The sequence below is a fragment of the Chiloscyllium plagiosum genome, unplaced genomic scaffold (genome assembly GCF_037043375.1).
Source record: "Chiloscyllium plagiosum isolate Xiang-an unplaced genomic scaffold, Cpla_swu_hap1 HiC_scaffold_41, whole genome shotgun sequence".
NCBI classification, from domain to species: domain Eukaryota; kingdom Metazoa; phylum Chordata; class Chondrichthyes; order Orectolobiformes; family Hemiscylliidae; genus Chiloscyllium; species Chiloscyllium plagiosum.
Window position 1 is genome coordinate 16,887,276 of NW_028270179.1, and position 72,089 is coordinate 16,959,364.

A 72,089-nucleotide genomic window follows, 5' to 3' on the forward strand; every position below is an offset into this window, starting at 1 on the left:
TGGAGTTCCATTGTCGCAAAGGCAGTGTTACAACAGTGCCACATTGGAAAAAGGTCAGTTCCGAGAGATTAACACACTATCAGACGGTCAGTGCTGAGGGAGCTCTGCACTGTGGAGGGTCAGTGCTGAGGGAGCTCTGAACTATCGGAAGTTCAGTGCTGAAGGAGTGCAGTCATGTCAGAGGATTAACGCTGAGGGAGCTCCACAGTCGGAGGGTCATTGCTGAAGGAGTGGGCCCTGTCACAGGGTAAGGGCTGAATTGAATTTGTGGTAAGACTGTGGAACAAAAACTTCCAGCTCGGCGAATGCAACAAAAACTTCCAGTTCGGCGAATGCAACAAAAACTTCCAGTTCGGCGAATGCAACAAAAACTTCCAGCTCGGCGAACAGAACTACAGCAACGAGCACCCGAGCTACAAATCTTCTCACTGCAACAAAAACCTCCAGCTCGGCGAACAGAACCACAGCAACGAGCACCCGAGCTACAAATCTTCTCACTGCAACAAAAACTTCCAGCTCGGTGAACAGAACCACAGCAACGAGCACCCGAGCTACAAATCTTCTCATGCAACAAAAAACTTCCAGCTCGGCGAACAGAACCACAGCAAGGGCTGAATGAGTGGCACACTGTCGGACGGTAAGTGCTGACGGAGTACTGGACTTTCGGAGTCTCGGTGTTGAAGTAGTGAGCACTATCGGGGGATGTTGGGGGGACAGGGTTAAAGGAGTACAAGACTGTTGGAGGGTCTGCGTCCCAGGTGCGTGAATCTGTGGAATTGTTTACCATAAGGAGGAGTCGAGTCGAGGCCAGTCAGTATATTCAAGGCTGAGATGCAGAGACAAATTTTTAATCAGGAAGTGAATTGTGGGTTAACGGGTAAAAGCAGAATCTGGTGGCAAGGATGATCAGATGAACCACGACACATTGAATGGCTGAGCAATTTGATCGGCCGAATGGCCTACTTCTGCTTCCGTGTTCACAGCCACTTTGAGATCGTTCGCCACAAGGTGCACATGCATTTCCCAAATCTTTGTCTAGACATCTTTCTGGGGCCCTGTGTAGGAATGGGGATAATGATCAGCAGTTTGATCCACTGAAATTCAGATGCAGATTTCGAAGTGCGAAGGTAGTAAGATGGAGCATGCTCAGATTGTATCAAATATTAATGAAATAAGGAAGGCTCTCAAATTCGTGGAACATATTCAAACCAGTGATGTTCTTCCTCCTCTATCTTCATACGGAATCAACTAAAGTCCAGAGAGGTTACACAATCAGCCCTTTGTCAAAGTGGGACAGCAGTGAATTAACAATATGCAGGTATCGTGAGGAGAGTCATTCCATGTTTGCACCACATCTCACTTGACATTGTACTATTCTGAAGCACGATCGCAGAGTCAGTATTTCGAGTTCCTTAATGCGAGAAAGGAGGGCTCGCTCATCTTGTTTCAAACGTATTCAGTTCGGAACAACTCAGTTCCTGCGTATTGGAAATGATCTTGTGCAGAAGCGCTTATTGCAGCACCTCATGCTGAATATCACTGTGCAGGAAGAGACTTCAGACATGATCTCTAAGTCTTCAAGCAAACAAGGTTAAGTAGGGTGTTCTATTCAAGTGTCTGAGTCATGAAGATTTACAGGCGGGATGAAAAACTGTTGGAGAAACTACCAGCGATGGAGAATCTGGAATCAAAGTTCAAAATCAGTGAGATTAGAGTCTGCAATGAATTCGGATGGATGGCGATCCAAGGCAAACAGAAACAAAGTGAGAGAAACCGAACAGAAGACCGAGTCAGAGAGATAGAGTGGCATATAGAGTAAGAGATACAGAGTTTCACACAGAGACAGGTAGACTGAAGATGAGTTCAAGACACATTATGTGAGTAGCAGAGAAAGAGAGATGGAGAGAAAATTTGGGAACGACAAAGAGAAACAGGGAAAGAAACAAAAAGATGTAAGGGACATAACACATGCCCTCTATCTCCTCCAAGACTTCCCTGCCCCCGGCCCCTAACACCTCATCTTCACCATGGACTGATGTCCCACGAAACGCCATGACTAGGGCCTCCAAGCATTCCGTTTCTTCCTCTCCAGACGCCACAGCCAGAATACTTTCACTGACACACTCATTCGTTTGGCTGAATTGGTCCTCACACTCAACAATTTCACCTTCCAATCTCCCATTTCCTCCAGACGAAAGGGGTAGCACTGTGCACCAGCATGGGCCCCAGCTATGCCTATCTCTTCGTCAGCTGCATAGAACAGCCCATCTTCCGGAGGTACACCGGCAACACTCCCCACCTCTTTTTCTGCGACATTGACGACGGCATTGGCGCGATCTCGTGCTACCATGAGGAGGTCGAACAGTTCATCAACTTCATCAACACATTCTACCCCAACCTCAAATTCACCTGGACTACCTCTGACATCTGCTTCCCATTCCTAGACCCATCCGTGAGGGCGCACTGAACACTGACAGTTTTTACAGACACAACGGCAACCACAGATTCGTGAATTACACCTCATCCCACTCTACCTCCTTCAAAAATGCTATTCGGTATTTCCAATTCCTCCACCTCTGCCGCATCTGCTCCTAGAAGGACCCGTTCCACCACAGAACACAACAGATGACCTCATTCCTTGAAGGCTCATATTTCATCTCCTCTGTGTTTGATGATGCCCTCCACAGCATCTCATCAACCAACCGTACCTATGCTCTCGATGCCCATCCCTAAACCGCAACAAGGACAGAACAACCCCGGTATTCACTTTCAGTTCACTAACGTGCACATAACTGGCATCATCCACCGCCATTTCCGCCAAATACAAATGGACCCCACCACCAGGGATATATTTCCCTCCATACCACTATCTGCGTTCTGCAAAGACCGTTCCCTCTGCGACTAAATTGTCAGGTCCATGCTTCCTAATAAGCTAAACTCCACTCCTGGCACATTCCCCTGCCACCGCAGGAATTGCAAACCCTCCTACCACACCACCCTCCTTAGCTCCATCCAAGGCCCCAGAAGAGCCTTGCACATGCATCAACGTTTTACCTGCAGTTCCACACGTCATTTAGTGTATCCCGTGCTCACGATGCAGTCTCCTCTACATTGGAAATACTGGGCGCCTTCTCGCAGAGTGCTTTAGAGAACATCTCTGGGAGACCCGCACCAATGAACCGCACCAACCTGTGGCCGAACATTTTAACGCCCCGTCCCACTCTGCCGAGGATATGCGGGTCCTGAGCCTCCTCCATCGCCACTCCCTCACCACCCGACGCCTGGAAAAAGAACGCCTTGTATTCTGCCTCAGGACCAATCAAACCGAGGGCATCAATCTGGATTTCACCTGTTTCCTCATTTTCCCTGCCCCAACCTTACCCCAGTTCCAAACGTCCATTTCAGCAAAGCCCTCGTGACCTGTCCCACATGTCAATCTTCTTTCACACCCATCCGCACCGCCTTCTTTACCCCAACTCCATCTAACTATTGCACTTTCAGCTACCTTCTCCTCAGCTCCGACTCCCTCCCATTTATCTCTGCATCCATGAGGCTCACAGTCTCATTCCTGAGTGCTCCGAGCCGAAATGTCGATTTCTCTGTTCCCCGGAGGCTGTCTTACCTGCAGTGCTTTTTCAGAAATGCACACTAAATTCTGATGTTCATCATCTGTAGACCTCACTCTCTCCAACAGACAAATAGTGACAGACAGAGAGAAAGGCATAGTGAATGACCAATTAAAGAGAGACACAGAAGGTCAGAGAAAGGTAAGTGAAAGACGAGAGAGTAGGCGATACGTAAAGTGATAGAATGGGCAAATGATGCAAGTCAGAATGAGAGAGCCTGGGTGAGAGACATTGGATTCTTTGCTCTATATCAGTCCGTTTATTACTGCTCTCTACCTGGTACCCGGATGGACGCTTCAACTTCTCATTTGACCCTTGCTGTGGGGCTTTTGGAGATCATACCAGTGGGCCTGGGATTGCTATTGGTGTCTGATTCATTTTCCCCTTTGTCCTGTCCAGTCTCGGAGGACCTGACCAGAACATGAAGCAAATATTCTTCTTCGTCTTTGGACTCCTGGAAATCTTTCAGTTCATTGCTATTTCTTTGATATGGCAATTCTCATGAAGCATCGAAACTGGCAGTTGGATTAGGCCAATCGGCCGATCGAACCTGAACTGTCTCTCAGCCTGAAACTGGCGAAATTAAAAAAGGGACAGAGAGAGCGGAAAACAAACACACACACACGAACATACACACACACACACACACACACACACACAACACACATACATACGCATGCATGCGCCCTCACACACCGTCACAGGCAAACACATGCTCGGGCTTACGCATGCATGCATTGCATATAGATGCATCCGCACACACAAAACAGATTTTCCACATACACACATACACACACAACCACACACACTCGCACTTATCAACGGAAACACCACACACACAAGCACTCACACACCCACATCCAGACACAAGCACATACAAACACATCCACTCACACACATCCACACACAAACACATACACACACACGCACACACGCACCCACATGCGTACTAACACAAACGTCACACAAAAGATAGATGAAAATCATTGAATTCGATGTCTGTGTGGGGACTGGAGAACAGAACACGTGAGAGAGCAAGGTTTCTTTGAACAGCTCTACAGCAGTTTATAGTTTGTTCGCTTAACCCCTTTCATTCTCACTCTGCCCTGTTCAAGAAATCATGTTCAGAACCAAACCCTTTGGACAATTTAATGGTACTTGTTTGTAAAAATGAGCGAAAGATTCGTGTGACTGCCACAGCTGAACCAAACGAGAAGTAACCTGAACTGGGAAAACCGACCTTTCCCCTACTAATGTTAAACTAGGCTTTTCCTAGTCTCAGCGGCACCTCTGCCTTCACGAGCTATCTTTTTAAAAAATGACAAAATGACAATCACAGAGTCGATCTTCCTTGCGGAAGGCTAACAAGGGACCGGAGGTGAACATGTAACTAGTGGTGAAAACCCGATGACGTGGCGCAAACGGCAGTGAAATCTCCTCTTGATGTTGATGCTGGTGAGTGAGGACAAGGCAAACTCTATCGATCCTGCCGGGCAAGCAGAAAGGTAATAAGGTTGAAGTGAGAGAAAGTCAGATCCGGACCCCAGTTGCAGTGCTGAGGAATTCTAGGTTGGCGATAAATATGCACACTCCGTAAGGCCTTCTTGTCGAAGGTGACATCATCAGAAATGTTGCAACAGAGATGGATGAATTGGAGAATGGAATAGCGTATTTATAGTATGCAGTGAGTGAGGAAAGACAGTTACAGTAACTGTGCATGTCAGTGGGCTCATACTGGTTATTAGTGAACAATCTGTCGTCATAAATTAAAATAGAGTTTTCGACGAAAGGAAGCGACCAGGTCAGAGGTGGACTACCTGGAGGTAAGAAAGGGTAGAAATTAGAAGCAAAATAGGTAAACATTTACAATTCACAATGAGAGAGAGAAGCAGTACTGATAATGTCGTTGATACCTCACAGATAGATTTCTGGGTGGGACCGTAGTCGGACCGCAATGGTGAATGTCACATATACCTCACAAAGAGGAAGGCTGCCCCTGGAACCATGCCTGAACACATGCCTTCCAGACCTTGCCGATCTGAAGAAGGTAAGGCGACCTAAAAAACAGCTCGTCAGGGTGAGGCCAAGGTGGTACAGACAGAAGGGTGCCGTGGTGGATGGGGCATTTCGTTCAATAAAGTGTGGTACGCCTTCACACCACCCTCATGTGGTGGTGATGATTAGGCATTGCATGTCCCATTGTGAAGAGAAGCTGGGAAGAGCCCGAGAACTGGAAGTTGTGAAACTGCAGGAAAGCGACAGAGGACTGGCGGATGTACGTCAGAATGAACAGAAGAAGAGGAGAAAAACATTGGATCGATTTTGGAACAGACGTGCTCTGCAGAGCAAGAATGGACAGAAAACACAGATGTGCAGAAAAGTTTGTGAATTTTAGGAAGGAGGCTTGAACGGAGTTGGAGACTAAGAGCATGGAAGCAGTGGACAGGAGATCACAGGATGAAATATGTTTACTGACCGTTGTAGACGCTATGGTCTGATGTTCCATGGTGGAGTCACTGTCCAATTGGAGAAGGCAGACACTATCCAAAAGCTAACGTCGAGCTTCTGTAATGTTTGTTCAGTAGGCCAGACAGTAACCGCACCACGCCTAGTGACAATGCTACGAAAATAGTAGGGTTGGATCTGAGAGCACAGAATGCAGTCAGTTCAGATGGAGATAGTCTAGAATGGAGAACGGGGAACAGGCAACCTGAGGCGACGAATGTGAAGTTCAAAGATTGCAATGAAGAGGTTGACTACTGATTAAAGGTCAGAGGGAGCAGTCCAGGTGCAGTTAGAGTGTTGGAAGTGGGTGAAATACTTCGTGGAACAGGGAGAGAATTCTTGCCTGAAAGAATTGGCACGTAGGTCACCCGGAATATCAGAATTCAGTGAGCTAAGACATGTGTGATGATGCCATTCCTTAACAAGGTTATGTTTCCCTTGTTTTTTTCTCAGAGAGGTGGTAAATACACAGTTTCTCGGGTGTCGAGGTTTAAAGTGCTTTAGGGCCAATTTGTTTATAGCTAACCGAAACTGCCTCAGACAAAAGGCATTCAAGTTGAAGAATTACACTTGCCCAATGAAAGAGAAGTGGCCACTTTTCCCAATTGAGTTGGTCTCCCGTTTATTTTTTTCAAGCGGACAGTTATGAAGCTGTTGGACCCAAAGAGGTAGATCCATGCTGATCCTCCCTCTGTCTGACATCACTCCTGAAAAAGACACCTGTCTTTCATTCTTCTTTCTCTTTTTTTGTAAAGGCGTGTTCAACGGGATTGTTGCAGCTATTTGGACCAGCTTCATTAAGTTGGGATAATCTGTTGGGTTTTCAGGTCCGATCCGGCATTCCCCATTCTATTCTGCTTAGTTTGTCTGCCATGTGATAATCTTGCAAATACATTCACTTTTCTTCCAAATGAAGCGGTTGGTCCAGCGGCATTACGCCTACATTATCCACGCGTCATCTGCTAAAAAGAACTGGAAAAATTGACGGTCCAGGTTGTAAAATATTTTGAGGGCTTCTGGCGGGACAGGAAGATGCAGAAGTGATGCAAACACAGCAGCACTGGAAGAATGGCTGAGAAAAAGCTGATGGACGAATAAGTCTGGTAAACAAACAGAGTCTCCATGCCCTTTTTTTGTAGTTTTGCATTTGTAGAAGTATTAAGTGCCTTGGTAATATTTGAAGAAATGTGATTAGTTCACAAACATTTCGTACTTGCAGATTTGATCCCCATCTGTAAGCAATATTTTCTCTCAACAATGCTTTTTATTGCACAAGACGACATCTTATTATGATAATAAGATGCCGTCTTGTGCAATAAAAGACAGCTTTGAAAGAAAATATTGCTTACAGATAGGGAAAAAATTGAGCAATCAACGAATTTAATGACAAAAGACGTTAGTGGTGTTTGCTATGTGAGTTAATATATATCTTTTCTCGATGACGACAGCAACTGAAACCTTCCTCAGTAGGATGTTTCTGTGAGTCAAATAACATGACCATCGATTTGTTTCTCCCTAGAACTTATGCGACCAGAGAGGTTGTGAGCTGATATCAACTTTAGTGTGGAGAGATCTTGCAAAGAATTCACTTCATGCATTCATGAACTTTTCTGTTGAATACTCTGAGATTCACGGAGGATGGTTCAGATTCTGAAAGCAGAAATATCACAGAATAAAACATCTACAGCATTGCACAGCCAGCTGGACCAACTGTTCATTCTCCGCATTTTGTTTGGGAAGCGGCAATGAATAGGCAAAGTGATAACTGCGATGGGGAGACAGTGAGTATAAAAATGCAAATCAAAATATCAGAATATATTCACTTACCCATAAGACTGATTGTACACTTTTAGGCCCTGAGCAACTATCAGAGGTGGTGAGTCGCCCTATATCTCAAACACTCAGTTGTTAGTTAGTCGCCATGGACAAAACAGAAAACAATTGACGAAGATGCATAAAGCGTTCCTGATGCACAGGAGAAGGCGATATAGCCCAGAGAACAGTAATATCGCCAGCTTTCTTGAAACACTGAGACCGACATGGCCGAGTGAATGTAGGGACATGGGAAGATTCGGAGTTCGGAGCAAGAACAGCCACCACAGTGGGAGGTTCTCAAGATGCAGGAAAGGAACACCTTAGATAGCTAGAGGGTTATAATGCACTTGGATTTGGGGCACCAGAAGCTAGCCACAAATATTGACAGTGTAATACAATTGAAAAAGATTCCCATTGCTGCTTCGGTCGTAAGAAACCATACTTATTTTTTGCATTTCAAATTACTATTTCTTTCGATCTACTGTTCCAGCCAAAACAAATCTTTCCTCACTTTATTTTTTAATAACTGTGATTCATGCAATTGACTGGCTCCCCGGAGAAATGATGCATGTATAAGTAGATTCCCTTTCATTGCCACGGCTGTGGCTACTCAGAGTACTACACTGTCTCCAGTCATCATTCACTCTCACACAAAATGGGGAAGCCTGCAATTCTGCTCGTGAAAGAGTTTTATAATCTTCCACTTGCAGCAGTATCTATTCCTGTTGAGTTGATATGTTTAACCGTTTTTTCCTCTTCAACTTGTTCAAAGATATTTTTAGAAACGTCTGAAGTAGGCAGGACATGACCCAATGTTTCTCACTCCGGGGGAACGGGCACTGCCAACGTCCCAAAGACAGCCTGATGAGTCAATATACTCTTTCAGTGTTAAACCCTGCCATCTCTCCTTCTGCATATTCGGATTTTGAGTCAACATACCAATTTCCGTCCTGCTAAGTTTTAATAATAGCGAATTTGCGTAAATCAGGCATTGTTGGGCTATTCACTGTTGTTTTCTTCACATGGAGAACATGGCCACAATTTGGATTCTCACAAAGAAAATGAGGTCTTTCCAAGTGTATCACTGTTTACATGTTGACCATTGCAATAACAGATATACTGGTCCTGATCAACAATACAATACTCTATCGCATCTTCAGTTAATAATTTCCTTTGTCATTATTGTCCCATACTCCTGTTTGAATAGTCACTACATACGTGTTCATGGTCATTCCCAAATTATCTGTTTGGTGCATTGTTGCTTTCACATTTGACCGGTTTGTCTGATCTGCTGCCAGACATTTCAAAATAAAATATTGCACAAAGAAAACTGCAGCCCCTCTTGTCATAACTATCACGGTTGTCACTGTACTGCAAAAAGTGCCAGTTTCGATTGCTTATGAACTTTAGAAAACTATAAACTATGTTCAGTGGGCTTACCGGTCACGGGCAGCAGTTTTTCCCTCTTCTGAAGGTGTAGATTATGTCTGGTTTCACTGTGCCTGTGTCATTTGGATTACTTTTGCTCTGATTGCCTTGCTTAATTCATTAACCGTCCAACGTGCAGTACTGGCGAATCGAAGCTGCACTGAACTCCGGAGCTCCTAGAGTGGGAAGCAAAGCGCCTCAGAAATGGAGAATTGTAGAAAATGCATCATTGCATTATGCTCAATATCAGTAACCTTTCTCTTTCTCTGGTTGACAAATTCCTTGAGTTTAGCTCTTAACAAAATAACACGCACCGTTTCGTAGAGAGGCAAGTTCACAAACTCTGAATTGATCGCCACTGAAGTGGGAGGTATCTTGACGTACTTTGTTTGCTTTCTAAATCCTTGCGTTTATGCAGTGACACAGAGCAACTTCAGAGCAGAGTTGAAAAATATGGCAAAATCTTCGTGTGCATTAATTCGAACATATGTTTGATAGAGGTCTACAAAATGAATTCTGTCGAGAAATGGTTTAACCAACAATGTGGTACTTTAACGTCTTTCTCCATCAGAAAGCATCCTTCTTTCTGAGAAAATGAAACATGATTCATTTCTCCATTCACATTTCTTCGACTTATCAGAGCACCTTTGCTGTGGATATTGTTTTCTGTTTTCCCAATTACTTACTGAATGAAGACCGCCTAGTTCAGCAAACACGGCACACAATGCATTCAGAGGCTTCAGACAACCTGATGTTAATGAATCCAATGAAAAATAAAGGATTCCATTGCAGCCATTGATATCGAGAACGTCTACATGAAACCATCAATCCCGTCTCGTTGAATCATAAACTTCAGTAAGGTATATCCACATGTCTTGACAATTCAGTCGAGTTCTGCATAAGAATATTGCAAGGTGTGGGCACAAGAGAAGAGAGAGCGTATCAATGACAATAATTGACAGGACAAATTTCACATGATTAAAGGCGTCTTTAGGAAACAATGCACACTCAGTCAATCGATGTTCCGCCTCACTTGTTTGATATTGGATATTTCTTATACTTGGAATATCGCATTCACTCAAACTGCAGTCTCTCGCGAATTTTGATTCGTACAACAACATCTTCAGTGACATTACAAAAATATGAAAGAGTGGACAAAATCAACACGTCCGGCACTTTAGCGAGGAGATAAAACAGCTAGACCGTTTTAAAGCAATGCGACCCTACTTCAGAATGGTTGAATATCATTTTGTGTTTACTCTGCGTAAGTTGTGTAAAAAATGATTTCAAAATGTATTAAATGAGTCTTTTAGCATAGTGATATTAAAATGTCTGTTTGATGTGAAATAACTGCAACTCAAACGGAAATCACAAACAATTCAGATAAAAATTGAACCAATATTAATTATTTAGTAATTGAAACAGCAAGTGTTAGAGTCATGAAAGCGTTCCTGCTGGATAGGCAGAGAGTAGTGCTTTGAGACGAATTACTTTTCGTCAGCTGTGTTCACTTCTATTCTGAGGGAAAAATAAGAATGTTGCTTTTGCCTCTGAGTCGCTTACGTTGCAACTTAAAAATGACATGCAGCTTTTTGATAAACATTTCACAATGTCAACGTTGGTCATCTTGACTTTATCTGTCAGGAATATCGGAGAAAGAGAATGGGTGACAATGAAAATAACCTGGATGATATATGACCAGCAAACTCCTGAAATCTAGTCATCCTATTACTATAAACAACATTTTGCAATACAAGCAGCAATAAAAGCTGGTCTGCTCAAAGTAGGTTTGGACCTCAGTATTGCACAAAGGTGGGAGAAAGAAAGCAGGAAATTAAAGACCAGTTCGTCAGACTTCTGTGCTGGGAAAGATGCTGGAGTCCATTATAAAGTATGGAATTACGACACATCTGGATTTTAGTAACAGGATAGGTCAGAGTCAGCATGGATTTATGAAGGGGAAATCATGCTTCACTAATCTTCTTGATTTTTTTGAGGATGTAACTCTGAAGATGGTCGAGGGAGATCCTGTAGATGTAGTGCACCTGGACTTTCAGAAAGCTTTTGTTAAAGTCCCACAAAGGATGTTAGTGAGCAACATTAGGGCGCGTGGTGTTGGGGGCAAAGTACTAACTTGGATTGAAAGTTGGTTGGCTGACAGGAAACGAAGAGTAGTGATAAACAGCTCCATTTCGGAATGGCAGGCAGAGACCAGTAGGGTCCCGCAGGGATCAGTGCTGGAACTGCAGGTTTTTACAATATATATTAATTATATAAAAGATGGTACTAGTAATAACATCAGCAAATTTGCTGATGATACTAAGGTGGGTCGCAGGGTGAAATGTAAGGAGGATGTTAGGAGATTGCAGGGCGACCTGGACAGGTTAGGTGAGTGGTCAGATGCATGGCAGATACAGTTTAATGTAGATAAATGTATCGTTATCACTTTGGTGGCAAAAACAGGAAGGCAGATTACTACCTAAATAGAATCAATTTATGTAAAGGAGCAGTACAAAGAGATCTGGGTGTTCTTGAACACCAGTCAATGAAGGTAAGCATGCAGGTACAGCAGGTAGTGAAGAAGGCGAATAGCATGCTGGACTTCATACGAAGAGGGATTGAGTATAGAAGCAAAGAGGTTATTCTGCAGTTGTACAGGACCTTGGTGCGACCACACCTTGAAATTTGTGTGCAGTTCTGCTCTTCAAATTTGAGGAAAGACATTCTGGATATTGAGGGAGTGCAGCGTAGGTTCACGAGGTCAATTCCTGAAATGTTGGGACTACCTTACGCTGAAAGACTCGAGAGACTGGGCTTGTATACCCTTGAGTTTAGAAGACTGAGAGGGGATATGATTGAGACATATAAGATTATTAAATGATTGGACACTCTGGAGGCAGGAAACATGATTCCCGCTGATGGGTGAGTGCAGAACCAGACGACACAGCTTAAAAGTACGGGGTCGACCATTTTGGACAGAGTTGAGGAGAAACGTCTTCACCCAGAGAGTGGTGGCTGTGTGGAATGTTCTGCCCCAGAGGGCAGTGGAGGCCCAGACTCTGGATTCATTTAAGAAAGATTTGGATAGAGCTCTCAAGGATAGTGGCATCAAGGGTTGTGGAGATAAGGCAGGAACAGGATACTGGTTAAGGATGATCAGCTATGATCATATGGAATGGTGGTGCAGGCTCGAAGGGCAGAATCGCCTTCTCCTGCACCTATTGTCTATTGTCTACTAAAACCCAATCATGTTTGAATTAATTGTTTTGTCAATAACGAACCAAGATACGATCTGGTGTTGAACATATAAAAAAGCAGCCAGGTTGACAGTCAGACAGAGCAAGTGCCATTTGAAACACACCCTATCAAAGGTACCTTTCTATATGAAACATATTCGCATTAAGACAGCCCAGGGATATGTCAGCTGAAGGAAGAAAGGCACTAAAGATGACACTTGCTGTATGGATTCCAATTAAGTTGACATATTTTAATCAGTGTTTTATTGAATCAGTATAATGGTACAGAGTTAGAGGCAAATAATAAGCAATTAAGAGTGGGGCTTAGAGTTGTGTACAGTTGTTGTTTAATATTCACTTTTAGAGATAAACAATAAATTATTATTATTCTCATTAAACAGTGGAATTTAGGAGTTCTCTGCCACTCATAGTTTAAAAAAAAATACGAGCCGAGCTGAGTTTTCTGGGTGTTTGTTTTAAGTAACGGAAGTGTTCAAGGTGTGTCATAATAGTATATGTAACACTGAGATATATGGTTACTTGAGTATTAAGGGGGCTTAAAGAAAGCAGGTGCAAGGAGGTGTAAACATATCAGCCATGATTGAATGCAGTAGCGACTCAACGTGATTAATGGCATAAATTCTGCTCCCACGTCTTAGGATCCTATGGTATGGAAGGGAGAGAGAAATCGGAGGATATGAAAGTACATCAACCACGATGGTGCTGCATTTGCACAGGTGTCAGGACCTGGATGGCGTCTTCTTTTTCCCAGGAAGTTCCTACCGGTGAGCTAAACTCATGCCCCACAAGATCAAGCAAGGCACAACACCAGCAGCAATTCAAGTCAGTACCAACACCAGTGCCAGGCACCCAAAGAGAAAAGGCCTCATTCATTCCTCTTCTGCACACAGACACAGTGACCTGCTGGAGAACAGAAGGTCATTATTAATGGGCAGAACACACTGTGGTTTATACTGACCTCAGACTCATTGAGTTTAGCCCTACGTTGAAACAGTTAATGGGACAGTTCACTCACCAAGAGCAGCAGTAACTTGAAGCAGGGACTAAACGTGAGATCCCATTCTGTTCTTTAATAATATCACACTCGTAGCTGAGCTTCGTACAAGAATGAGTCAGATCTCAGGCAGAATTGTGGCTTGATCCACTTCATTTTGTTTGTGTTCAATGTAACATGACATTTCTTACTAGTGCATCATCACGCGGTGCTGCTATATTTGTTTGAGCAATATTGTTCAAAGGTGTGAAGCGATTAATGCATTTAAATGCAGAAGAACTTTAACCATTCGTCGCAAAATGTCACTGTTAGTTCTTTGGGTGAGAATTGAAAGAGCCAGCAGTGGAATGATCGGCCAAATATTTCCCTTAAATAAAATAAACAACACGTAAATATCCAATGTGAACGTTTGCTGTGAACCTTCACCACGTCAATTAGTCAACAGTTAGGTTTCTCTGTTCACTGAGAAGTAACTGTTGACAGAAAAGCCTAATCTTTGATTCCAGCTACATTTGGTATTCGTGAAATGTCATTATAATGAGCACAGCGTGGATCCAATCTTCAATTTTGAACTGTGATTATTAACTACAGTGTAGTTACTCATCTGTAATAAAGTGCCTCGGTGTTCCAGTCACCTCACAATGACTATGAAAGTCTATAGAGAAAGACGAAATCACTGCTTTTGTTTCTCATCGCCCTGGTGCTTGTAGAACCCATCACTGCAGATGGAGAATCGAGACCATGGTTCTTCTTTCCCGGTTGGTACATTTCTATGTAAACGAATTGTAGCACCATCAGCTCCTCAAGTGTTTGCTGATTTGTATTGGAAGTTGACTTTTTTTGTCTTCTTTCAATCAGCCCAGTTTCTCATTCCTCCCTGCTCTGAAATGAAGTTACGGTCTCATTTTGGATAATTTTCGAAGAACTGTTCGATTTAATTGTTTACTCACAAAAACTATCCAACAATGAGATGTCCTTAACATCAATGTTTGCACGTTGAACAGAGAAACGTTTTCAAATGTCTCTTTGAGACGCCCCGCCCCCGATCTCTGGAACATCCTTCATTATCGACACCATTTCTTGATATTCATGCCACTCTAATTGTGAAACTCAAACTCATCTAATGATGATGAATCCAAGAGATCAGACAGTATGTCATTATTTTTCGGATTTTATTCAGCTGTGGAATACGCTCCGTATAAATGCAATCAATTACCTCAAATATTCCTTGAAATCAATCATGTTACAAGTTTATTTCTGGTAACGTACTCGTATATGTCCTTCTGTGTTTTTTTTTCTTTCCCGCGGAAAGAAAAGACTGTGCACAGAGCTGATCGACATTTCCGTTGGTTAACTCATAATGAAATCACCGAGGACAGTTCTGATCCCTGTATCATTCAATGTGACACTAGTTCGAAAAGTGTGCATAGCAATACCTGTGATTTCCCTTGGTAATATAAATGCATAACACTTTAAACCGTTATAGGCTCCTTATCCGTCAGTGACACGACACTGAGAGCACTGTGCACAAAGATGGACTGGATGTCCCTTCGTTTAGTCACAGTAGCAGCAATGCGTACTTCCCTTACTTCCCTTACTTAGTCCAAACTGGAAACACTGTGCACTGTCCGTCACGCCATATCCCTTAGTTAGACTATACTTTGTTCACTGAACATAGATAATGTCTCAATCTCCCTCGGTAAGACCACACTGTACATAGTTCTCGACGCCACATCCCTCAGTTCGACGACAGTGGGAGCACAGTGCACAGTCCCTGTCTCAATATGTCTCAGTGAAAACATTTTTTTAACAGAACCCCTACTGTTTGGAAATAGGCCCTTCGACCCAAGACGTCCACGCCACTCCGCCGTATACTAACTCACCAAGACCCATTGGGAAGGTGCAGACAGTTCTCGTCTCTATCTCCCTTGATACGACATCACTGAGAGAACTGGGCACTGTTCTCGTCTTTACATCCCTTGATAAGCCCACATTGGCAGTACTGTGCACAGTTCTGGGGTCCATCTCCTTGATTGGATCACACTGGCAGTACTGGATACAGTTATACTCGCCATGTTTCCTGGTTTGATGACACGCGGAAGGTAAGTATGTCTTTCTGTTTTACAGGTTTCTTCAACTCTTGTGCACTCCAGAGAGGAACTTGTAAGCGATCCCCTTGTCTTCCACAAGAACTGGCAGTGGGATTTGTGAAATTAGGCTATACTGGTGCAAGAGAAAATGGATGTACAGTAAATAAATCTGAAGTGAGACCCTTCTGAGGCACCAACTGATGCAAATTGTTACTTCTGTAAACCGACTGTGTTCCATTGTGTGGATCCAATGACCCTGACTTATTGCTTTTCAAATCGTATCAATAAAACTCGTTGCAAAATCCGTTGTCCAAACCCGATTCTTTCGTTCATACAATCGGTGAGAGAGGAGGTCACAAAAACACAGGAAGAATCTTTCATATCTTGCCATTCCAACTGTGTTATCCTTTTCCTCCACAACGTAAAACAACAGGAATAAACTGTTGGAGAAGATTCAACAATCGATTCTATTCTGGCTTTCGAATTTGAACCGCTTTCACCGTGAATGTCTCGGGTTCTCCAATGACTAGTCGAATTGATCGAGGTTTGCAAGCCATATTCTGCCTGCAGTTCGTGACGATAGAACCAGCAGAAAGGGAAATATGTCCTTGCCTTCCTTCTGACAAATCTTCCTGCCTCGCACACATCTCTCCACACCACCATTGTTAGAACTGAAGACCACACAGTCCTGGTGAAAATGAAATATTACCGCCACACTGAGGATACAGTTCTGTTATTGGGTACAGTCATTGTGCCAAATGCAGCAGATTCTGGACAGATCTGGAATCTCCGATCTGGGCAGCCATGTGGCGCCAGTGGAGTTCAATTTAATCACAATATCTTAAAACACGGCACAGTATATTCCTGATGCGTAATCCCCTGAGGTCTTCACCTGAAAGATCCATGCAATTCATCTGACCTTGGCCTTGTGAAGCGATCGTCAAGGAGATTTGATGCATCTGTGCAATTCATCATGCACGTGGCACACATTGTTGCTCTGAACGTCCGTGGTGTAGGAGTAGACCTTTTTTGAATGTGTCTCTGAAGCATTAACTCTGTTTTCATGGAAACCCTACAATGTGGAAACAATTAGACCCACTGTACCCACACCAAATCTCTGACCAGTATTCCATCCCAAAACAATCCATTAGCCTACGAAGTGCATTTCCCATGACTAATGCACGTAACCTACATAACTCTACAATAGATAAGCAATTTAGCATGGCCAATTCACCGAACTTGCGCATCTTTTACTGTGGAAGGAAACGAGAGTACCGGAATGAAACCACTCATATGCGGGACCTTTATATATACATAGAGTCGCAGAGTCATCGAGATGTAAAGCATGGAAACAGACCCTTCGGTCCAACCTGTCCATGCCGACCAGATACATGTGCTGCCAGAAGTGCTGAGTTTCTCCAACAATTTCCCATTTTGTTAATCTCTGAGCCATGAGGCCCGTTTTTAAATTCTACTGAAATTGAGATGAGTCCCACCGAATCGAGCTGATAGACGAACACTGTGTAATCGATAAACAAATGGCAATCTCTCCGTCCACAATCCCACGCCATTTTGAAATGGATCAATCTCTGAGCTTGATTCGCGGCAGGAGAGGAAGCAGTCTCCAGTCCAAAGGCTGAGCTTAAAGGTAATATGACTATGCATTTCCCTTTTAACTTCCCTCCCAGCCAGAAAGGAGAAGCTTCTTTGAGGCCGCAGGAGAGAAAGGCCAATGTTGCTTACTCTCAGCTATGAAGCTCTGACGACAAAGATACACAAAGCTCTACGCGTTTCACTTTGTGCTTTTCTGTGCCCAGTCAAAAATGTGGGACCCCATCAAGAGCCATCAGTCACTCACTGACCAACACCTAGACTCTGAGATCAAGGACTCTAGTGCGTTGATCATCGAGAACTGAAAGATAATTCCCTTCCATGTCCTTTCATTGAATTTGGCAGAACCCAACGTATGTGTGTTCAAGCAGATTTCGATTAATTTATACATTTCAAAATTAGCTTCAAACCTCCACTTTGGGTTGTGCTATCGGATGGAGCAAGGGGTTACTGGAAGGATTTGTTCCAATAGATATCACTTATGGAGTCTGGCTGTTAGAACTCGACAAAGGTTCTCAGAAGAAACCAAACGAGGCAACCTTGACCATGGATCTTCAATTTGCATCAACCGGAGTCCATCCTGCTCCTTTGCTGATGTTCCGTATTTCTTTCAGCTGGCATTTACTATTTACACACAGAATGACATCAATGCAACAGATCTTGCACATCACTACAGGATGTTGATTGTTTGATCTTGCTGTGCATTTATTTCTTCCACTGCTTCAACAGTGTCACATCGGCAATTTATTGCTGCCCCACGTCACGGTAAGAAAGCTCCACCCTTCATTTCCTTGTAGTCTGTTTTCTCATTTCTCCTGACCTCCCTATTCTCGCATTCACCATCTGTTTGCATCTCTCTTTCTCTCCTTAACTATCGCGATCTCCCTCCATGCCTATCCGTACGTCTGCTCACAGACCTCTCCGTGAATCTCTCTCCCTCTCTCTTTCCTCCCCGTTCCACATCCTTTTCATATCTGTTTTTTGTCAGTGTATCTCTCTTTCTCTTTCCTGAAGATACATGAGTTGGCTTTCTCTCTGTTTTACATTTTTACCTCTTGCACTCTCTGAAAATCCCCCTCTCTCTCTTTCTGTTTCCCTGATGCATCAAAATGCTTTAGATGCTGAAATAGTCAGAGAGTCATCGTGATGTACAGCATGGAAACGGATGCTTCGGTCCACCACTTCCATGCCGATCAGAAATCCCAATCCAATCTAATCCCACCTGCCATCACCCGGCCCATATCAATCGAAACCCTTTCTATTCATATATCTATCCACGTGCCCTTTAAATGTTCCAACTGTACGAGCCACCACCACTTCCTCTGGCAGCTCATTCGATATATAGATATGCCCTCTGCTTGAAAATGTTGTGCCTTAGTTTCTTTTACCCTTTTCCACTTTCAACCTTTCCCTCTACCCTCCAGTTCTAGACTCCCCCATCCCTGGTAAATAGATATTTACCATATCTATACCCATCATGATTTTCTAAACTTCTATACGCCTCCGACTCTTCAGGGGAAACTGCTCCAGCCCATTCAACTCCTCCCCATAGTTCAGAAAACTCCAACCCTGGCAGCATCTTCATACGTCTTTTCTGAACCCTTTCAAGTTCTACAAATTCCTCACCATAGGATGGAGAGCAGAATTGACCGCAATATTCCAAACGAGGCCTAACCAATGTCCTTTAATGCGGCAACATGACCTCCCAACTCCTGTATTCAATACTCTGACCAATAAAGGAAAGCGTACCAAACTGCTTCTTCATCATCCTATCTATCTGCGACTCCAGTTTAAAGGTGCTTTGATCCTGCAGTCCAATGTCTCTTTACTCAGTTACACTCTCTAGGACCTTACCATTAAGTATATAAATCCTGCTAAGTTGTGCTTTCCCGAAATGGAGTACCTCGCATTTATCTTCGTAAAATTCCATCTGCCAATTCTCAGCCCGTTGGCCCATTTGAATTAGATCCCTTTTTAATCTGAGGTAACCTTCTTCGCTGTCCTTTACATCTCCAATTTTGGTTTCATCTGCAAATTTACTAACGATGCCTCTGATGCTTACATCCAAAACATTTACGTAATGGAGGAAGAGTAGTGGACCCAGCACCGATTCCTGTAGTACACCACTAGTGACAGACCTCCAGTTTGAAAAACACAAATCCCCTAACACTCTTTGCCTTCTACCTTTGAGCCAATTATTTATTCATTTATTCCAAGAGATGTAACCTTGCTAATCAATCTCCCATGTGGAACCGTGTCGAACGTCTGACTGAAGTACTTAGAGATCACATCTAATGCTCTCGCCTCATCAATCCTCCTTGTTACTTTTTCAAAAGACACGATTAGGTTTGTTTGACATGGATCCCCATGCTCCAAGTTGTGTTGACTATGACTCCTTGCCTTTCCAAATACTTATGCATGATCTCCGTCATGATTCCCTCAAGCAACTTCCTCACCTTCGACGTCAGGCTCACTGATCTACAGTTTCTTGGCTTATCCTTACCAACTTTCGTAAAGAGTGGAACCGAGTTCGCCAAACTTCAGCTTTTCGGCACTTCACCTGTGACGATCAATGCTATCAATATATCACCAAGAGGCCCACAATCACTTCCCTACTCCACGCAGAGTTCCAGATTACACCTGACATGGTGTTGAGGATTTATCGACTTTTATGCGTTTCAAGGCATCCCAGCAATTCGTCGTCTGGAAAATACATTTTTCAAGATGTCACCTTCCATTTACCTTTATTCTATATCTCCCATATCCTTTTCCACAGCAAATATTGATGCAAAATACTCGTTTAGTGTCTCCCTCATTTTCTCCGCCTCCACACAAATGCTGCCTTGCAGATCTTTGAGTGGCTGTTATTCTCTAAACAGTTACCCTTCTGTAAATGATTCTTTTATTTTATTCACTTCTGGATCTAGCATTTAGCACCATTCCTAATTTACCCTTAAGCAGGTAGCCTTAGTTCCTTCGTGCAATGCTATGTTCCATGTATTGTGCCAGTACGGAGGGAATTCCAAACTTTTGACTCAGCAGTTATGAAGGAACGGCGACACATTTCCATGTCAGGACAGCGAGTGGCTTGGAGGGGAACAGACATGGTGTCATGTTCCCATACATTTGTTGCTTTGTCCTTCGAGATGGAAGTCGTCATTTGTTTGGAATGTGCTGCCTGAAGATCTTGAGAGAATGTAATCCTTTTTGTAATTGATACGCATTACTGCTACTGTGCCTTTCAAGCGGAGGAAGGGGGTACCTGTCGATGAGTTCCCGAAACATTCGTTCTGTTTTCGTCTCGCACCTGGTGCCAGACCTGCAGAGTTATCTAGCAATTGCACTTTTCGGTTTGACGAATGCTTGTTGAATGTGGTCAAAACAATTATTGCAGATGCTGGAAACCATATTCTGGAGAAGAGTCGTGCTGGAAAAGCACAGCAGTTCAGGCAGCATCCGATGAGCAGGAAAATGATCTGGATGAAGGGACTGGGGGCATTCGAGCGAAGTTTGCCGATGATACAAAGTTAGGTGGACAGGCAGGTAGCACTGAGGAAGTGGGGAGACTGCAGAAGGATCTAGACAGTTTGGAGGAGTGGTCCAGGAAATGGCTGATGGAATTCAATGTGAGCAAATGCGAGTTCTTGCACTTTGGAAAAAAGAATAGAAGCATGGATTACTTTCTAAACGGTGAGAAAATTCGTAAAGCCAAAGTACAGAGGAATCTGGGAGTGCTAGTTGAGGATTCTCTAAAGGTAAACATGCAAGTTGAGTCCGTGATTAAGAAAGCGAATGCAATGTTGTTAATTATCTCAAGAGGGTTGGAATATAAAAACACTGATGTTATACTGAGACTTTATAAATCTCTGGTTAGGCCCCATTTGGAGTACTGCGTCCAGTTTTGGTCCCCACACCTCAGGAAGGACATACTGGCACTGGAGCGTGTCCAGCAGAGACTCACACGGATGATCCCTGGAAAGTTACGTCTAACATACGAGGAACGGCTGAGGATCCTGGGATTGTATTTATTGGAGTTTAGAAGATTAAGGGAAGATCTAATAGAAACTTACAAGATAATACATGGCTTGGAGAGGGTGGACGCTAGGAAATTGTTTCCATTAGGCGAGGAGACTAGGACCCGTGGACACAGCCTTAGAATTAGAGGGGGTAAATTCAGAACAGAAATGCGGAGACATTTCTTCAGCCAGAGAGTGGTGGGCCTGTGGAATTCATTGCCACAGAGCGCAGTGGAGGCTGGGACGCTAAATGTCTTCAAGGCAGAAATTGATAAATTCTTGATGTCACAAGGAATTAAGGGTTACGTGGAGAATGCGGGTAAGTGGAGTTGAAATGCCCATCATCCATGATTGAATGGCGGAGTGGCCTCGATGGGCCAAATGGCCTTACTTCCGCTCCTATGTCTTATGGTCTTAAAATCGACGTTTCGGGCAAAAGCTCTTCATCAGGAAAACAGGTAGAGTGCCTGAATTATGGCGAGATAAATGAGAGGAGGGTTGAATGTGGTGTCAGCCAGTCGAACTGACATACCTGTGATTATGTTGACTCTCTGGAGTATTGTTGGAGTTGCACTCATTCAGATCTTTAGAGAGTATTTCATTACTTTCCGAACTTGTGCCTTATCGATGGTAGAACGGCATTAGGAAGTGATTCGGGAGGTGACTTAATCGCTGCAAGATTCCCTTGTAGTGACTCTACTGATTTGGTGACTCCAGTTCAATTTCTGGTCAATGGTATTCTCCCAGGTTTGAATCTGGAGGGAATTCAATGTTGGTAATGCCATTGAATATCAAGGGGCTATGGTTAGTTTAACTCTCAATGGAAAACCCCAAGATGTTGTCGGGTGGGCAGCATTCTGTGACAGTGACATCATTGAACTTCAAAGGACAATGATTCGCTTCACTTTCAATGGTAATCATCAGCATGTTAATTGTCAGGGAATTCGATAATTCGTTGATGGTAATCCCATTGAATGACATGAGGCAATAAGGCGATTTGCTCTCAATGGTAACCCCAGGATGTGGATAGATGGGTTGAGAGGGAAGGGCGGAATCAGGGATGGTAACGCCATTGGCTATCAAAAGGTAGTGATTCTTCAGTGTCTTATTAAGATGGCCATTGCTTGGGAATTGTATGACACCACGGTTCCCTGCCAGTTTTCAGCACAGAGTACTCGTGTAACAGTCATTGCCGGTTTGTTAAATATTTACCCCCGAAGTGAAATTGTCGTGCTGTCAGTCTCGAATCTGTATGACACCCTCCAGTGAAGTTCAAAAGGGTGAGCTGGTGCTGAGTATGCACCAATCACTAATTGTCTGTTTACGGGAACAATGCATCAGCGGTGGATATTCACGGTTCATTCGCTCTTGATAAGATACTGTGATCAATATCATAGGTTCAAAGAATCACAGAGTCATAGAGATGTACAGCATGGAAGCAAATCCTTCGGTACAGATCTTCCGCTGGCAGCACATTCCAAACATGCACCAACTCCATGTGAAAAAAGTCCCTGTTAAATGTTATTACTCTCACATTAAACAAATGCCCACTTGTTTGGACTCCCCATTCTGGACAAAAGGCATGTCTATTCACCCTATCTGTGTCTCTGATGAATTAACAAAAGTTTTTAAGTTCATCCCTCAGCTCCTGACTGTCTAGGAAAAATAGCCCGAGCCGTTTTAACCTCGCACTTTACCTCAAACACTGCAATCCGAGTAACATCCTTGTAAATCTTTTCTGAACCCTTTAAGATTCACAACATTCCTCCGATAATAAGCAGGACGAAATTGCACACTATCTTCCAAACGTGGCCGAGACAATGGCTTGCTCAACCATAACATGACCTCCCAACTGCTATACTTTATGATGCGATGCAGGAATTCCAAACTCAGCCCTGACTATCATATCTATCTGAATTTGCACTCCCAAGGTTCAATCTATTACTTGTTGTGAAACGTTAGGTGTCCGCATGGCAAGTAAAACATACATGGACATACATTTTCTCACACAGACATACGTGTACGCTCACACACAAAGCCCACAATGAGTACAGAGTGGAAACAAGAGAGCAAATTGGAGATGGAGGCGAAGGAAGATGAGAGAAAACTGGAGAAATCAAGGAATACAGTGAATACAGAAGGAGAGATATTATATATTTGGTGAGAAGTGGGGATAGAGGAAATTGAGAAATGTGATGGAGAACGGGAATGATCGGAAATAGAGAGGAACAGTATCGAGATTGAGAGGGTGAGAAAAATGACGAAAACTGGATGATGAGAGAAAACGTCAGAGAGAAAAAGAGAGACAACCGTGAAAAGGGAAGGAGAACAGAAAACCTGTTATCTAAGGCAGGCCAAGGGCATCCCAGAATTCTGAGCAACAGAACTAAATATAAATCACTTTGACTGCTCATGGCAAACAATTTGTACACGGAGAGCTCACACAAACATCCGAATTGTAGTAAGTGCTCATTTTACTACTGACGGGGTAACTACTGGTGCCAAGGTGACAGTGAGAGATCTGTGACTGCATCGCTAGGCGTGGGCCAATCCGTAACAAAAATTAAATTGGGTGGGTAGCTGTTAAATTTTGTCACATGGTGAGCTGAAAGCTTCGCAGCAATGCAGAATGATTCTGATTTCGGTCGATGAAAGCAACAAAGTGGACTGTTCCATTCATATGACCACGGTTGGAGCCCAATCCGCAGAAGCCCTGTGGGACAATACATTATAGAACATAGAACATAGAACATAGAACATAGAACTTGGAACAGTACATCACAGAACAGGCCCTTCAGCCCACGATGTTGTGCCGACACATTGATCCTCATGTGTGCACCCTCAAATTTCTGTGACCATATGCATGTCCAGCAGTCTCTTAAATGTCCCCAATGACCTTGCTTCCACATCTGCTGCTGGCAACGCACTCCATGCTCTCACAACTCTCTGTGTAAAGAACTCGCCTCTGACATCCCCTCTATACTTTTCTCCAAACAACTTAAAACTATGACCCCTCCTGTTAGCCATTTCTTGCCCTGCGAAATAGTCTCTGGCTATAGAACATAGAACGTAGAACATAGAACAATACAGCATAGAACAGGCACTTCGGCACACTATGGTGTGCCGAACATTTGTCCTAGCTTAAGCACCCATCCATGTACCTATCCAATTGCCGCTTAAAGGTCGCCAATGATTCTGACTCTGCCACTCCCAAAGGCAGCGCATTCCATGCCCCCACCACTCTCTGGGTAAAGAACCTACCCCTGACATCCCCGATACTTCCAACCTTCACCTTAAATTTATGTCCCCTTGTAACACTCTGTTGTACCCGGGGAAAAAGTTTCTGACTGTCTATTCTATCTATTCCTCTGATCATCTTATAAACCTTTATCAAGTCAACCCTCATCCTTCGCCGTTCCAATGAGAAAAGGCCTAGCACTCAACCTATCCTCGTATGACCTATTCTCCATTCCAGGCAACATCCTGGTAAATCTTCTCTGCACCATCTCCAAAACTTCCACATCTTCCTAAAGTGAGGCGACCAGAACCGCACACAGTTCTCCAAATGTGGCCTAACCGAGGTCTTGTACAGCTGCACCATCACTTCACGACTCTTGAATTCAATCCCTCTGCTAATGAACGCTAATTCACCATAGGCCTTCTTACAAGCTCTATCCACCTGAGTGGCAACTTTCAAAGATAAACTATCGATTCTATCTATGCCTCTCATTATCTTGTATACCTCAATTCGGTCCCCCCCTCCTCCTTTTCTCCAATGAAAAAAGTCCGAGCTCAGTCAACCTATCTTCATAAGATAAACTCTCCAGTCCAGGCAGCATTCTGGTAAACCTCCTCTGAACCCTCTCCAAAGCATCCACATCTTTTCTATAATAGGGCGACCAGGACTGGACTCAGTATTCCAAGTGCGGTCTAACCAAGGTTTTATACAGCACACGACTCTTAAACTCAATCCCCCTGTTAATGAAAGCCAAAACACCACATGCTTTCTTAACAACCCAGTCCACTTGGGTGCCCATTTTAAGGGATCTATGTACCTGTACACCAAGATGCCTCTGTTCCTCGACACTGCCAAGAATCCTATCCTTAATCCTGAACTCAGCTTTCAAAATCGACCTTCCTAAATGCATCACCTCGCATTTATCCCGGTTGAACGCCATCTGCCAACTCTCAGCCCATCTCTGCATCCTTTAAATGTCTCGCTGCTGCCTACAACAGCCTTCTATACTGTCAATGACACCTCCAAACTTTGTGTCGTCTGTAAACTTGCTGACCCATTCTTCAATCCCCTCATCCACGTCATTAATAAAAATTACAAACAGTAGAGGCCCAAGGACAGAGCCCTGTGGAACACCACTCACCACTGACTTCCAGGCAGAATATTTTAGTTCTACTACCAATTCTGTAACGAGACAGCTACGTTCCCCTGTATCCCATTCCTCCTTACCTTCTGAATGAGGTTACCACGGGAAACTTTATCAAATGCCTTGCTAAAGTCCGTATACACCACATCCACAGGTCGACCCTCATCAACTTTTCTAGTCACATCCTCAAAGAACTCGATAAGCTTTGTGAGGCATGACTGCCACTCACAAAGCCGTGTTGACTGTATTTAATCAAGCCATGCTCTTCCAGATGGTCATAAATCCTATCCCTCAGAATCCTTTGTAACACCTTGCAGACGACAGACGTGAGACTTACTGGTCTGTAATTGCCGGGGATTTCCCTATTTCCTTTCTTGAAGAGAGGAATTACATTTGCCTCTCTCCAATCCTCAGGTACGACTCCAGTGGAGAGCGAGGATGCAAAGATCTTCGCAAGTGGAGTAGCAATTGCATTTCTCGTTTCCCAAAGCAGCCGAGGACAAATCTGGTCCGGGCCTGGCGACTTGTCAGTCTTAATGTTTGACCAAATTTTCAGCACATCAGCTTCCTCTATCTATATCCATTCCAGCATGAACACCTGCTCTTCAAACGTTTCATTCACAACAAAGTTCGTTTCTTTCGTAAAGACAGAAGCAAAAAACTAATTTAGGGCTCCCCTACCTCCTTGGACTCCACACACAAGTTCCCTATGCTATCCCTGATCTGCCCTATTCTTTCTTTGACCATTCTCTTATTCCTCACATAAGTGTAAAATGCCTTTGTGTTCTCCGTAATCCGTTCTGCCAAGCCTTTCTCGTGCCCCCTCCTGGCTTTCCTCAGACCATTTTTGAGCTCATTCCTCGCCTGCCTGTAATCCTCGAGAGCTGAGCTTGACCCCAGCTTCCTCCAACTTATGTAAGCTACCTCCTTCCTCCTTCATTGTGACGAGACGCTCCACCGCTCTCGTCATCCAAGATTCTTTTATCTTACTCCTTCGTGCCTGTCTCAGAGGGACATATTTATTCATCACTCGCTACAGCTGTTCCTTAAATAGTCTGCACATGTCTATAGTGTCTTTACCATGGAACAATTGCTCCCAATCCATGCTTCCTAACTCATGTCTAATCGCTAACTCATGGTTTCCTCTTTCCCAATTAAATATCCTCCCATTTTGCCTAATCCTCTCATTCTCCATAGCTATGTAGAATGTGAGGCAGTTGTGGTCACTATCAGCAAAATTCTCTCCTACCACAAGATCTGATACCTGCCCCGGCTCTTTTCCGAGCACCAAGTCTAGAATGGCCACTCCCCTCGTTTGCCTGTCAACGTACCGAGTTAGGAAACCCTCCTCAACACACCTTACAAAAACTGCACCATTCAAATCTTCTGCTCGAAGGAGGTTCCAATCAATATTGGGAAAGTTAAAGAGACCCATTACAACAACCGTATTACGTCCACACGTTTCCAAAATCGCCCGACCTATGCTTTCTTCCATCTCCCTGCTGCTATTGGGGGGCCTGTAGTAAACCCCTAACGAGGTGACTGCTGCCTTGTTCTTCCTAATTTCCACCCATACTCACTCGGTAGGCAGATCTTCCTCGACAATGGAAGCTTCCATAGCTGTGATACCCTCTCTGATTAGTAGTGCTACATCCCCTCCTCTTTTTTCCCCCTCCCTATTCTTTTTAAATGCTCTAAATCCTTGAAGTTCCAGCAACCATTCCTGCCCCTGAGAAACCCACGTCTGTGTTATGGCCACAGCATTATAGCACCAGGTACTGATCCATGCTCTTAGTTCGTCACTTTTATTCCTGATATTCCTTGCGTTAAAACAAACACACTTATAACTGATTCCTTGGTTCCTTTCCAGGAAACTCCTTCCCACTAGCTGGTTTACCTCTTGCTATTGCCTCATCTGCATCAACTCTCACCTCCGGTATACAGCTCAGGTTCCCACCCCCCTGCCATAGTTGTATAAAACCTCTCGAACTACTCGATTAAACCTTCCACCCAGGACATTGGTCCCCTTCCAGTTCAGATGCAAACCGTCCTTCTTGTACAGGTCCCACCTTCCCCAGAAGGCATCCCAATTGTCTACATATCTGAAGCCCTCCCTAATACACCAGCTACGCAGCCACGTGTTAGGCTGCGCCCGCTCCCTGTTCCTCGCCTTGTTATCTCGTGGCACTGGTAGCAAATTAGAGAACACTACTCTGTTCGTCTTGCTTTGCAGCTTCCATCCTAACACCCTGAAATCACTTTTTATATCCTCAATCCTTTTTCTGGTTCTATCATTAGTGCCACTATGTAACACGATTTCTGGCTGTTCGGTCTCACTTTTTAGAACCTTATACACCCAATCGGTGACGTCCCGGACCCTAGCACCAGGGAGGCAGCATACCTTCCGGGAATCCCGATCCTGACCACAAAATCTCCTGTCGATTCTTTTAACTATCGAGTCCCCTACAACGAATACTTTTCTATTCTTCCCCCTTACATTCTTTGCCACAGTGTCACGCTCAGTGCCAGAGAACTGACTACTATGACTTTCCTCTAGTAGATCATCCCCCCCAGCAGTATCCAAAATGGTATACTTATTGCTGAGGGGAATGTCCACAGGGGATCTCTGCACTGTCTGTCTGTCCCCTTTCCTCCCACTAACTGTAACCCATCTATAATTGTCCTGAGCCTTGGGACTGACCAACTCCCGGTAACTCCTCTCAATTACGACCTCAGCCTCCTGAATGATCCGTAGTTCATCCAGCTCCAGCTCCAATTCCCTAACACGGTTTTCAAGGAGCTAGAGTTGGGTGCATTTCCCGCAGATGTAGCCAGCGGAGACGTGTGCCATGTCTCCCACCTTCCACATTATGGAATCATCTGAAATCTCACATAAAGGGCTCATCCGAGGAGCACAGTGTAAGGTGAGGGAAACAATGCTTTTCATTCTTGCAACCTTGATGCCGCTGGAAACTTTTGTTTCCAACAAAATACATCATATTTTTCTTTTACCGGATACATCTCTGAGTGAAGAGTCTGCTACAATAATGCTTGGCGCGGTGATGTCCATTCAGCCTGTCTAACGTCTACTGACATGTAAGTGAAACATGGTTGAGCAGTGTCGTCGTACCATCAGCAAATCGTAGTCCCAGGATTTGTAAAAAAAAAAATCCTTTCCAGACGGAAAACTATCAATCAGAGTGTTAAGTATTTTCAAAAGATGATTTACACGATCATTTTCAATCGAGTCGCAAAAATGATCTATCCTTAGTCCCCTTGTATCTCCTTCCAACATGTAGCATTTGGGGGATGATTTCCATCAATTCTACACCAAGGATACAACAGTGTGTGTGTGTGTGTGTGTGTGTGTGTGTGTGTGTGTGTGTGTGTGTGTGTGTGTGTGTGTGTGTGTGTGTGTGTGTGTGTGTGTGTGTGTGTGTGTGTGTGTGTGTGTGTGTGTGTGTGTGTGTGTGTGTGTGGTTGCGTGTGGGTGGATGTGCGTTTGTTGGGTTGTATGTGTGAGTGTCGGATGGTGTGGGTTTAATAGGTGTATGCCAATGACTGTGTGTTCTGTATGTGTGGAGTGTGCGGGGGTGCGGTGTGTGTTTGTGTGTGTGGGTGTGTCCGTGAATGGCTGTGGATGAGTGGATGTGAATATGGGTGTGTGTGTAGTTGTGTGTAGGTGAGTGCGTGGATGTGTGTGGGTGTGTGTCATTGGGCGTGGGGGGATGTGTGAATTTGTATTTGTGTGAATTTTGTATTGAGTGTGAGGGATGTGTGTGGGTGTACAGTTGTGTGTCTGTAGGTGTGTGTTTGTGTATGTGTGCATGCGCTTGTGGGTGTTTGTGTGTGGGTGCATCTGGGTAGGTGGATGTGTGTGTGAATGTGTCTGTGTATACATTTGAGTGCATGTGCGTTGGTGTGTGTGGGCGTGTGTGTATGAGTGTCTGTGGGGTGTGTTTGTGCATGTGCGTGGGTGTGTGTGTTTGTGTCTGTGTGCATGTGGGCGTGTTTGAAAGTGTGTGAGAGTGTGTGTGAGTCTGTGCGGGTGTCGATGTTTGAGGGGGCATGTATGTCGGTGTCAGTGTGAGCATATGTGGGTGCGTGTGTGAGTTTGTGTTTGTGATTGCGTGATTGTGTTGGTGTGTGCGTGTGTGAGAGTGGATATGCGTGTGTATGTGGGTACTGGTGTGTGTTTGTGCGAGTTTGTGTTAGCGCGTGTGTGTGTATGTATGGGTGGGTGTGTGTAGCTGTGGGTGGATGTGTGAGGGTGTGTCGTTGCATGAATGTGGATGTGTGTCTATGTATAGGGTGAACGTGTATGTGTGTGTGCGTGTGTGTGTGGCGTTTGTATCTCTGTTTCAGCTTGTGTGCTCATATCCAATCCTTCCCCACCTTTGAGCATTCAGAATGGATCAATAAGACACCGAGAAACAGGAAGAGAACGATTGACAGGCACTATCCTCAATATTTATTGCCAGTATGACAGATGGCAGGGTAATAAGGCTGTAGGAGTCTTGAGTACCAAGCTAAGCTGTGTAAAAATGGAATGCTTGGGAACTGGGAGTGCCATCTCCACGATCCCACCATATCCATGCTATTGAACTTTCACACATGGAAGATGGAGCTTTTAGGTCATCAGCAGATCCAACATCACCAACTCCTTCGCCCGGCATCAATGGGTGCCTCGGTAGCAGTTGGCTCTGATCTTCAGCTCGTCCCCTCGGCAGGTCTGCTCTCGGCACAGGCCTCTCAACACTTCACACGTGGCTCTAGTCTCTGCGAACGAAACCAGCGAGGCCGAGGATTAACCAGGATTCTTCTCAACCCACTCGCACACCACGTCAGAATTACTGATGGTGAAACCTGAACAGCCGGACGTGGGAGCCAATACGGTCATGGGGATCGCACATGTGAGACTTTCGTCTCTGCAAACAAACACCCATGAAAAGTTTTTGACGCTGCATCTTTTTTCTAGGTTTGGACAGAGTGTGGATGTGAGGCATTTGGAGTCTACCACTACGCCCAGAAAATAAACCTCGAAACCTGCTCCACACAGCGCCTGACAAACGTGTGTCTCCGACTTGCTCTGTTGTACAGCTCCAACGCTTATATCAAATTCAATGATTGCTATCTATTCACACAGGCTGTGCCTGAACGGTAGGATATGCCAGCATATGTGGGTGGATGCTAGAGTGTCACAGTGACTTGTGCTGATGCGCAGGAGAAAGAGTTTTTATTTTGTAGTTTTAAAAGCATCAAGGGTGTGGGTTGCAAGTGGGAAATTGACGTTGAGTGAGATGATCACCTTTCAGCATATTGAGGTACGGAATCGGCCGACTCCTGCTCTAAGGTGATATGTTTCTGGTTTTGTGTGTGTGTTTCTCTTTGGCTGTGTGTCTATTTGTTTGTTTCTCTGGTCCACAAAGCCTCAGTGCCAAGCTAGGAAAAGGAAGTATCAGAGAGCGGACTGACAGGGAATGGAGGGTGCCTGGGGCCAGTGGGGCTGTGTTAAATCAGCTAAAGCCAGCAGTCTCCTTTCAATCCGAGAGCCAGACTTTCGATAACCTCCCACCCACATGCCCCCACGCGGTAGCGACTCACCTTGGTCGATGAATTTCCTCCGTGGCTAAAGACCGGCCCGAGACAGAAATAGATCCAGGAGTTCACGCAGGAGGAATAGGAATACTCCCTTCATCCTGTGGTCAGCTCCTCTGAGCCTGGAGAGGGCAGAGCGAATATGACACTGTTTACAAACCTACTTCTATGGGAATGGTCTCTAACAGTCCCATGTCAAGTGGCAAGCGAGAGCCGGGGCCTTCCAACCTGGTAACAGAATGATAGTAGGAACAATCGGATTGTCAATATCGGCAAAGGCTCCCAACGTCTCTCTCTGTCTCTCATTTTGTTTCTGTCTTGTCCTCATACTGTCAATCGTGTTTCTATTTCACTCTCACTATGTCATTCTTATGTCTTTCACTCTCTGTCTTTCTCTCACCTTCTGACTCCCTCTTTTATTGCTCACTGCCTCTGGCTGTCACTCTCTTTTTCTTTCTTACTGTGCCTGTACCTCTGTCTTGCTGTCTCACACCTTCTCATCTTTCTCACTCTGTCATTCTATCTTGCTCTGTTTGTATGTCCCTGTCTTTCTGACTTTCACTCGCTCATTTCTCTCATAATTTCTCTTTTCTCTCATATATCGCTGAATCTTTGTCTTTCACAGTCTCTCTGTCACTCTTGCTTTCACTCCGTCTACATCTATGTTTAGTTCTATATGTATTTCTCATTCTCTCATCTTTTTCACTGTTGCTTCTCACAGTTACTCACACTGACTCAATCACTTTCTCTCAATTCAGTCTCACTTACTATGTAACAATCTGAGTCGCTCCCTTTCACTTACCGCTTCTCACTCTCTCTGCATTCCTTGTATCTTTAACTTTCTGTGCCTGTCATCCTTCCCGTAGTTTCTTACTCTCTCAAACGTTCTGTCTTTCTGTCTCTGTCTGTCGTGCTCTTTGTTTCGCTGTCTGGCTCTCTACAATTCTCTCATTCTCTCATTCCTCTCTTTAATGTCTGTCTGTCTCTCACTTTTTCACTGTTGCTGTCTGGTTTCTTTGTCGACAGCCTTCACACCGATTTGCACTTCTGATTCTGGATTCTGCTCTCACTGATTTTTTTCCAGTAGATTTTCCTATGAAACATTTTCCTTGCTCATACGTCAGGATTATATCCCCTGCTTCACCTTCTTTTCTCCGAAGTGCACGGCCCGTGTTTGAGGGTTCATCTTGGGTGGTGCTGTTCAGTGCCGAGATATTGTGAGAAGCGATTCTGGACATAGTCCGTCCTAATTCCCTGGATCTGACGTATTCTGAATCGAACAGCCCTACAACAAGATGTTTAGAGTGCCCTCCTTCCTTGGAAGGAACTCAGCAGGCTGAATCTGTGATCATTTTAAATCATTAACATGTGTACTCACCCTTCGATAAAACCTGAGCTTGCTCCACCTCACTGCGTCGCATTTCAGAGACTCTGTCGAAATTTCACCACCTTCTTCACTGAGTCAAACTGCTAATCATTTACCCCAATCCCACAGTGCGTCAGAGAAATTACTATTCCAAAGTTTCTGTGCAGAATCTCTATGGTGGAGAAGCAGAATACTGAATAGCGTGGACTGAGTGAATGTTGGGAAGATGTTTCATTGGTAGGAGAGAAGAAGATCCGAGGGCAGACCCTTAGTGAATGGTAGATCGGACCTCGATGGGCTGAATGGCCTAACTTCTGCTCCTATGACTTTTGGCCATTTGGCCGATCGAGTCCACAGGATACTAAGCAGCATTCTGGCCTGTATTTTTGCAGAGTTAATCCACCCAGCCTGCACATCCTTGTCACATTGCGGAGAAACTTCCCATGGCCAGTCCACCTGAGCCTGCACATCTTTGAACTGTGTGAGGAAACAGCAGCAGCCGGAGGAAACCCATGCTGACACAAGGAGAATCTGCAAGTTCGAATCTGACAGTCACCCGTATGCCTGGCTCTGCGAGTCAGCAGTGCTAACCACTGAGTGAAATTGCTACACACATTCCTGGTAGACAGAGATCCAGAGAATATTTCCCACCACAGGAGCAGAAGTAAACCTTTCAGGACATCACATTCTGTTGTGACATTTAATGGGACCACACCTGATCTGACTAACCATTGCTGCACCTTCCCTGTCTTACCCCATTAACCCCCAATTCCCTCACTGTTTAAGAATCACTCTCTCTTTGTCAGTCTTCAATATTTTGAATAACCCAGCATCATCAGCCCTCTGTGGTAAAAAACTAAATTGTTTCACCCACCTCCCAGAGCACGGTCACTCCAATAGTGTGGACCTCTCACAGCACTGACCATCTGATAGTACCATCACCCTCAATGCTGACCATCTGACAGTGCCTATTCACTCAGCACCGACCCTCCAACAATGCCCACTGCCTCATCACTGAACTTCTGACAGTGCCGAGTCGCTCAGCACTCACCTTCCGACCCTCAGTACTGAAACTCCAACAGTGAGGATTTCAGTCAGCAATGACTCTCTCACAGTGTGACACACCTTCAACCTTGATCTTCGAACTGTGCAGCACTCCCAGAGAACTGACCCTCTGGCAGTGCTGCACTCCCTCAGTACTGACACACCGACACTGCAGTGTTCACTCAGCACTGACCCTCCAACAGTGCAACGCTCCCTCAGCACTGACCTTCTGAGAGCGCAATTCTCCTTCAGCGCTGGCCCTCCAACAGTGCAATGTCCCCTCAAAGCTGACCTGCCGATATTTCCACTACCTCAGCACTGAGTTGCTGACTATGCCCAATCACTCACTGCTGACCTTCCGGCATTGCCCACTCCTTAAGCACTCACCCTCCCACAGGGCAGCGCTCTATGAGCACTGACCGCCTTGCAGTACGGGACTTCCTCAGCTCTCCATCTGACAGTGCAAATCTCGCTCAGCATTGACCCTCTGACAGTATGTCACTCCCTCAGATCAGACAGTCCGACAGTGTGACATTTTCTCAGCGCTGGGACTCGAACAGTGTAGCACTCCCTCAGCTCTGACACTCCAACAGTGCAGCACTTCCACAGTGCTGAACCTCTCACAGTGCGCCACTCGCTCAGTACTGACCCTATGACAGTGCAGAGCTGCCTCAGCACTGACCCTTCAACATTGTGGCACGCCCTCAGCAGTTACCGTCCGACTGTGAGCCCTGTAAGCACTGGGCCTCGGACAACGCAGAGTTCCTGCAGCACTATCCCACCAACCGTGGGACACTTTCTCAGCACTGACCCTCTGACAGTGTCAAACTTTTTCAGCGTGGTCCTCCATGACAGTGCCTTCTCCCTCAGCACTGACCGTCTACCAGTACGGCACTTCCTCAGCACTTCATCCGACAATGCAAATCTCCCTCAGCACTGACCCTCTGACAGTGTGGCACTCCTTCAGCTCAGACATTCCGACAGTGTGACACTTCCTCATCGCTGACACTCGAACGGTGCAGCATTCCCTCAACTCTGACACTCCACAATTGCGGCACTTCCTCAGTGCTGAACCTCCCACAGTGCGGCACTCGCTCCACACTGGTCCTATGACAGTGTAAAGCTGCCTCAGCACTGACACTTCAACAGTGCGACACGCCCTCAGCACTGACCGTCCGACTGTGAGCCCTGTGAGAACTGGGCCTCCGGCAACGCGGAGTTCCTTCAGCACTGTCCCACTAACCATGGGACACTTTCTCAGCACTGACCCTCTGACAGTGTCAAACTCGTTCAGCGTGGTCCTCCTGCAGTGCGGCGCTCCCTCAACATTGACGTCCTAATGTACCCACTACCTCAGGGCTGACATTCCAACAGTGCAGCAATTCTTCAGCACTGATCCTCCGATATTTGGGCATTCCCTCAGCAGTGACTTTCCAACAGTGCCCACTGACATAGCGCTGAACCAGAAACCATGTGGCAATTGCTCATTCCTGACCCTGCGATGGTTTGAACTTCCCTCAACGCTGTCACTCTGAAAGTGCGGACACCCTCAGCCCACTGATAGTGCCCACTCACTCAGCGCTCGTAAAATCTCACATTGCCGCAGCACTGACACTCCAACTGTGCGGAGGTCTTCGACAGTATGGCACTCCCACAGCACTGACCCTACAACAATGGGACACTCCCGCCAACAGAGCAGTGCAACCTCAACACTAAATCAATGACAAAGCCGTGCTAGCCATTCACTGACTCGCTGACAGTGGCACACATCTTCAGGACTGATCATCCAACAGTGCGACACACCCTCAGCGCTGGCCCTCTAACATAGCCGAGCTCCCTCAGCCTGACCCTGTGTCAGTGCAGCAAACCCTCAGCACTCAGCCTTGGAAAGCCTTACGTTTCCTCAGCACTGACCTTCCAACAGTGCAGGGCTCTATCAGCATTGATCCTCCCAAGTGCGCGCTCCCATAGCATTGATGCTCGACACTGTTGTGCTCCCTCAGCACTGACCATCCGACCATGCACAACTCGATCAGCACTGACCCTCTGATAGTGGGAGCTCTCTCAGCACTGACCCTCCGACAGTGCAAAACCCCCTCAGCACTGACCATCCAACAGTGCGACGTTCCCTTGTATCTGAACTTCCAACAGTGTGGTGCTCCCATAACGCTAACGCGACAATGGTGCACCTTCCCTCAGCACTTTCCATCCAACAGGGCGCCGCTATCTCAACAGTGACCATCTAACAGTTCCACATTACATCACCACTGCCCCACTGACAGTGGGACACTGCCTCTGCTCTGACTCACTGACAAAGCGGAGCTTGCTGAGCACTGACCCTCCAATAGTGCCCCATTTTCTTGTCACTGACCCTGCGACAATGATGCGGAGCTCCATCATTGCTGACCCTCCGACAGTGTAGCATTTTATCAGCACTGACACTCCATCAGTTAAGAGCTCCCTCACCACTGACACGCCAATGGTGTTGCGCTTCCTCAGGACTGATCTTCTGACAGCGCGGCGCTGCCTCAGCACTGACCCACCAACAATGCAGCACTCCCTCTGCATTGATCTTCCTCCAGCGCGGCACATACTCAGCCCTGACCAAGTAAAGGTGCTGCGCTTCCGCAGCACTGATCCTGTGACAGCGTGAGGCTCCCTGAGCGCTGACCAATCAACAGTGCAGCATTTCCTCAGCACTGGTCTTCCAACAGTGCCCACTCCCACAACATTGATCCGGCGACAGAGCAGCGCACCCTCAGCACTGACCAGCTGATAGTGGGACTCTGCCTCAGCACTGACCGTCTGATAGTGGGACTCTGCCACAGCACTGATCGTCTGGCCATGCAGAGCTCCATCAGCACTTCCTCTTATAGTGCGGGACCTCATCAGCAATGACGATCAGCACTGATCCTCCAACATTGCCCACTCCCTCAGCAATGATCCTATCACAGTGCTGCACTCACAGCACTCTCCTGTCCTTCCCCAGCACTGACCATACAATGGTGCTGTGCTCGCACAGCACTGAATCTCTGACGATGTGGAGATCCTTCAGCACTAACATTCCAATAGTACAGAGTTGCCTCAGCACTGTCTCTTCGGCATTGTGGGACTCACTCAGTCCTTACTCTCTGACAGTGAGACATTTCCTCAACACTGACCATCCAACAGTGGGACATCCCCTCAGCACTGACTTCCGAGAGTGAGGCACTTCCTCAGTACTGACCGTCTGAAAGTTCTCACTTCCCCTGTGCTAAACGGCCGAAAGAGCCCACACCCATACCTATGACTGCTCAAGTGTGTCCACTCACACAACACTGACCATACAACAGTGCTGCTCTTCCTCAGCAATGACGCTCCGACAGTGTGGAGAGCGCACTGCACGGACCTACCAACAGTTCCCGCCTTCCTCAGCACTGACCCTAGGACAGTGCCACTGTCCCTCAACCCTGGCAATCAGAAAATGAAGAGTTTGCTCGCTACTGCGATTTCGACAGTGTAACACTCTCTCAGCACTGACCCTCGAACGCTGCGGCAATCATTCAGGACTGATCCACGGACAGTGCGGCACTTCCTATGCACTTAGCCACTGACAGTGCGCCACACTCTCTGCACTAACCCACCATCAGTGCAGCGCCCGCTCAGCTCTCTTCTTCTGGCATTGTAGCACGCCATCAGCACTGACCCTCTGTGAGTGCCACAGTTCCACAGCACTGACCCTCCAACAACTTGAAGCTCCATCAGCACTGAACCTCCGACAGAACCGCAGTCCCTCAGCACTGATGCTCCAACTGTAGGATACTCCTTCAGTGCTCACCCTCCGACAATGCTGATTCCGTCACCGCTGCTACACTGACAGTGTGGACCTCCCTCGGCACTGATCTTCAGACTGTGCAGCACTCCTTCAACACTGATTTTCCCACAGTGCGGCACTCCCTCAGCAATTACCCTCCATCAGAGAGGCATTCCCTCAGGCTGACCATTTAAAAGTGCCACACCCACTCAGAACTGACCATCCAACGGCGCTCCCTCAGCACTGACCTTCAGACCTTGCGGCGCTCCCTTAGCACAGATGGTCAACAGGGTGGCATCCCCTTCGGGCTGTCGCTTTGAGAATGACACACTCCCTCAGCATGAACTCTCTCAAAGTGTCTACTCCCTGAACAGTGATACTCCGACAGTGCAGAGAACCCTCAGCACTGAGTATCAGACCATGTGGCACTCACATAACATGTGACAATGCCGCACTGAACATCTGACAGAGTGGCAGTACTGACTTTTCGACAGCGTGGTATTCGCTCTGCTCTGAACTTCCGTCAGTGTGGCACTCCGCCATTACCAGTTCCCTCAGTACTGACCCTCTGAGAGTATGGCACTCCCTCCACACTGACCGTCGTGCGAAATCCTTCCAAACTGACCTTCTGAATGTTCATGCTCTTTCAGCACTTACCCTCCGACAGTGTGGCATTCCCCCTGCACTGACCCGCCGACAGTGCGGAGATCCCACAGCACTGCGTTTCTAACAGTGTGGCACTCCCTTCACACTGAGTGTCCAACATTGAATCAGCCCCTTAACACTGACTCTCCGTCAGTGCGTCACACACATAACACTGACCTCTGAACATGCGGCTCTCCCTCAGCACTGACCCCCCAAAAGTGCTGCACTCCCTCAGCACTGAAGTTCTGACAGTGCCCATTCCTTCGGCACGGACCCTCCGACAGTGCAGCACCCAGTCAGCACTGACCCTCGGCAGTGCGGATCTCCCTCAGTGCTGACCCTCAAGCAGTGACCACAGTGATCACTCTACCAGCACTGACCATCCAATAGTGCCCACTGTATTAGCGTTGACCCTCTACAGTGTGACACTACCTCAGCGCTAAGCCTCCCGCAGCGCTGTCCATCCAATACTTGCTGCTCCCTCAGCAGTGTCCCTCCATCAATGCCCACTTTCTCAGCACTGACCCTCCGACAGCGCTGTGCTCCCATAGCACTAACTGTCCGACAGTGCACTGCTCCTGCAGTACTAACCTTACAATAAGACACTATATCTGAGCACTGACCCTCCAACAGCACACTCTGCCTCACCACTGACCTCTGACTGAGCCCACATCCTCAGCACTGACACACCGACAGTGCCGTAATGCGCAGCAGTGGCCATCCGACAGAGCCTCCTTCCCCAGCATTGAGCCTCTAAGAGAGATTACTTCCTTAACACTGAGTGTCTGACAGAACCGTTTGTGTCTGCACTGACCCTCGAATAGAGCCCTCTTCCGCAGCACTGTCCCTCTGACAGTCCCGACTGCCTAAGCATTGATTGTCCAACAGTGCACAGATGCCTAAACACTGATCTCTGACAGGATTGGAACATCCAGACATCGTGATGATTTTCTCCAGCCTGTGATTCCAGCTGGAGTTGAACATGCTAAGCAATGTGTGAACATGGCATTTTGTCATGTAGCGATGGGACTGTGATTGTAACTAAGTACGAGCTACAAAAAATCAATATGCATCCCCATTCTCGGTCATTCCCCTTCCACTACCCTCCCCCCACGCTCCCTAAATCCTAGTCAATGTGAGCACACCCTGATCGTAGTGAGCAATGAGAGACAGACACAACCAGTGATCAATGCAGTGAATTTTATTTCCTTGTTTCAGAAAACAGTGGGTCATAATATTATCATGTCTACGTGATTGAGCTGAAACAGAATTTCAGAATGGGCAGACAGCATCAGTTGAACCTCAGTCATCCCGCGCCCTGTGACACATTTGGTTTTCCCTTCATCAGCTTTTCCAACAGCAGTACTTGTTACCGGCACATATCCCATTGAGAGTAGTCTCACTGTTGTCACACGGCCTTTGTTTACAAGTTGCACCCAAACTCATACAATCGCTGAAGAAACCTGTGAAACAGAAAACGCCTTTCATCATTATCAACAGTCAGTGCTGTAAGTAGGGTGCAACCCAGAGTGGAGTGTAGTTTCACACAGGGACAGGGAAAGAAGAGCTATCCAAAGTGCTCAAAGTCTGTTCTAACCGATACTGAGAACACAACTGTGCACTGTGCTAATGTGTGGTGCAATTGAGTGACATCGAGAGCAGAATTGTGCATAATGATTTAGTGTGGTGTAACTGAGAAATACAGATCGCAGAATTGTGAACTGTTGTTTACATTTGCTGCAGTTGAGTGACATTGAGAGCAGAATTCATCACTGCGCATTTTATGTGGTACAACTGAGAAATGTTGAAAGAAGATTTGTGTACTGTACATTAAATGTGGTGTTAGCGAGGGACAATGAGAGGATAATTGTTCATGGTGTTTTCTGTATGGTGTACCTGAGAGATATGGAGAACAGAATTGTGCACGGTTCTTTATATGTGGTGTAATGGATAAATATTGAGAGCAGAATTGTGCACTGTGTTTGAGGTACGGTAAAAGTGAGGGATACCGAGAGCAGAATTGTGGAGCTTGTTTAAGGATATCAGCACTGACACATAAAGTGGCGATGTACCGTTATGCCAATTGGAAACCAACTTTTCAATCGGCTGAATAAGAAGATTTAGTGTGGAGACGGGGTGACTGTTAAGTGAGATGTGATAATCCATCTGCTATTGCGACTTCTCAAAGGATGAAACTTTCTATCTAAACTATGAAATTGCATCTTCCCAACAATTCTTGTGCTGGAAGAAAGCTATTTGACTTTTTTGAAATGTCCATGTTCTTCGTGTTAATTGTATACTTGGAACCTCTTCTGAATACATCCACGAATAAGCCTCAATGATGACAGAAACAAAACAATTTGGCGCCTCTGGCCTAACAAGCTGGTTTTCAGTCTGGGACCTTAGCTTTTCCTGTATGACCCACAAGCCGGGATCATTTTAATTTGTAGATCAGAGCGGTGCACAGTTCTAGGAGTTGGTCAAACAATTGGAAGCAAAATTCTGAGAGAACATACCAACTCATGTTGGAGCTGGGATGTCAAGAAATCTGCCATGGTGTCTTACGGGACCATGTGAAAGAAACTCTGGCACCGGGCATCAGGCATTGCATAAACAGTATTTTGTTTCTAGAAAAGGCTTAAAGGGAGAGGGATAGAGACCGAGAAATAGACAGCGAGAGAAAGAGAGAGAGGGAGGGAGAGATAGGAGGAGAGAGGCAGACAGATAGAGAAGCAGAGACAGAGATAGTGACAGCAGAATGATAGAGATTGAGATAGACAGAAAGAGAGAGAGAAAATGCAGATACGCAGAGACAGAGCTAAGGATAGTGATGGAGGGAAAGAGAGATCATAAAGTGTAGTAGAGACAGAGACAGGGGTAGAGATAGAAATGAAGAGACAAATGGAGATAGAAAGACAGAGAAAGACGGAGATAGAGAGAGAAAAAACGAGTGCGAGAGAGACAGAGTTGAAGGGGACAGTTTCAAGGAGATTTGAGGATGAAGTTTTTATTGTACTAGCCCCCTCTCAACTTAAATGCATAGCCTCTAGTATCAGACATTTCAACTCCGGGAAAAAAAAAAACATTCTACCGATGCATCTCATGCTTTTATAGACATCGACCAAGTCTGCCCTCAGCCTCCGCCGCTCGAGGGGAAACACTTGATAATGATTTAGAGGTGCCAGTGTTGGACTGGGGTGGACAAAGTTAAAAAGTGGACAACACCAGGTTATAATCCAAACGGTTTATTTAGCAGCCTTGCTTTCGAAGCGCTACTCCTTCGTCAGTTTAAATGTGGGGGAGTATCATAGGATTCAGAATGAATCGTATTTGATTTAAGTACTTCCAAATAAAACTGTTGGGCTCTCACCTGTGGCTGTGTGATATTTAACTGCATTTTTCTGCCCTATCCTTTATAGTTCATGTCCTCTAATCCAGGCAACATTCGGGTAATCCTCTTGAGCATACTCTCCATTGCTTTCACATCATTCAAGTAATTGTGGTGATCCGCATTGAACGCAACGTCCTAGGTGTTGTTCAAACAAACTCTTATAAAGGTACAGCATGATATTCTACCTCTTGTGCTCAATTACCAGACCAATAATGGCGATCCTGCCATATTCCTTCTTTGTGACCTTATCTACTGGCATAGCTACTTACAGGGAGCCACTGACTTGAATCCCAAGATCCCTTTGTACATCAATGCTGTTCAGGTCCCTGTACACGTCTACTTTACATTTGATCTCCCCAAATGTCCAGTGCCTCACGCTTACCGTCTTTCAGTGTGTTGAAAGGTCTGAGATAGGGAGATCTGTAATCAGGGAAGGGGTCATAGGTGTTGCGGAGAGTCCTGAGAATGGAATTGCGGATGATCAGTTCAGCAACGATCTTCTTCAACAGCGGAACAGAGTAGATGGGCCATGCAGCCTATTTGTATTCCCTACACCTTATTATCTTAGAAAGGTAATGTTCACAGCAGCCTCTCAGTGGGTGGGGGGAGGAGAGTGAGGAGGGAGTGAAGGATGTCTGAATGGAGATATAATTACAATGACACAGAATCACCCGCAACACAGAAGGAGGCAGTTCGGCCAAGCGTGTACATGCCAGCTCTGCAAGTGGGCAGTTCACCCAGCGCCTTTTCGTTGTTTCCTTGTCATTCCTTTCCATATTATTTCGTCCTGGAGGCTTCTGTTCGCACTCCCCAGCTCCCCATTGACAGGTCGCTCGCTCCCCAAACACCTCAGTGAGAGTGGTTTTCGTTCCTCACTCTGCATTTCTGCATCCTTTACCAATGCCCTGAGCGCTCTAGTTGTATATAATCCTGTTTAAGAAACCGAACACACGGTGACTCAGCAAAGAGCAGGAAGGACGCTTTTGATTGCGCTACACTTTTTCACCTTAACAGAACCGACCTGAGATGCCGCAGAAACAAGCTGAAGCAGCCCTGACGCAAATAAAAGGCAGCACAGGCTGAACGAGCAGAATGGCAACCTTGTTTTCTCCCCTACACCCACTTCCAGAGTCTTCTCTCCGATTTGCACTGACCTCCCAAATAAATGCCGCTTCGCAGTTCCCTGTCAGCAGTGTTGGGCTGCGCCAGCACCAAGACACAAACAATCAATATTGGAGATGTCCACATCATCAGGCTTGCTGCTCAGAGCTACAATAAGCAGGCTGGCACACTGCTGTTGTTTATATGGACTCAAAGAGTCTGCTGTGGTTAATCATCACACATGTATGAACTAATATATATTCACACACACACACACACAGGCACAGACATACACACGCACAGACACACACACACGGATACACACACATGCAGACACACAGGCATACAAACCCCAAGACACATACACCGTATAACCACATACAAACGGACAAACATGGATGCACACACGCAGACACAGAGACCCACAAAACACAAAGACACACTCACTCTCAACCACATACACATCGACACACACCGAGAGACACACACAAAACCCACATGCCCACACTCCTGCACACCCACTCACACTCACCAGCGACACACACAGACACCCACTCACCCGGATACACAAACACACACACCTTACCCACACAACCCCACACATCCACATCCACAAGTAAACTCCCACACACACGCATACACGTACACATATACCGCACCCAACACACACAAACACACTCCTCATACACACACTTACTTGCACCGCGACACACGTACCCCTCACACACATACACCCTCACACACAGACACACACCCAGACACACACTCACACACACGCTACCCCTCACTCACGCACACACGAAAACACAGACACACACACACGCACAGACACACACACACACACTTCCCACACGTACTCACACAAACACCACACACACCCCTCATACACACAGCACCCCGCTGTTGTTTAGATAGAATCAGTCTCCCGTGGGTAATAATCACGCATGTGACTCAGCAGACGCTGTATCTCAGTTCCCCGACCGCCAGGATGGCCTCAACCATGATCTTTGTTGATTGTCACACTACAGGTAACCCCACAAGCACGAAATAGACCCCACACACGCTCTTACAACAATCAAACACGCACACACACATACACATACACTCACACTCACACAATCGCACACACACTCACATGGACGCCCTCCCACAGTCACACATAAATACACACACTCAACCAATCACGCACACTCACCCAATCACACGCTTACACAGACTCTCTCCCACACAGACACTCACATATACACACATACATATGCACACACACTCCTCACACACACAGTGACACTTTCACAAAATAACACAGTTCCTCTCCGACAAACTCACACACGCACAGGCGCTTACAGTACCCTTCCCATACTCTCATCATCACACACTAAGACAGACACTCCTTCCAAACCCTCACACACACTTACACAGACCCTTCTTCGACATACTCACTCCTATCCTCACACAAAGACACACGTCCTCACACACACACTCACAAACTTACACTCACAGTGTCAAAGACACCCACACATTCACTCTTGCGCTCACACACGCAAGCACATCCTCACACATGGACACGCACAAGCAGATACTCACACACTCAAACACCCACTCATACACACTCACATAGAACCTCCATCTACGCACTGAACTGCACACACAAACACTCGCACGTACACAACAAATTCCTCAAAAGTCCTGAAACAGCGCATTTAAAAAGCACTACCACCTTCAACTAGAAGTACAAGGGTTGCAGGTATTAGGGAACACCACACTTGGGAAGTTCCTCTCCATTTCAATCACCACCCTGACACCCAAGACCCACGAATGAATGAAAATCCCTTCTATCCACACTCACACACACAATGGTACAAACCCTATTCCCACACATGCGCACACACTCACACACGCACTTTCACAGACAACCTCCCCCACATTCACGCACACACTTGCATACACTAATACACGCTCGCACACACTCACATATACACATGCACACTTACCCAAAAATACCTTCTAAACATGCATAAACTCAAATACAATAACACACTCTCCCATACAATAACACAAACTGACAGACACTCACCAACACTCAAACACTTGTGCACACTGACACAAACCATCCTCCAACACTCACGCATACATACTCGCACACACTTACGCAGACCCTCATCCACACACTCACTCACTCAGAGACATTTACACAGACTCTCTCCCACACAGACACTCACATATACACACGCACATATGCACACACTCTCCTCCAACAAACAATGTCACTAACACACAATAACACAGATCCTGTCAGACAAACTCACACACACATCGGCGCTTACACAACCATTTCCAGACTGTCACCATCATGCACTAAGACAGAATCTCTCCCACACTCACACACTCACGCTTACACGGACATTCTCCAACACTTCCACACTCATACACACTTACACAGACCCACTCCGACACTCTCACGCTCACGCTTACACTGATTTTTTTCCCACACTCCCACACTCATACACACTTACACAGACTCTCTCCCACACTCTCACACTCACGCTAACACAGTCATTTCCCCGCACTCCCACACTCTACACAATTAAACAAACCCTCTCCCACACTCTCACACTCATGCACTTACGCAGACGTTCTCCCATACTCACACACTCAGGCACATTTTGACATGTCCTTTCCGGCACTCACACAATTGCAGATATTTACACAACTCCTCCTCAAGCATACATTCACTTACACATACTTATATGGACTTTCTTTCACACGCATACACTGACGCGCCTTCACACCTACCCAGACCATCCTCCCACACACCCACACTCACACAAGCTCACATACTTGAATCGACCCTCTGCGATCCACAGACTCACACTTGAACAGATCTTCCATCCACTCCAACGCTTGCACGGACCGTCCCATATATGCAAACGCTCAAACTTAAACAGACAGTCCTCTCACATGCGCACACACTCAAAATTACACAGACAGTCCTTGCATGCTTCCACATGCTAACATACAGTTATGCAGACACTTTCCCACACACACATGCACGATCAGAATTACACAGACTTGTATCTCAGACTCACACACTTCCATAGACACTCTCCCATAGAAACAATCACGAGTACTCACACTGAGACAGACACTCCTCCCACATACACGCAGTCACGGTCAAAACTGCCACACAGTTACACAGAGTTACACAGAACCTCTCCCACACACACTCGCATATACACATGCACACTTAATTACACAGATCCTCCACCCTCTCACACACATGCTCAAACACACTTACACTGACATCCCTCCCTCATACACACTCACACACGTACATTCTCACACACTCTTGCACATAACGTGTCTCTCACAAACACTTACACACACTTTCGCACACTTATATAGACCATCCGTCCACAATCACACACTCACACAATCCACGCACAATCATACTTGCATGAACCCACTCCGGCCCCCCACATACACATACACATATGTACACACACAGAGACATACACACTCACTCACATTTACACAGAATGTTCTCCAGCCAGTCCATACACAAAATAACACAGACACGATTCCCATACTCACATATTCACACATTTATGCAGATCTTCCGCTGATATTTAATCTCACGCACACTTAAAGAGACCCTTTCCCAGACATTCACACAGGCACTCAAACATGTACACAGAACCTCCAACCACACACACGCATGTAGGCGTATAAATGTAGAATTACGCAGACCTTCGCATGCACGCACTCAAACACACTCATATATACACACTCATACACTGTAACACCCGTTTACACAGCCCCTCTTCCCAGGCATTCACACTCACACACTGGCACACACTTCAACAGACCCTCTCCCACATGCTCACATCTACGTAAAATCATTCACACATACTTACACATACAGTTACACACACTTCCAAAGACCGTCCTCTCACACTGTCACACCAACACACACTTCCGCTGACTGTCTCCCAAGCACACAGACACTTACAAATGCTCCAATACACTGAAACACACAGCCACACACACTTGCACAGACCCTCGTGGCACGCATTCACGTTCAGATACACTAACAGAGAGCCTCATCCACATATTCACACTAAAAGATGAACTTATACACACACAGTCACTCAGGCACACACTCAGACATACACACACTCTCTGCCCACTCAGACGCTCACGCAGCTATAGTGTTCCTCTCGCACACAGACACACTAACGCACTGCCACACACATACACAAACCCTCCTCCGACACACGCACATTCACACACTTACATATCACACGAACTTACACAAAGCTGCCTCCAAGCTCACACACACAGTTACACAGACTCATACCTGCACAGCCCCTTCATCCACACACTCACACACCTGTAAAGTCCTTCTCACACGCACTTTCACACATTCACGCACACTTATACAGACTCTCCTCACACATACCTGCACTCACACACATTTACACACACCTTGCTCCCCTGCACACCCTTGCACAACCTCTACCATACACTCACACTCGCACACACTTACACAGACCCTCATGTCAAACTCACAGATGCACCCACACGTTCTTAAACGAAAGGTTTCAAATACTGACACGTCCACGCACATACAAAGATCGTCCTACCATGCACACTCACAGACATGTATGTATAAAGCACACATGCTTGAACAGAACCTCTCCAACACACTGACATTCACTCACATTCACCGTCTCCACAAAACAAACACCTACTCACACTCACATATAAACGCAGACTCTCATACATAATCATTGTCTCATATACACTTTATTGATGTGCCTCCCAATCACACACACATATACACATGCACACTTACACAGATCCTCCACCCACATACTCATATTCACACACACTGACACATACTGACACACATTTTCACCGACCCACTCCCGCACATTCGCACTCACACGCACTCCTATATGCTCACACAACCTCACACACAGTCACAGACACTTACACAGATGCTTCTCCCACACACAAACACTAACCCTCGCATATGCACTCGCAGACTACTACTGACCCTCTCTCTCACACATACCCCGAATTACACTCACATATACATGCACAGAATTACACATACTATCCTTCCCGACATTCTTGCACACTAGCATTCATATGCACAGACCTTCCATCCACACACATGTGCTCACACACACATTCACACTTGCACAGTCTCTTCTCCCGTACTCAAGGACTTACACAAATCCTATGCCGCATGCACACTTACAATTACACAGGAACTCCTCCAACACAGACACTCAAATCAACGCAGACCCTCCTCACATAGTCACACTCTCTGACAAAATTAAGCAAACCCTGCTCCTACACATGACACACTCACCGACACATACACATTACACTTACACAGGAATTGCCCCCCCCCCCCCGCACACTCACAAATACACAGGACCTCCTCCCATACACTTTAACTCAATTATACAGACATTCTTCCCACAGAGACACACACACACGCTCACATATACACACTTGCACTTTCACAGAACTTCTGCCACACACTCATACGTACACACGCACATACAAACAAACACACTTAAGCAGATTCTTTCCCACACACACTTGCACACAATCACACACACTTAAACAGGCATTCCTCCCCTACATGCAGACACGCTCAAGCACTCATAAGCACTTTCACACACCCTCTCTCACATACTCACACACACTTACACAGACGACCTCCACCACACACACACACACACACACTTACGTCCACACGCATTTGCACGGACTGCCCTCCCACACGCACACTCACTTACACAGGCCCTCGCATACACAAACACACAGACACTTACGCATACAAACAGAAACTTGAACAGACTCTCTTCCACAAACTCGCAGTCACACAGACTACCATGAACATAGACACTCACAGCCTCTGCTCACCCACGCACATTCTAACAGATAAATACACACACTCACAGACCTTTTTCCACGAATTCACACTCACTCACATATACACACATTACACTGACACAAGAATTGCCCCACCCCCACACACACTCACGATTACACAGGACCTCTGCAGACACAATTTTACTCAATTATACAGACCTTCTTCCCACAGAGACACACACACACACACACGCTCACATATACACACATGCACTTACAAAGAACATATGCCATATACTCACACGTATGCACGCACATGCAAACAAACGCACTTGCGCAGACTCTCTCGCACACACACTTGCACACACTCACACACACTTAAACAGACATTCCTTCCTTACACTCAGACACGCTCAAACACTCATATGCACACACATACTCAGCACACTTACACTCTCACACACACTTACACAGAACTTTCTTCCCCATGCTCACAAACACACTCACATGACCACCAACAGAATTGCTGAGTCTCACCCGCACATCTCAAAACACGCACAAATACACACTCACACTCACAGTCACAGACATGTACACTCTCCTCCCACACACTCACACATACTGACACACAGTTTCGCAGTAACCCTCCCACGCACTACATATACTCACAACCACTCGCACACACGGACACACACACACTTACACATATGCTCCTCCAGTGCATTCACACGCACACAGCACCTCACACACAAACATTCACACACACTCACATATGCACACACTCTCATGCACATTTACACATAATCTCCCTTACTCAGATATTTACACACCTTTACGCAGACACTTAACCCCCAACACACACTTAAACCCACTCACACGTAAACATTCACCTCAAACACACACTGTCATACACGCTTACAGAGACACTGCCGCCACACGCTCACACTTACTAACACACACATCCACATCCCCTCTCCTTCAGACTTGCACATACTCAAAAATACTGAGACACATAGACACAGACTGACACAGATGTCTCTCCCATTGACTCACGCTCGCACCAACCATCTCCCACACAAAACACTGACACACACTCATATATGTGCGCACATACACAAAAAGACACTGACACAGTCACACACGCATTTACACAGTCCCTCCTGCTACACACTTACACTCACAGTCACATACGCATTCACGCACACTTACTGAGACCTTCCTCTGCCATTCACAACTGACAACACTTACACAGACCTTTCCCACACACACAAGCACAAACCTGCACAAACCTTCCTGCAACACTTACACACACACACACACACACAGTTACAAAGATGCTCTCACATACATTCACGTACACTTACACAGACCCTGGTACGCCCTCTCTCACGCACTCATACCCACTTCCACAGAACCTATCCCATAATTTCAAGCACATGCACGCACGGACACACTCACAAAGACAACCCTCTCTCACGGTGACACGGTCACATGCACACACGCACATTCACACGTACTTACACAGACCCTCCAACCACACACTCACACTCTCACACACTCACAGACACACACTCGCATTCACATACACTTGGACAAACCTTCCTACCACACTCATACGCACACGCACTCTCACACACATACACGCTCTCCAACACACTGACACATTCTCTCCCAGACACACACACTCCGTTACACAAACATTGTCCCATAATCAGACACGCTCACACAATCCCACACACAAACATATACTCACGCACACTTTTACAAAGACCATCTCCCACGCACTCACACATTCCTTTGCATATGCACAAATACACACACTCAAAATCACTTACGCTCACACACACAGTCACAAACATTCACATGTACACATACACTCACGCACACCCTTAAACTGACCCTCTCCCACATTCACATTCGGTCACACTCATATACAGAGTTGCACAAATACACACACACACATGCAAACATACACTTACACAAACACTCATCCCTCTATCCTTTCTGCTTCAAAGCAAAACAACCCGAGCAGGTCTTGCTTTCCTTTGTTGCTAACCTGATCCATAGAATACAGAGCTTTACTGTATAGGAACGGCTGGTTCTGCCCACGATGCTACTATATTAAACTAATTCTATCTGCCTGCACGTTGCTTGTATCCCTCTTACTCTATTCGTTCATTTGTACATCTAATTTTAAGCTTTGCTTCGATATCCAGTTCAGCCACATCTCCTGGCAGCGTGGTCCCGACGCCGACATCCCTCGCTGTTAAAAACATTCCTCATATGATACCACATGTATTTCCTTCACCTTAAATATATGTCTACCTATATTTGACATATCGGCCCTGGGGATAAAAAAGCTCCGCCTGGATAATCTATCCTTGCATCATTTTTTGTGCTTTTGACACTTCGTCCCTCCTACTACCATAGACTAGCAGATATGAGCCAAGGTTTTGCATTCACTTCTTGCAGTTAATCCCCTCCTATCCTGCCAAACCCCTTTTGGAGCCTCCCCAGAGCCTCCATACCATTCCTACACTGTGGTGATCCAGTCTGAACATGGTCTTCCAACTGCCATGTAACCAAAGGCCTACATTGCAACAAAGACAATGTCGCCGCGGTATCCTGCCGATTCTGTGACCGTTGCCCTCGTCCCTGTCATTATGTTAGAACTATGATCTGAATGGGAAATGAAGCTTGGACAATTTAAGTTTGTTGGTGTCAGTTAATTTTATTCATGTGTCTGAGAATGCAGTGTGCCAGAGCTCATTGTATTGAGATTTTGAAATGAAGATGGAATTACTGAGATGACAGATATCTCCATTCGGAAACTCAAATGCTTTCCAGAGATGCATGTTCCCTTTTCTTCATCGCTGGCAAGAAAGGCATGCAGCACACTTGGAAGTGTGGGCATGCCCCATCGGTCCGAACTGAAATTGTCTCATCACATGGTACTTTACTGCAGTAACTTCTCTCTAAAACACATGGAATGATTGGATCTAGGAGACAGAAAAAGTATGCTTCAATGTTAACATTCCACACACGGGGATATACTCCTGTGGTCTCACTGGGGGCCATAAAGCCAGAAAATGCAGATTGAAGTCTCTCGTTTCTAATCGTATTTCGTTGGGGTCGCAACAGTGCATATTGCTTGAAGTGGTTTCCATTATTGTTTGTGAATACCAGATATGCATGCAGTGCTGCAGCTCTGACCTGCTATAGATATATCCGATTGAGAACTGATCAGTTGTTCACAGTGTGCAAATGTTTAGGAAGAGGGACTGTAAAGCTTCTGAGCAGTTTGCTTTCGGAAGTAAGAATCAATCGGAAACATCAGCTGGCTTAAAAGTGAACAGATCCCCTGGTCCATAACTTAGCGACTTCATTATTCAGAGAGTTTTTGGGATATGGAACACACTACCTGGGACAGAGGTGGAGGCATATTCGACAGAAGGTTTCAAAAGAGATTTGGATATTCATGTTGAGGGGATGAATTGAGAGGAATGTGAAGGTTGAGGTGGAGAATTGTGCTAACTTTGCAGCTTTTACAGTAGCCAGGGCAGAGACAATGGATAGAATGGTCGCGCTCTGAACTGGATAATTCTATGATTCTTATATGGTCGACAGCTGATCAAAGAGGGATTGTTTCAGACCTATCATAAAGGTAAGTGTTAAATATTTCCTTGTGAAACAGACATCTTGACGCATGGCAAATATATACAGTTTTAATAATACAGCAGAGATCAAAGAAGACAGGACTTGGAGGAATGCAGCCATTGTGAAGGCGTTCATACTGCAGCCACTGCAGATATCAGACCAGCTACACCAACAACTGCAATTTCCCTCCTTTTACCAATACTTCACCGATTCCCTTACTATTTGAAACATGTGTCTGTCACTCCTTTGAAGTTTTCAACCTTGACAGCTTTGTGGGGTAAATAATTCCCTGGATTTGCAACAATCCGATAGAAGAAACTTCTCCCCAAGCATGTTTTAAATTGTTAACACTTCATGCTGAGATGAGGTCCTCTCGTTCTACACTCTCACATTCGATCAATATACCTCACATCAGTTAAACTGGAAAGGTGTTCAACAGTATTTTCTTCTTCAATAATCTCACCTCTTATTCTTCGAAACTCCAATGGGTTTCCACCCGACTGAACCTCTCCTGCTAAGACAGTCCGTCCATAACTGGCATCAGCTCAATGAACTTTCTGTGGTCTGCGTTTCTTCAGGTACGATGACCGAAACTGTTCACAATATTCCAATTATGCTGACTCCAGTCTTGTTTACCTTGAGTGAAACCTCTTGCATTTTATAATCCAATCCATTTGAAATTAAAGTCTGGCAAAGCCATGCATATATTTTAAAATATCTGTTGAATTGTATGCGAATCCATCTGCTATAGAGATGTTATTACACAACTTTGGAGCAGGTAGAATTTGAAACCAACATTGACCCACAACATCCCACTTCCACTGAGTTGTCGCATATCAATTGCACATCTGCTTGGCGATCAATATTTCCAATAAGAAAGAATGCAAGCGTACAATTTGTGGACATCCTGGGATTTATGATCGGCGTCTTTCTGTGTGAAATGTTTATTTCTTCCAAGACTACAAAAAACGGAACTAATAAAGTATTGATCTGGATGAACACACATGATCAATCATGTGTGGTCATTCAGATCAATACTTCATTATTTCCGTTTTCTGTAGTCTTGGAAGAAAGCAAAGAGCATAGTGGACAACGTTCAAAAGAGTGCTTGCCTCGTTTGACCACAGGAAGTTGTGCAATTCTCTGCAAGGAAGATTAACGGGGGTACTTACAATTTTTTCTGGATGTCCATCATCACCAGCTTTCCAAGCAGCAAAAGCAGTATCGCCAACATCATCACTGTGGTGGTGAGAGGGAGAATGACAAAACTGAAACACCGATGCTCATTTTATGGTTTCAAAGAGTACCCTGCTTTTCATCACAGACATAATGATAATTGGCACCAGTTTGAATTCTGTTAAAAGTTACATCACTAACTGAGGCAGGGAGTGACTGGAACGGAAGTTCAAAACTATCTCTTTAAAGTTTACATGATGTACCGAACAAAGTTACCAGCCTGAGTAATGAGAAAACGAAAGAAGATCGAAATAATTTATTTATAGGAAATCAGTAACACGGTGAAGCCGTTTAGGTCCTCGAATCTGCTCAGCTGCTCGGAAGACCATGTGTGATCTGTGGGATATCTCCATGTGCCTGTCTTGAGAACACATCCCTTGCTCAAATAAAAATTGTCTATCTCAGATTTAAATGTCACAATTGAATAAACATCAGCCACCATTTGAAGATAAGATTTCCTAACCACCACTATTCTCTGTGTGTAGAAGTGCTTTCTATTAACTCTCCTGAATGACCCTGTCAGAATTCTTAAATAATTTGGACATTGCTTACTGGAACGAGCACTTATTACCTGTTCTTAATTGCCCTCTAGTGAAAGTGGTAGGAAGCTGCCTTCTTGAATTGTTGCACTCTGGGTGCTGCAGGTTGGCTTTCAATATCCTTCGGCAGGGAATTCTGGTAATTCGTCCCAGCACATTTTTGACATTTATTTCAAGTTGTCACATTGTTTCTGTTTACCTCCCCTGACCGTCGCTGTTGTTTCTGAGAACTCCTTAATTCTACCACCCTTTCACGCTTCAGATTCCAGAGATGAAGCGTTGAATGGGTCTCATCACCCTTCAGAAATTAAGACGTGATGTTAGGGGTTTGTGCTTGTGCCCTGTAATGAACTGCTTCCAGGACCGAAAGCTCCTCAATGAAGACGTTGGCAGAAGGAATGCATTGTGTTTCGGGTATTCACAGAGATTTGGAGTTCTAATGCTATCTCTTGTGTTATGTAACGGGATCTGTCAATGAACAATGGAAACATATCTAGAATGACAAAATCCCGACAGTGTGTAAGTCGGTGATTCGGCCATCATGTCCACATCGACTGACTGAAAAGCATCCCACCTAGACCCACCACAGGAAAATTTGGCTGACTGGATACCGATTTGGCTGGCCCATAAAAGACGACAATGGTCGTAAATGGGAAGTATTCAGCCTGTATCTCGGTGGCCAGTGGTTTTCCACAGGGGTCTGTTCTGGGAACTTTGCTCTATGTGATTTTTACAAATAAGTCGCATGTCGAAGTGGAAGGGTGGTAAGACAAGTATGCCGATGAGACAAAGGTTACTGCAGTTCTGAACATGTGGAGTGCGGTTGTAGGTTGTAACGGGACAATGACAGGATGTACAACGGGGCTGAGAGGTAGCAGTCAGAGTGTAACTTGAAAAAGCACAAAGTGATTCATTGTGAAAGTTGAAATTATAATGCAGATAACAAAGGTAAAGGCAGCATTCTTGTCATTGTGGAGGAACAGAGTGATCTTGGGATTCACACACGTAGATCCCTCAACGTTGCCACCCAAGTTTAAAGGGTGATTCAGAAGATGTATGTTGTGTTGGCTTTAGTTAGCAGTGGAATTAGATTAAGAACCGCAAGATTATGCTGCAGCTGTATAAAACCATGTTTGGACCACACTTGGATGCTTGTGTTCAGTGGTCCGAAAAATATGGAAGCATTAGAGAGGGTGCACTGTAGATTTATCAGAATGCTGCGTGTACTGGAGGGATTATCTTTTGAATAAAGGTTGAGGGAGATAGGACTTTTCGCATTGAAGAAGGGGGAGAAGTGATTGGATAAAGATAACGAGAAACGTAATTTGGAGGTGGCAGATTTCGACTGTAGTGTACAAATTTCTCCATCATACAACACCAGGCAATATTCCATTATATTTATGTGGACGGGCTAGCTCTCAGAACACTGCTGCTTCGTCAGGTGGTTGTTGAGTATAAGATCGTAAGATTCATAATTTACAGCAAAAAGTTTAAATGTAATGCAACTGACATGATATATTGAATATTTCCTTCTTTGTTAGTTAAGTCTCTCAACATTTGGAAAAACCGTGTTGGTTTCAGTTCTTTCATATGTAAATCTAAGAACTTTTATTTTAAATTTACATTCTCAAGTGAACTTTAATGACAGGTGCGATGTCAGCTCACAAAATGCATTGGAGGTGTAAGATTGAAGTCTGTCTTTCTATGTCCCAATGTTCAGCCTGATCCTATTTCCTTAAAAAAATACAGAATCTTGCATCATTCATGCAGTTTTTGAGCAATACAAAATGCAATTCTGCAAGCACAAATTCACTGCACCAAGTTTTATATGTGTGTGTTCATATGGGTGTGTGTCTGTGTTGCGGGTGTGAGTGTCATGAGAGAGTATGTGTATGTATGTGTGTGGCTATGCGTAACGGGGTGTGTATGTGATAGGCATGGACAGAGTGGCTAGCCAGAGACCTTTCCCCAGGCTATCACTTGGGGACACAATTTTAACGAGATTGGGGGAAGATTTGGAGGAAGTTGTCAGAGTGAGGTTATTAACACAGGAAATGGTGAGTGTATGGAATGCCCTGCCAACGTTGGTAGTAGAGTCAGTTACTCTTGGATAGCTGCATGGTTGATAGTAAAAGATTTGGAATGTAGGTTAATTTGATCTTCAAGAGGATAAAATCTCGGCACATTATCGATCATCGAAGTGTCTGTATTGTATTGTACTGTTCTGTTCTATGTTCTATGTATATCGGTAAATGAAAGTGATGCATGGATGGAAGCTGAATAGTATGGTTTGGTGTCGGATTGTTTCTGAAAAGGCAGACACAAATGTCATGTTCCCTACTTCAGTCATTTCTCTCTGTATCTCTCTCTGTCTCTCTTTCTCAGTCGTATTTCGTCTGCCTCTCCCTTCATGAGTTAAATCAATAAGACTGAGCGAAACATGCGTTTCCTTGCTGCTTTACTTGCTTAATGAGCTGCCAACTTGGTCCACACAAGATGCAGACAAACGCTTTTATTAATATGTCATTATTACTGACAGAATACGTTTTGAACTTATAAAGAGAAAGCTTGAGGACTGACTTCAGCCCGGAGATGTGAGATACTCAATGGAGAACATCGAAGGCATGACTCTTCACACTCGGTTTCCTGATGCTTTTCCAGTCTATTGCTTCTTACTTTTCTTATTTGCAGAAATCGAACACCTGTATTATTTTTCTTCCACTGCATTATTCGCAGGTATATGAGAAGTCGATTGAATCCCATAATTCCGACATAACAGAAAGCTGTTTCAGCCGTGAAACATGTCCAAAATTCATTTATTTCGTTAAAAATTCATTCACTTTCATAAATTGAAACCCGTGTTTTCCTGTTGGATCATTGTGATTTTCGCATTTTATTCATTAATATTCTTCCACTGGTGAACACTTCTGTCAGTCATCTGTACACTAATCATTGCCTACTCCCGACAGCATCCATCCGCTCTTCCTTGTGATTATCTGGGTCACCCCCTTACTTTGAAATCAGCCTTTTTGATCTTCCACCTGTTATCCCTTCTATCAGAAATGGGACGATTGAATCCAAAAGGTAGAAGAATTGTTCCAGCACAGAATTCAGCCACTTAGCTCTGGATCTAACACTAGTTCAAGTTTTAATAGTGCCTCGAAGCAAGGAATAAATTGGTATTTGCAATTTATTCTTAAATGAATCTGCTATAAAAGAAGTGAGTGCTTCTGGCAACCTGTAGAAGGAATCAGTGACTCTGCTGTTGGAATATTGTGGAGAGTTTTGATCACTTACGTGAGAAGATGTATAATTATATTCATGATTTGGAGATGCCGGTGTTGGAGTGGGGTGTACAAAGTTAAAAATCACACAACACCAGGTTATAGTCCAACAGGTTTAATTGGAAGCACACTAGCTTTCAGAGGAACGCTCCTTCATCAGGTGATAGTGGAGGCCTCGATCGTAACACAGAATTGATAGCAAAAATTTACAGTGTGATGTAACTGAAATTGTATATTGAAAAATTGATTGTCTGTTAAGTCTTCCATCTGTTAGAATACAGTAATAGTTTCACTTCTTTCATGTGTAAATCACAAAACCTTTTTTCAAAAGTTGCATTCCTGAGTTACCTGTTAACAATGGTGATAGCTAGGCAATATGTCGTAGGTGTAAGCCCACTGTGTTCTCTGTCTATGCCATGATGTTTACATTGATTCTAATCTAAAAAAGTGAGATGATAGAGTTTTACATAAATTCTTGCATTTTTTGAGCTTGTAGTTCTACATGAATGCATGCAGTTTGTGAGCAAAGTACAATGTAACGCAGCAAGTACAAATTCACACCACAAGATATATGTGTGCATGTGGGTCTTCGTCTATCTGTGTGTGTCTGTCTGTCTGGGGTGGGGTTGTGAGTGTGAGAAAGTGTGTGTGCAGTGAGTGCAGAGTGTCTTAAGTCTGTGAGGGGGTGCATGTCTGAGTGTGGGAGTGTGTGTGTCTATAAGGGTGTGTGTGTGGGTGTCTGTGTGCGCGTCTGTGTGTACTTGTGTCCGTGTGTATGTAAGAGTGTGTGTGTGTGTGTAGGAATATCTGTGTATGTGTGTGTGTGTGTGTGTGTAGTGCAATGGTGATCACCTGTAATGTAATATGAACCCAAGGCCCCGTTTGAGGCCCTCCTTATGGATACTGAACTGAGCTATCAGCCTCTGTTTGGCCATTTTTCTCTGCTGCCTGACCCGAAGTCCACTTTGGAGGATGGTCACCCGAAGTTCCAAGGCTGAATATCCTGGACCACTGAACCCTCCTGTTCCCTCCCAGTTGGGGAACCTCAGTGGTTCAGGACATGCAGCCTCGGACCAGCGGAGTGTCAGTGTAACTTGAATAGAACGGGGAGTCATGAGGATTGACAAGCCACTATGAGCTGCACTGAGCACAGACATGTCAAAGTATCAGTAATGAGGGAGCACAAATCAGTCTCTCGGATATTCTGCACTGAGGTCAGCACTCACTACTGCGAAGCCAGATCTGGTGGAAGACCACACTGTTGGAGAGTCAGTTCTGATGTAATCCTGCACAGACACATGGGCAATCCAGCATGATTTACTGAATGACGGTGGGTTAGGTTGGAACACACATGGCAGGGTCAGAAGCAGGAAATTGAGCAAAGGTTGCTCTGCACAGAGATCTCCAGACATACCAGGACGACCACAAAATGGCCAGACGTTTATATTGATGTCTGTGATTCATGTCGCTATTCCGTGCCCTCACTGACCAATAGACAAGTTCATTAACACATTAATCCCGTGAGAATCCTAACCATCAAACCTGAAATTTCAAAACCATTTTCTGGGCATGTCTATCTGAGACAGGGTCGAACCGTCCAGAGTGGGCTGTAATGTGGCAAACAAATGGGAGGAGATTACAGTCGGTTGGAGCAATTCTCGGGTCTCAAGAATTCATTGGACCAAACGTGGCCGATGGGAGAGATGGGGACCTTGAATGTGCAGCCATCCGAGAAACACTGGGAAGAGATAAAGGAATTGTACCGCAGGAGAAAACAACTGTGTGCATCTCGCATTCAACCGCAGCTTTTGAACGTGCGTGAATAACTCTGTGTGTGTGTGTGTGTGTGTGTGTGTATGTGTGTGTGTGTGTATGTGTGTGTGGGTGTTTGTGTGTGTGTGTGTGTGTGTGTGTGTGTGTGTGTGTGTGTGTCCGTTTGCTTTTCTAATAAAAACCTGTTCAAGCATTATTTAAAAGTGGATCATAAAACAGTTTTAATGGACGGAGAAATTATAGGCATGCATGTTTTTTAATTCACTCATGTCACGTGGGCATCACTGGCTACCCAGCATTTATTGCCCAACTTTAGTTTCCAACTAAACAAGGTGGTTTTGAATGCCTTCTTGAACAGCTGCAGTCCATGTACTGTATGGGAGACCATTCAGAAATGAGACTCAATGACACGGAAGAAAAGCCGGTTTGGATTGGGGTCGATCACTCAGAAATCCACGACATTACAGACTTGTTTCAAACATCGGCAAAATAACTGAATTTCAGAGCTGAGGGGGAAGTACAGCTCTTGACATGAAGGTCGCAAAACTGGACTCAATGGATATCTAGGGGCAAACTCTCCATTAGTTAGGGTGATAATCATAAGATAGGCCAAATGTCAAGGTTGTTGGAGGTCAGTAATCTCAGAACCAGAATATCTCCATATGTGTTCCTCAAGATAGTGACCAAGGCTAAATTATCGTCAGCTACTCTATCATAACGTCATGATTACGGATGTTGCTGATGACTGCCCAATGTTCCTCATCATTTGCATCTACCTAGGTACGGAAGCAACCATATTAAACTGCAACAATATCTGTACGATGTCTTGGCTAGGCTGACAAGTGTCAAGGCAAATAGAAGACGGCAGGTTCTGGCGATAAGAGTCCAGAGTGTGGTTCTGGAAAAGCACAACGGGCCAGACAGCATTTAGGAGCAGGAAAATCAACGTTTCAGACTAAATCCCTACCTCAGGAAGGGCTTTTGCCCAAAACATCGATTTTCTTGCTCCTCGGATGCTGCCTGATTTGCTGTCGTTTCCAGCACCACACACTCAACAGAAAAGTTGCAAGTCATATCCACGTCGTGCACATGCCAAGTTATGACCCCTACCAATAAGAGACAATCTAACAATTGACCCGACACATTCAATGCTGTTACGATTAATGAGTCCCCACTATGAACATCCTGGGCTTTATGTTTGATAAGAAACTCAACTGGACTCACCACGTAAACACATTACCTACAGGAAAAGGTCAGCGACGAGGAATACTGTGGCGAATAACTCATGTCTTAACTACCCAAAGCCTCTGCATAATCTAAAAGGTACAGGTCATGGGTGTGATGGACTACTGCTCGCTTGTCTGGATGAGTGCAGCTGTAACAACACTTAAGAAGTTGTGAACTATCCAGGATAAAGCAGTGCATGAATGGCATTATATTCCCATCTATCCAATTGCTCCAACGCCCACGCTCAGGACTAGCAGTTTGTTCTTTATATCGGATGTCTTGACAAAATTCAGCAAATTTCAATCAGATCGCACTGTCAAAACTCATTACCAATGTGCCGAACACGAAAATGTATAGCAGATTCATGGGGAAGCTATCACTGGCAAGTTCTCCTCCAAGCCACTCATATCCTGACTTAGAACAAAGAAAAAGAAGTATATCAAAGGAACAGGCCCTCAGCCCTCCAAACCTTCGCCGAACATTATGCCCTAATGAAAATAAAACACAAGTCATTTGCCCTTCTTCAGTTGGAATCCCTCTATTCTCTCCCTATTCACGTACTGATCCAAATGGTTCCGAAATATCGTCAAACTGGTTGTTTTCATTACCTCATGTGGCAGTGCATTCCAGTATCCTGCCCATCTTGCTGGATGTTCTTCCCTCGCACATCTCCATTGGCGAATACTGATGTAATGTTTTCATTAAACATCTTTACAATTTCTGTGGTCCATGCATAATTTCAACTGCTCGCCCTTTATCCTCGAGTGTGCCTATTCTTTCCTTGCGACACAGTTTCTTCTCATCTATGCATGAAAAGTCCTAGAATTCTCCTTGACCCTGTTTGCTAAAGACATTTCGATTTTAGGATTCTTAATTCCCCATTTAACCTCCTTACTAATTTTCTCTATCCACCCAAAGTGCTTCGTCAGTTTGTACCTGCCAATGTATATTCTACTCTTCTTTTTCCCCTTTTTAATTAAGCTTACAATTCGCCTTGTTACCCACAATTCCCGATTCTTGTCAGGCTTAACATTCAAATTATTTTAATGTTTTGTAGTTTACACAACTGGTCTATAAAAGCCTCATATTTTCCAGATACAGATTGGATCTCAAATAACCGTCAAATCCACATTCACCAGTTATTATCTAATTAAATGCAATTGGTCCTTTCCAAATTAAGCACTCTAATCAGACGGCCACTCTTGTTCTTGTCCATGACTCCTCGAAATCTTATGAATTTATAGTCACTAAGTCCAAAGTGCTCTTCTACTTAGCACTGATCTACTGTTCTGACACATTTCATAATCTCAAATCTAGTATGGCCGCGTCTCTAGTTAGATTGTCAATGTACTGTCTCAAAAGCAATCCTCCCCTGGACACATCCAATAATTTGCTCTCCATCTGGTCCCCTGGATCTAAGTGAGTCCCAATCAGTAACAGAAAGTTTAACGTCACAAATCACAAATACCCTGTTTTCTCCAAATGTTTTCAGTAACTCACTTCGTATCTGCGCCTCTGTCTCCTCTGAGCCCAGCGACGTAACTCTGCCTATTCTTACTCTCGCTGTTGCCTATCTCGGTCTCACATTTGGTCCGACTCCCTGAACTGACTGGTTCGTTGTTCCAGTTCTGATCCAATGCTACAACGGCTGAATCCTTCAGAAGATCTCCAGCCAATATAATTGGAATTATATAGTTGTTCCATCACTCTCGCTGGGACAAAATCCTTCCCTGATATCATTGTGGGTCAACAATGGCCTGCAGCCTTTTAAAATGTATGCTCATCACCGTGTTCTGAAGGGGATGTCGGAGTCGGCAATGAATGCTGGCCAACCAGAAAAGCACACGTCCCATAACCACACCTTCAAGTAAAATTCTATGTCATGTTCAAGTTCAAGGATCCAAGTTCATTGGGTAATAGGAGAAAGTGAGATGCTGGAGATCAGAACTGAAAAATGTGTTGCTGGAAAAACACAGCAATTCAGGCAGCATCAAAGGAGTAGGAGAATCGACGTTTCGGGCAGAAGCCCTTCTTCAAGAATGACATACGTTGATGCTGTCTGACCTGCTGCGCTTTTCCAGCAACACATTCTTCAGCTCATCGGGTAATAGACCAGTCAAGGAGAATGTTGGCCCATAATTCAAAGAGAATAGTGTGCAAAATTAAATTGATCAAAGTATACAAGATACGAGTCACACCACTGCTCTAATTTTGCAAACAGTCTTTTTTATCGCTATTATAAAGAAAAAGTGTGCTTATTGGTTGAGCCAGAATTTATTACTCATCTCTACTTTCCATCTGTCCATTGCCTACGCATTAAAAATATATTCAACGTTGTCAGCTCTGGTCAATGATTCAAAACAGGTCATCTTTCAAACGAACATAACGAGCACGCTCCCAATACACGAGAATGGAAGACCTTGGACGGTGGGATTGACATTGCTTTTGAAGGTGGTTGACATGGAACGTTTGCATTTTTAATCTGTCCAAAACATTAATCATAATGTAACTTATGGTGGACACTGGAAATCTGAAATACCGCCTGAAAAATACCTCAGTAAAGAATTCTACACTGGAATGATTAGTGTTTTCTTTCCTCCCTCAATTGACGCTTTCGACTTGACGTGAATTCCACGGATTTCGGGTGTAGTTTTCAGCAGATAACCGTAGTTAAATCATCTTAAAGTTTCAGTGCACATCTCTGATCACCATTTCCCTAATGCCTTTCAAAGTGTATGTATTTTTATCTTCCTCATGTTAATCTGTCCACCACATGTAATGTATCCAAATCATTCCATACTGATCATTTCTTACTCCGTGTCTCTTGATGACTTTCTCCATTTGGAAGAAAGGTAAAGATAGACATACGTACAGTAAGATCCAGTCTTTAGCTGACTCCTCTTCTACACGTGTGTTTGCAATGATTGAATGACTTTTCCAGCAAGAGATTTCTGAATTTTGTGACCGTATACCCCACTTTGAATTGAGTGTTTGATTTACGTTGTATGCTGCACACCTAGAATTTATAACCTGGTTTGCCTGAACCATGGAACATGATTTGAAGTAAATACATTTGATTTTCTAATTGTTCGGATTACTCTAATTTAATAGTTTGACACTCAAATAGATTACTAACATCACGGAAGCGGTTTCTCAATACAAAAGTGGCTTGCATTGAAGAAACTTCTATTTTTCAGCAGTAAACATCAGTGAGTCCACAACGTCAGTGCCTACTTCAAGTATTCAGTAATTTTCCAGATAGAGGGTATGTTTTACCCTATACTTGCAGCTGTTGGTGTTACTTGCAAAACTATCACTCCAGTGTTGGTTACATAAGATAATATTTAACTGTGTTGTAAGGTTCATGAATAAAATTTAACATGTTTGCCAGGATTTATTCATTTTTAAGCCAAGTCATTCTCCCAGAGGAAGGACACAAAAATCTTTTCTTGTTTTGCTCGGACTACAGAAATCTGACAGATCAATAAACACTCTGGAAGTTCTGTAATTCCAAAATGAAACATTTGCTCCGAATTATTTCAATTCTTACATATAATGGCAGATATTGGTTGAAAAGAAAACGCATCCTTGAAGGCTTTTGTGAACTTTCCATTGGAAATAAATAAATGATATGATTTAATATCAACGTAAGTCACGAGGTGATTATCTTTTCCTTATCATCATATTTTATGTGTCCTCTGACCGCCATGCATAAATATACCTGCCAGTCTTGATGATCCATTGAACCCATTCTCAATTGCCACAGTTTTGACTGACTGCAATCTGAGTACACTGCATAGCAAACTTTAGTTTAGCTATTTTTTGTTCTATAATCCTTAACTGAGAGATACAAGATGTTAGGTTTAGAAACATCGGGGGAAGTGATTTATTTTTATTTCCACCAGGTAAAAATAGGGTGACGTCTTAATATCTTGGATCAGTATTCACACTGCATTATATCTGATGATACATACAATATAAATCTAGAACATGAACATTCGAATTATTTTATAATCAGTTGGAAAAGATGTGCTTTATTCGATCTGTGGTTATTTGGGTGAAGCATTTACATGTTGATCTTGCCACATCTTGCTTTGTGTGTTGCAAACTGCATGGGTTACTCTGTCCAGTTTATTTTCACTCTATCATCTGCATGTAAGATTTCACTCTATGGTCTGCTTCTACTGATCACAAATAATCTTTTCACCATATTTAGTTACACGGGAAAATAAATCAAATCAATTCAAATCATAGACTGTTGAGAGGAAAGCGGAATATTACTGTTAAGGTGCAAAATCACGGTAATTTCTCAGGAAAAAAAGAGGTTTCAAACACAAGATACCATGAATTGAGCGTAAACGACTGACAGCAATCGCAGCATCCTACAACCACAATTGCTATTCTCAGCCTGTAGTATCTGGACTTTATGTCAGGCCAGAAATGTGTGTAAATCCATCAACTGTGAAAGCAACCGAGAACCAAACACAACAGGGCAGGGCCATAAGAAACAGAACAATTCTGAATGCACACAGAGGGTGGATGTCCAAGAATGCAACGGGGCAATGAATATTGTTAATTCTGTCCAGCAGAACATTGCAAATGATAAGTATTAGATCTGTTCCTGTCAATGCCAACAAGCAGCAAGTCACGTATTTAGACAGGCTTAAGCATTCTCGAATCAGGATCACAGTTTCAATTACATGGGGACACAGGTTCAGGGTGGTGGAGGAGTAAGTTTTGAGGAGATGTGCCTCGGAAGGTTTTCACGCAGAGAGCGTTAAGAGACTAACATTTAGCTTAGAGCTGAATTCTTCAGGAATTCCTGAAGAAGGGCTTATGCCCGAAACGTCGATTCTCCTGTTCCTCGGATGCTGCCTGATTTGCTGCGTTTTTCCAGCAACACGTTTTCAGCTCTGATCTCGAGCATCTGCAGTCCTCACTTTCTCCTCTAACATTTAGCTTAATTTTCTTCAATGTTCAAGAGAAAGAATTGCATATACCGTGAGGCTGATCAGACAGTTTCAGCTTACACAATGATTCAGCATGATAATGTGTCCCTTCCTGTTTCAGCTGCCATAAACATATATGTCATCTTGCCCTGAAATATGGATAGGGAGACTCAGTAAATAAATAATTCATCATCTAACAACCTGTTGAACTTACAATAAATGAAAATGAAAATTAATTATATCAGTGAATTGTTTAGTGACCATAGTCGCGTGGAACTTCATTTAAGACTTACTTTAGACCCTTTACGAATCCCAGCTAATTCAGGAGATGTAGCCTTAACTTTATTTACTAAAGCAGTATTTTTCTCTATTTCTCAAATCTAATCATAAGTTTTCCCATGGAAGTAGAATAAAATAAAATGGGATAATGCACTAACTTTACCCAGAACTCTTGTACATCGTGTTTGCAAACCTGGCTCTTTGATTCCCTGGCAAATTGAAACTGTGACCATCAGTCGAGAAAAGTGAAGCCTTCCAAACGTGCCATTTGTTACTTTTTGGCAATGCCAGCCACACATCTAATACTTGTCATTTTCAATGTCCTCCTGGACAGAATTAACATTATTAATACCCCAATTTCATTCATTGACATCACTCCTCTGTAAGCTTTCAGAATTGCTCTGTTTCTTATGACAATGCCCTGTTCTGTTCACATTTGCTTTCATATTCCATCGCTTTCCCCCCATTTCTGGTCACAACTTAAAGTCAAGATATGAAGAGAACAGCGACTGTGGTTATTGGATACTGCAAGTGCTGTCAGTTGTTTCTGGTCAATTCCTGATAACTTGCATTTGAACCTGCTTTTGTTAGTAAAAATGTATTTTAATGTTGCAGCTGAACATCACAGTATTACTCCACTTTCTTCTGGACTATGATTTGACTTGATATTATTTTATTTTATTTTATTTATAATCCTGCTTAACTGAGCAGAGCGAAATGGCTTTTTTGTGAACAGCACAGGCATATCATAGTAATCAAGGATATATAGGTGATAGAATGAAAAAAAAACACTGGACAGATAAATCCATGCATTTTACGACACACAAAACATACACGAGGCAAGATCAACATTAAAACGTTGAGCAATAATTGGAGTTAAAGACTTCATTAATCAGTCTAATAAGAGCAGAGAAGAAGCGACACTTGAACACGTCAGTTCATGTTCTCAAACTTCTGTCCCTTATGCCTGGCAGAAACGGTTGCCGGAGAGTATTTCTGACTGGTTTGGGTCTTTCATGATGTTGGCAACTTCTCCGTGGAAACAAGACTTGACGATAGAGTCTATAAATGGGAGATTGGATTCCGGGATAATCTCAGCTGTGCACACATCCTACTGTAGTTTCTTCAGGTTCTGCGCAGAGCAGTTGACGTATCAGGCCATTCTGCACCCGGCAGTATGCTCTCTATGGTGCATCTGTAAAGGTTGGTGAGGGTTGTTTTGGACATGTCAATTTTTTTGCGCCACCTGAGGAAGAAGTGATGTTGTGACACCTTCTTGACATTCTCATCTACGTGGGAAGTACAGGACAGATTGTCGGTTATCATCACTCTGAGGAACTTGAAGCTCTCAACTCTCTCAAACTCCACTCAATTGATAGAGATACGATTGTGTTCTCCTATTTTTTTTCTGAAGTCCGTTGTCAGTTCGTTAGTTTTACTAACATTGAGAGAGATAGTTATCATTGTACCACGTAACAAAACCCTCGATCTCTTTTCTTTCTTCTGAGCTCTCATCGTTGTTTGATATCTTTCCGAGCGTGGTCGTCTCGTCAGCAAATGTGGAGATGGCGTTCGTTCTGCACATGTCGTGGATGTGCAGGGAGTATGGTAGGGGCGGAGAACACATCTTTCTAGGCGCCAATATTGAATGTTTCGACGGAGAAGATACAGTGGGCTATCTTCATTGATTGCCATCTCTGGTCAGGAAGCTCAGTATATAGTTAGAAAGGGTGGTGCTGAGGTCTTACCTCTGAATTTTTAGATCTGTCTTCTTTGGCAATGGTGTTGAACACACGGCTGTCGTCAACATTCACATTGTGAAGATAAAACATCCCTCATATTTTCTTTGGAACACAGAAATATCCAAACATTCAGTGCTCTCAGATTATGGAACAAGAATGATATTTGCATCAGCCTCTCTTTTATTCTTTCCGCAATACACCATTCGTTGATCTAGTTTTCACCTCTATTTGTAAGTCTACTGTAAAGAAAATGTGTCAACGGCTAAGAAATCGACATCAACAAAACCTGAAGCATGAATAACAAATGGCTTAAGGAAGAACTGATTCGATTTTCGCAACGATATGAACTTGACTTCTGGAATCTAATGGAAGACGAGCCACCATTGGCGGAATTGGACAAATTTACTTACTTTATCAGCGTCGTGATTTGATTGAAAAACTTAGTATCTCCCACATTCAGTCGAGAAATTGCATAACTAACAAAAAAAGCTGATTAACATTAATTGTTCCACCTTGCCACATTAGAGAATGATTAAAGTTGACAATTCTTGACGTGAATTCACACTTATTACTGAGTAAATGAATTTGTAAGTTCATACAAATTAAATGAAGACCGAAAAAGTGCACAGCAAATCTTCGCCCCAAATACTTACAACAATCACAAAAACAGAATCATAATCACAGAACCCTTGCTCTTATAAAGTGATTCAACAATTGAATAACAAGATGAGGTGGCAGGCCGGCAATATTAATAGGTCACATATAATTGCATGATGCTTCCACAATTAAGAAGTCAGATTCTACAATCAATTCAGTCTTTAACATTTGTTAGAATATATAAAATTCAGTTAAATGAGTCTATGACATTATTGCAGATTGTGGAGATTGGAGCGACATTGTGGCACAGAATTTAAGACTGCTGTCTCCCAGCACCAGGAACCTGTATTCAATTTCACTCTGTGTGGAATTTGCATAGTCACCAGCGTGTTCTGTTTTCCTTCCACAGTCGAAACTTGACCTGTTTTGATATATTGCGAAATGCGTGGTTTGGGTGGCTCTGCCCGGTTTGCCCTTCAAAGGATCGGTCTGGACCTGATGGGCCGAATGGCGTGATTCGAGCAGTTTAGGTACTATGTCGGAATACGGAACGTTTTTACATGGATCATGAACAGTGCACAGGTCTTTATGAATGAAGCCCAGATACAAAGGAAATTGCGAATAAGTGGTGATTGCAATGATATTATCAAGAACCCGTGGACCACAGAGGACGTATTCGGCCCTTGCACGGGATCCTGGATCCCACGAGGAAGTGGGAGAGACAGATAGGCAGAATGATAGTAAAGCAGGGTAAACGATCGCCTCCAAATTTTCAGTCCACAAATTTATACATCCTGCAAAATTTTGCATAATCTTAGACAATATTTTCTCAGCTCCCACATAATTTACAGCCCCCATTCTTCCAATCTTAAACTCTGCACTTCATTCTCTGTGTAACCCTCCACCCCGACCATGCAACTTCCTACTTTTCCTCACACTCTGTGTGCCCCCAAAGTATTGCTGTCTCAATTTTGCAGTCCCGTAATTTTGCAACCAACGTGAATCTATTTTGTGTGTCATATAGCTTTATTTTTACAGAGCGTTTGTACTCTTAGTGCTGCATTTACCCCAGTTTTACACCTCGCCTCCCTAAGTTTTGCCCGCTTCCCCAATGTTATGTCTGCTCAAAAATATCCTTGCCGAAATATTGCTCATCCTTCCGAGTATTTCCCTTTAAAAATTACGCCCAAATGTTTTGCCCAATTTAAAACTTTACTACCTCTTAGTATTGCAACTGATTTCCTTCATCTATTTACTATCCATGCACACCGTATCCCTATCACTCTTTCCCCATGCCTGACCCACAGTATGTAAAAACACCTTTGTATTTCCACACTCGCGACTGCTCCATTTGTTTGGTCGCAAGCAGATAAATGGAGTCAGAGGGACGGACAGATACGGAGATAGTGTAAGAAAAAGAAGGCAGATAATTTAGAGAGGAGGAAGAGTAACATCGCAAAAGAGGAAGTGAATCAGATAGAAAAACGTAGTTAGATATGTTAATGACCAGATAAAGTGAGAGAAAATTAAAGAGGAGAAACAGAGAAAAAGAGAGAGGAAGAGAAGAAGTGGGAGTGAAATCCCGGGAAGGGAGATATTCCTTCAGTACTTGCCCCTCAGAAGGTTCATGCAACATTCAGTCCGTGCATACTCTCCACCCATCCTCCACTTTTCCGTTTCTGCACACTCTCCATGTCAATCTTTTGCCCCACGCAATACGCCTCTCTGTCAGTCCTCCGTGGAGCACACTCCAATCACATCGATCACCCAGTCACTCATGGGTAGTGATCAATGCCACAATTTACTGATCTATCAGGCGTTCACGCAGATGGATCCACCCCCGACCACATCAATCACACAGTCATGAAGTATCCATCCCCAAACAATCCCATTCTTCCTTTGCTAATTTCGAAATTGGATATTGTTTCTGATCATGTGGAATGTTTTTGGTTTAAGCTGACATACACCAAGATACAAAAATAGTAGCAAGTCTGGAATCGTTTTGTTGACAGTGAGACTTCTCAGGTCTGTATTCCAATTCCAACCAACACTTATTCCACTTCTTCCCGTTTGATACCAATTCTAATTTCTCCTGTAAATCATGGTTCTGTCATGATTTGCAAATATGCAAGACGTGATGCTGCAGTTCATCCATGCGGTGTTAGGATGCCTTGTTTTACTTTTACATATACATTTCAGTTATATTCCCCAATCTCACATCGCCATCATGTATCTCATACCGTTTGCCTTTACTCCATTGAGATACGGAATCTCGTCACAGAGTTAAATATGTTACTCTTCATAGTTACCATTAATTCTCAAGGAATGTCAGACAAAAATATTATTAATTATTCATTCTCATTATCCAGCATCCATACTGGGCTGTCCTGTTTTCTCTTGGATTCCTCAAACTACGAGTTAATGAATGATGCTGTCTCAACTCCAGGAATTCCTCCTCTATGGAGACGTGACTCATTGATTTTGCCAATCCGGATGCAGATTAAAGAGATCAATCATTGTACATTATTCTTTCTAACATTGCTCTTACTTTTAATTTCCAGTTTCAGGTCACTCACTACCAACAAAACGATTCCAGACTTACTATTATTTTTGTGTCTTGGTGTACGTCAGCTTAATCCAAACAGATTCAACATGATCGGAACCAATATCCAATCCCACTATTATATTAATTACATCATTATCAAACAATTGAGCTCCATTCATTTTGTTGTGAATGCTCTGGCAGGAAATCACGAGCCATTTCGGCCTATTTTCTTTGAACATAATGTGTCAGTTTCGTTTTATTTTACTGTGGGGTTTTTGAAAATGGCTTTTGGTTTTGCTCACTCATTTCTCTTATTCACCATTCTTTCTTGTCTCTTCTCCAAGATTCCCAATCCGCACACTTCTTGCATAGTTTCCAGTCCCCCTGTCATTTTTAGTTTAAGTCTTCACAATCGCTGTCACAAATAATCCCTTTCGGACATCAAGTGCAAATCTCTCTTTCAGAAATTTGTTGCCTGGCCCTCTGAGGAGAGGGAAGCATTGTCATGTGCAAACCTGTGACCCTTCGGATAATATTGTTCAAATCTGCATTACCCTGAGATTTTTTTTTAAATACTGACAGTTTGTTTCTTATCTGGGATATTCCAAATGAAACGGATAATGCATGGATTGATTGCTCAGTGAGGTCTTTGATCGATTTATCTGTAAAGGAATGATTCAACATATTCTTCAACTGCTCGCTGAAATTAGTCTGCATTACAGAATAGATCGCGGTGTTTGTGCAGCAACTGGGAAGCTGTAAAATGCAACCCAATTCCAACATGTACCCATGTGAATAAACAGACTGAAATCCAAAATGATACATACTATCCGAATAGAAAACACAGTGAACATTGAATATAACAGAATGAAATTATTTCTGATAACGAGTAAAATATTGGATTTTCTTCGAATCTCAGTCTCTGCATGTCGACAATTCTCGTCTCTGCTATAAGCCCAGAGACTGCTGCTGGCTCTAATTGTCACTAAATTTACCTGACAGTGAAAACATTGAACAACCGAATCAATGAAAATGCGAGAGTTGGCCTTAAGATGTGGTGAAAAAATTTGATTGTGACAGAGGCATGAGACAATGGAACGTTGTCATTATTACGCAAAACCAGAGATTTTCCGAGGAAAATGGCGTGAACATTCACACATGGTATGGAGAAGAAGAAATAAAATTATTCCCGATAAATAATCGGAATATGTCTCAATGTCTGGTCGAGGATAATTACCAGTACATCAGCCAGAAACATGACCATCATAAAACGACTGACGTTTGGAGATAATCCACAGTTTTTTTTTACATGAAACAGGACGAACATCGTCACTACATTAACTGCGAAGAAAACAAGTAAACCACGTCAAAGTCGTGGTAAGTCACCATTTGATTGCAAGTTTGTTCAGAGTTTCAATTGAATCAATGCTTTGGTCAGACTTTTGGACTTTAAAAAGGAAATGAGCGTGCCTTAATTTTGTAACAATTTGCAGACAAAAAGAAACATGCCACAGTCTTTTTCAAATACACAGCCACATATCCATCAGAACAGACAATTTCGATAAAATTCCAAAGTACTCCATCACCCTAGAACAGAAACAGATCACTTTTTTATTGTACAAAGATGACTGTTGAAAACATTGCCATTCTAAAAGATTCTCTCCCAATTTCTTGTACACAAACGGAGGTCGGATGTTTGTACCTCAT

At 44.3% G+C, this 72,089-nt stretch overlaps 1 protein-coding gene across 1 annotated transcript; it reads right to left on the reverse strand.

The window, feature by feature from the left end:
• Positions 1-23,935: 23,935 nt before the first annotated feature.
• LOC148138168 (uncharacterized) lies at positions 23,936-32,560 on the reverse strand. The gene is made up of 4 exons (XM_087981865.1): positions 32,313-32,560; positions 31,487-31,550; positions 27,682-28,524; positions 23,936-24,055 (listed from the first exon to the last, which is right to left on the reverse strand). The coding sequence occupies exons 1-4, from the start codon at positions 32,558-32,560 to the stop codon at positions 23,936-23,938; spliced, it is 1,275 nt and encodes a 424-aa protein (XP_087837991.1).
• Positions 32,561-72,089: the final 39,529 nt, after the last annotated feature.

Excerpts from the sequence above, each read along its gene's own strand:
- LOC148138168 (XM_087981865.1), bottom strand. The coding sequence starts at position 32,560 with ATGTCCAGAATCGCTTCTCACAATATCTCGGCACTGAACAGCACCACC. Across the intron at positions 28,525-31,486 it reads TAGAGACCATTCCCATAGAA|CTCCTTGAAAACCGTGTTAG; the intron begins GTAGGTTTGTAA and ends ACCCAACTCTAG. Across the intron at positions 24,056-27,681 it reads TATACAACTATGGCAGGGGG|GGCTTCTGCGGATTGGGCTC; the intron begins GTGGGAACCTGA and ends ATTGTCCCACAG.